Source organism: Chiloscyllium plagiosum, unplaced genomic scaffold, assembly GCF_037043375.1.
Source record: "Chiloscyllium plagiosum isolate Xiang-an unplaced genomic scaffold, Cpla_swu_hap1 HiC_scaffold_38, whole genome shotgun sequence".
NCBI lineage: Eukaryota > Metazoa > Chordata > Chondrichthyes > Orectolobiformes > Hemiscylliidae > Chiloscyllium > Chiloscyllium plagiosum.
In genome coordinates this window covers 64,087,541-64,159,629 of record NW_028270176.1, presented here as the reverse complement: position 1 = coordinate 64,159,629, position 72,089 = coordinate 64,087,541, and the positions used below count along the sequence as shown (strand labels likewise).

Below are 72,089 nucleotides of genomic sequence, written 5' to 3'. Positions count from 1 at the left end.
CCACAGGTGAAGTGCCAAGTGACTGGAAGATAGCTAATGTGGTTCCTTTGTTCCAAAAGGGCAGCGGGGATAGGCCAGTTAATTACAGAGCAGATAATCTGACAGCAGTGGGCGGGAAATTATTGGGAACAATCCTGAGGTGTATGATGAATCAACATTCTAAAGGACAGGAATACTTTAGGGATTGCCTGTCTGGATTTGGTAGAGGACTGCCCTGTGATGAGCGCAGTGCAGATGATGTGGTTAACATGGCGTTCATGAAGGCCTTTGACAAGATTCCACATTAAAGGCTGGTCGAAAAGAGAAGAGCCCAATGGATCCAAAGTAAGTTGGCAAATTGGATGCAAATTGGGGGTGGGTTGTTTATGTGATTGAAAGCCTATGTCCAGTGGGTGTACCACAGGGATCTGTGCAGGAATCATTGCTGGTTATTATGTACATTAATATCTCGAATGTGAAAGCAGAAGGAGTCATTAGTAGGTTTACAGGTGACATGAAAGGTCAGGGTGTTGTTCACAGTGAGGGGGATGATCTCAGGTTGCATTCTGATATCGATCAGATAATAAACTGGACAGAGTAATGGCAGACGGAGTTTACTTCTCATTACTGTGAGTTAACGCACTGTGGGATGTCTAATAAACGAACGATATACGTCATGAAAACACAAGGACCTTGGTGGGCAAGTTCCGAGATCCCTAAAGGTGTAAGCATAGGTAGACAGGGTGGGAAAGGCACCTGAACTGGGAGCGGGAGGGGGACCCAAATCCTGGTGGGAACAGTTTCTGGAGCTGCTCGAGAGATTTAACCTAGTCTGGCAGGTCTGTAGGATCCCAAACCGTCGTAAGGCCAGAAAGAAGTTTGAGGCTGGTACAGATGTTCAAGAGAGCAATATAAATAGACAAAGAAGGCAAGAGCATAGCAGACAATGAGGGAAAATTGATGAATTAAACTGTATTTATTTCAATGCAAAGGGCCGGACAGATAAGGCAGATGAACCCAGAGCATGGATGGGAACATGGGACTGGGATACCATAGGTATTACAGATACACAGCTGAGGGAGGGATAGGACTGACAGCTCAATGTTCCAGGGGACAGCTGTTACAGGAAGGATGGAACAGTAGGCAAAACAGGAGGAGAGCTGGTGGTTTTTATTGGGGGAAATATCGCAGCAGTACCTAGAGAGAGTATTCATGTTGGATCGCCCAGTTAAGTGATATTAGTGGAACTGAGAAATTAAAAAATGGTCATCAGTTTGCTACGATTGTACTACAGCGATAGGCAATGGGGGATGGAGGAGCAAATATGCCAGGAGAAATCAGATATCTGTTAGAATAAAAGGGTTGTAACGTTAGGGGATTTTAAACTTTCCAAACCTGGACTGGGATTGCTACTGTGTTAAGCAATTGGATGGAAGGAATTTGTTAAGTGCTTTTCAGAACCTCCCAGTCATTATTTAAATCGCCCAACTGGAGAATGGGGCTAAATCTGACCTCCCCTTGGGAATCAAGCTTGAGAATGGGACTGAGGTGCTAGTGGGGAGTACTTTGGAAAGTCACCACAATTAGGTTAGTTTGAAAATAGCGATGGAAAAGGACAGGCCTGGTCCACAAGTTCAAGTTATACAATAGAGCAAGATAGTATTAGACATTATTTTTTTAAAGTAGATATGTGGAGGCTATTTGCAGGTAAAGGAACGTCTGGCAAGTAGGAGTATTTTAAAACCGAGATAAAAAGAGCGTTCAGCGCCAGCATGGTCCTCTTAGTGTCCAGTTCAATGCTGACAGAATTAGGAAACACTGGCTGAGTTTCGAGGCTCTGATCAAGAAAAAAGGGGGCACGTGTCAGATATAAGTGGCTGACTCAAGTGAATCCCTTTAGGAATATCAGGGCTGTGGAAATACACTGAGGATGGAAATCAGGAACGCAAAAATGGGACATGAGATAGCTTTGGCAGAAAAAAGTTAAGGAGAATCCAACGAGAGTCTACAAGTGTACTAAGAGCAAAAAAAGATCTAGGGACAAAACCGGTATCCTTAATGATCAACGAAGGCAACAATGTCTGAAACTACCACGATCCGAAAGAAATATTTCACTGGGGCGCTCAGGGAACTAAACAGTGTTTGGCCTAACTACTATTGGAATACTGTGTGCAATTCTGGTCTCAATTCCATAGGAAGGATGTTGTGGAACATGAAAGGGTTCAGAAGAAATGAACGAGGATGTTGCCAGAGTTGGAGGGTTTGCGCTAAAGGGAAACGCTGAATCGGCTGTTTCCACTTGAACATGGGAGGCTGAGGAGTTAACTGATAAAGGTGTTTAAAATCATGATTGTCATCGATAGAGTCAATAGACAAGGTCTTTTTCCCAGGCTGGGGGAGTGAAAACCGACAGGGCACAACTTTAAAGTGTGAGGGAACTTTTCAAAGGGTCCTGAAGGTCAACTGTTTCCTGCACAGTGTATGGAATAAGCTGCCAGAGGAAATAGTGGAGCTGATAGAAATACATTTAAAAGACATGTGGATGGGTATACGAATAGGAAGCGTTTCGAGTGATATTGGCAAAATTCTGGCAAATGTGAATAGATACGTCATGCAGGAGTTGGTCTGAAGGATCAGTTTCCATGCTGTACGTCTCTATGACTCAATGTCTTGAAATGAGTCCACATGGTACAAGAGGAGGTGCTGGAGATTTTAAAACACAAAGATGCATGAATCATCAGGATCTGATTAAATGTATCTTAGGACATTGTGGGAAGCTGGTGAAGAAATTTAAGGGCCCCTAACAGAGGTATTTGTACCATAGAGAGCTATGTGTGATAGGCTGGTGGACTGGAGGGTGGCATTGTGGACAGTGATAGAGGTTTTCTAAGATTACAAAGGCATCCTGATGAAATACGTGAATGGCTGGAAAACTGTAGATGCAGTTTAATCTGAATAAATACGAGATAATGCGTTTGGTACAATATACACGGGCAGGACTTACACAATTAATGGTAGTGTTGTAGAACAGAGGGACCTCGGTGTTGAGGTACATAATTTTTTGAAGTTTGCAGATGGAGAGACAGCATGGTTAAAAAAAGTAGGCGGCCTGTCTCCCCAATATAGAGGAGGCCACATCGGGTGCAGCAGATGCAATAGATGATGTGTGTGGAGGTGCAGGTGAATTTGTAGCCGATATGGAAGTTTCCTTTGGGGCCTTGGAGGGAAGTGAGGGGGGAGGTGTGGGCGCAACACTTGCACCTCCTGCAGTTGCAAGGGAAGGTGCCAGGAGTGGAGGTTGGGTTGGTGGGGGGTGTGGATCTGACGAGGGAGTCACGGAGGGAGTGGTCTTTACGGAACGCTGATAGGGGAGGGGAGGGAAATATATCCTTGGTGGTGGCGTACATTTGGAGGTGGCGGAAATGACGGCGGATGATACGCTGTACATGGAGGTTGGTGGGGTGGTAGGTGAGGACCAGTGGGGTTCTGTCCTGGTGGCGGTTGGGGGACGGGGCTCAAGGGCGGAGGAGCGGAAAGTGGAAGAGATGCGGTGGAAGGCATCGTAGACCACGTCGGGGGGAGGGGGGGGGGGCGAATTGCGGTCCTTGAAGAAGGAGGCCATCTGGGTATTACGTTTTTGAAACTGGTCCTCCTGGGAGCAGATGCGGCGGAGACAAAGGAATTGGGATAATGGGATGGCGTTTTTACAGGGGGTAGGGTGGGAGGAGGTGTAGTCCAGGTAGCTGTGGGAGTACTTGCGGAGCGTTTCAGAGAACACCTCTGGGACACCCAGACCAACCAACAGAACCACCCTGTAGCTCAACACTTCAACTCCCCCTCCCACTCCACCAAGGATATGCAGGTCTTTGGACTCCTCCATCGCCAGACCACAACAACACGACGGTTGGAGGAAGAGCGCCTCATCTTCAGCCTAGGAACCCTCAAACCACAAGGGATGAACTCGGATTTCACCAGTTTCCTCATTACCCCTCCCCCCACTTTGTCTCAGTAAAATCCCTCAAACTCAGCACCGCCTTCCTAACCTGCAATCTTCTTCCTATCCTCTCCGCCCCCACCCCACTCTGACCTATCACCCTCACCTTCGACCTCTTTCCACCTATCGCATTTCCAACGCCCCTCCCCCAAGTCCCTCCTCCCTACCTTTTATCTTAGCCTGCTGGACACACTTTCCTCATTCCTGAAGAAGGGCTTATGCCCGAAACGTCGAATCTCCTGTTCCCTGGATGCTGTCTGACCTGCTGCGCCGTTCCAGCAACACATTTTCAGCTCTGATCTCCAGCATCTGCAGACCTCACTTTCTCCCCTAAAAAAATTTGCTTGCCACACCTGCTTTCATTGCTCAGTCCTTTGGATATCGGAGTTGGGAAGTCACACTGATATTATACAGGCCATTGGGGAGTCCTCTTCTGGAATAATGTTTCCAGTTCTGGTCGCCCAGTTATAGGAAGGTTATTATTAAGCTGGAGAGGATTCAGAGGAGATTTACTGGGATGTGGATGGGTATGGAATGTTTCAGTTATAAAGAAAGGCTGGACAGATTGGTATTTTTTCATTGAAACCTCAATGTTGACAGATGACCTCATAGAAGTTTATAAAATAATGAGGAGGATAGATAGAGTTAATGGGAGTTGTCTTTTTCCCATGGATAGGGTAGTTTCAAGACAAGGCACTATATTTTTATGTTTAAGAGGAGAGACCTTTTAAACAAAAGACATGAGTTGCACATTGTTAAACAGAGGGTGGGTTGTGTGTGAAAACAACTTCCAAAGGAAGGGGTGAATGTTGGGACAATTACAACATTTAAAACACTTTTGGATTAGTACAGGAATAGTAAAGGTTTGAAGGGATATGATCCAGAAACAGGCAGGTGGGACGAGATCAGTTTTAGAGTATGATTACTGTTAACTGAACAGTGCGGTATGACTCTCTGACTATGATTATAATGTTGTGTTATTAACGAAGAAAGGCTGCAAGAGAAAGCCAGGGAACTACAGACTGATGAGCCAGACATCATGGTGGGTCGGCTGTTGGAGGTTATTCTGAGAGGTAGGACTTACATGCAGTTGGAAAGACAAAGACTGATTACGGGCAGCCAGCATAGCTTTGTGCGTGGGAAAACATGTCTCACAAACTTGACTAGAGTTTGTTGAAGATGTGATTAAGAAGTTAGAAAAAGGCAGAGCAATAGACTTTGTTTCTGGCATCAGCAAATCCTTGGTCAGTATGAAGTATGATACATTGGTTAGTAAGGGTAGATCACAAGGGATTAGGGAGAGCTAACCAACTGGATACAAAATGGGATGACAATGGGGGACAAAGGGTGGTGGTAGAGGGCTGTTGTTCAGACTGGAGGCCTCTGACCAGTAGTGCGCTGTAAGGGTTGGTGCTGGGACCACTGTTGTGCACCATTTACATAAACGATTTGAGTGAAAATATAGGAGTCCCTGCACGTATGTTTGTGGATACCAAGATTACTGGAAGAGTGGGCAGGGAATATAGCTATCGAAGGGGATGTTAATCAACTGGGCCAGTGGGCCAAGGAATGAAAAATGGAGTTTAATTCAGGTGTTGGATTTAGTTAAGACAAACCAGGGCGGACTAACACAGTTAATGGTAGGGCAAAGGACAGTGTTGTCGAACACAGGGAGAGAAAAGGTGCACTTACATAGTTCCTTGGAAATGGCATCACAGGTGGACAGGATGTTGAAAGCATCATTTGGCACACTTGCCATTATTGGCTGGGCATTGAGTGCATGAGTTGGAGATATTTGTAACATTGTCGTCAATATTTCTCCTGGGCAGAGGAGGTCACGGGGTGACCTTACAAAGGTTTACGAAACCATGTAGGGCCTAAGTAAGGTGAATGGCCAAGGGTAGGTGAGTCCAAAGCTGGAAGATTAAACTTTAGGTGAGAGAGCAAAGATTTAAAGAGGGAGCTGAGGGGCAACATTTTCCACAGAGGATGGTACACAGAAATGGTAAAAACAAGAACAATTACAACATGGAAAGGACCCTTGGGTAGATACATTGAGAGGAGAAGATTTGAAATGATATGGGCCAAACACATTCCATTTAGGAAACCTCAGCCGAAGAGTCATGCAGCACAGAAACAGACCCTATGTCTCCTCTTGTTGGAGGAGAAGACTATCGAGACAAGGCATGTTGTAGAGACTGAAGCAAGTTACAGCGCTACGGAAGATCGTCTGGACTGGAGGTTACAAGTATGTGAAGTAATTGGTGAGGGGGAGGAGATGACAGAGATAGGAAATGTTATAGGAGTTAGAATGATTGAAGACACTCGTCCACAAGACAAACCATAGATACGGTGTTGAAGAGAGAATAGGCAACAGAAAATCCCAGGCAGCATTACCACCCTCTCCTGGCAGGCCTGTTTTCCCCTCTGTTGTCCAGGTTCTCACCAAGACAACACATGCCTGGATTGAAAACTGGAACTCCCGATGCTGTCTCAGTACAGCAAAACTTAAAGAAGGGGTGGTGTACTGTGTTCCCCTCCAGCACTATATCTATATCATGTCTTGTTAGCTGATGTTTGGAGCCCTCTCATTGCCCTCTGCACTGGAGTGATCTTGCCTGACGGCAGGATTTATTGAAGGCTCCCGACTTCCCTGACCTTTATCTCTCTAGCTGATCAACCATTTTCTCAACCAGCAGTTGGCAAGTTTATTGAGCCAGGAACTTCCTGAGTACCTGTGGAAGACACGGAAATAGGCAGAATGGGAAATTAGACTGATGCTGTGAGGGTTACACATGTAGAATGGCACTGAGCCCCACAGAGATCTGGAAAATCCCAGTCTCCGTACCTGGCCTGTGCTGCCTCATCTCTTTGGAGTGGAGAATTCTGTTGGGTCAGGATCTGGAGTAGCTGCAAGAGTGAGACGCTGACAGAGGAAGCAATTAGACCCACACAGTGAGGGATACCACATGGAGAGATACTGAGTGATATCACCAGAGTGTAGGATCAAACAATTGTGCAGGACGAAAGGACTTTGCTTGATGTTGCACTGGAATGCACAATCTGTGAGCAGGCGAAGTGATGGCCTAGTGGACTTACTGTGAACCTATTTATCCAGAAAATCAGCAAATGTTCTCTGGACACAGGTTCAAATCCAACCATTACAAATGGTTGAATGTGAGTTAAATGCTTCAAAATAGATGCAATTAAAAAGCTACAATTGCTGAAGTTACGAAAACTCCATCGGGTGCATTCATGTCTTTAGTGAATTAATCTAAGATGGGACTGGGATATCAAAGGTATTACAGAAACACAGCTGAGGGAGAGACAGGACAGGCAGCTCAATGTTCCAGGGAAAGATGCTGTAGGAAGGACAGAAGGGAAGCTGAAAGAGGAGGAATGCGTGTTCCCTTTCCTCTGATGGTTTTATAGACTCCGATAGCCTCGCCCTCCTGCAACTTGACGTTCTCAAGGTGACGGACCTGAAGCCCGCGATCCCTCTTCGCTCAAACAAATGGCGGCCGTAAACATGGGCCTCTTCCCTGATCAGAGACCGCCTTCTCCTTACCCAGGCCTGGAGGGTCTTTTATATTTTTTTTAACCTATATCCAGGCCATGTGAAGTCTCTCCTCCCATTTCTCCAAGCGAGGCTCCCACACACAGGTTCTGAGCGCTGCTCTCTGAAGCCTATTGCAGCCGCTGCTGAAGAAAGCTGCTCCATGTCTCGCACTGTCCTGACCAATGTGACACTACGCATGCCACACATGGAAACCCAACTGCGCGTACGTCTGAAATTATCGGTGAGTTTATAGAGAATATTCATTTCTGCACAGAATCGTGAGTAAAATATTAGTCATTAACAATTGCTCTGTCGAGTTACAGTCGAAGTGATGTCTCGCATGCATACAGAATGTTCATTACAATTCAACCATACCAGCCAAGTATATAAGTTGCCAATCGTTCTGGGAGTTTGAAATGAAGTTTCTTACTCGAGTTGTGTAAATCGATTGGAAATATGTACAATATCAGATGTACATTTCAATTATTTCTTATATTCTCCCATTGATTTATGAGAGAGGTTCAATTCTCCACTATGTAGTGAGAATGTTCAATCCTGCAAAACAGTTTGCTTTCTGACCAATCCTGAAGCGGTCACTCCTCGAGCATGCTTTGGCTCCGCTTCTCACTCACCCTGGTTGGCGGAGCGGCCGCTGCTCCGTCCTCCAGTTCCGCCCTTTCCTCCCAATAGCCGAGTTGATTCAGGCGTGACTCTGCAGCTAAACACCAGAAACGTCAAGGGACAAGGGAAGTTAGAGACGATGCCTTGTGATGCGGTGAAAATGTCCCTTATATTGGACCGAAAGGCCTGGGTTCAATTCACAACTGGTGCAGGTGTGTGCAATAACAACTTTGAATAGGTTAATTAGGAAAAATACAAGGGAAGTCAGGCAAAGTGTTAAAACAATAGAAAATGCATGCAATGTGGTGGGGCTCTCAATGCTCAGATGAGTTTAGTCTTCACCAAGTGTTTCAGGGTCCCAGTGGGTCCCAGTACAGACTGTTCCACTTCTACGTGTGCCATGATTGTGGGGCAAAGTGCTGTGGTTGGATACAGAGGTGCTTTTCTGGAACTCCCTTGGTTTTGGAAGTGAAAATAAGTGAGAAGGAGTAGGGTTTTCTTTGAGTTACCTGTTCAACACCTGTTGAAGCATGTCATTGTTGCCCTGACTCTAACGTTTCCTGCTCCTCGGATGCTGCCTGAACTGCTGTGCTTTTCCAGCATCACTCTAATCTAAACTCTGGTTTCCAGCATCTGCAGTCTTCAATTTTGCCTAGTCTACTTGTTTTGTAGAGAAAAGTGATATTTAGTAAGCCCATAACTCAATAAAATTTCTTATGGATACAAATTCCAGCACCTTTTTAGGAGGAATGTTCCAGATTCTGACAACTATGCATTCATCTAGAAACTGTTCAGTGTTGTCTCTGGGATTACAAAGGGCTGAATAGAAAGATGAAATGCTGTTCTTGAGCTCCCATTGAGATTCAGATTAGATTAGATCAGATCAGATTACTGACAGTGTGGACACAGGCCCTTCGGCCCAACAAGTCCACACCGACCCGCCGAAGCGCAACCCACCCATACCCCTACATTTACCCCTTACCTAACACTACGGGCAATTTAGCATGGCCAATTCACCTGACCTGCACATCTTTGGACTGTGGGAGGAAACCGGAGCACTCGGAGTAAACCCACGCAGACACAGGGAGAACGTGCAAACTCCACACAGTCAGTCGCCTGAGGCGGGAATTGAACCCGGGTCTCTGGCGCTGTGAGGCAGCAGTGCTCATTGGAAAGTACAGGAGGCAAAGTGCAGTGCAGGTGTGAGCAAACAATGAAATGGCAGAGCTGCAACGTGAGTGCTGCTTGGCTCATTGAGAGTGTTTAGGAGTTGGGTGAAAACAGAATGAGTTGAGACAGGGAGAAGGTGAAGCTGGAACTCAGTTTTAGTTCAGGCCATTCAAAAAATCACTGGGTCCCAATGGGAATATGCATTTTGTAAGTGATACTACGGAGTATTTTGTAACAGTTTTTAAAGTATAACATATCAACTTAAGTAACGATCTGGGCTTTTGATTATAATCGAAATGTTTGAAGTGAAAGAAAATTGCTAGCTCATTTGATTTCTCTTAATGGGAGTAACCAGTGAATGTAGAGAGATGATGTGACAGGAGAAATCAGTCCCGTGGTGTGCTCCTGTACAATGTGGGAAATAAGGGACGCTTCCAGTGCCGCTGACGGTTATGTGTGCAGGAAGTGTGCCATATGCAGCTACAGGGAAACTGTTTTTCAGAACTGGAGCTGTGAGTGGACTCACTGTGGAGCATCTGTGATACTGACAATGATATGGACAGCACGTTTAGTGAGTTAGGCACACTGCAGGTGAGGGTTACATAGGCAGAAAGGGAATGGGTAACAATCAGATCAAGCAAATAGACAAGAAACGAGTGCAGGAGTCACCAGTGGTTATCCCCTTCTCAAACAGAAACAGATATACCGCTTGGGATTCTGTTGGGGTGGGGTTACTGGTGGCATAGCCTCAAAGGAAATCAGTAACAGCCAGGTTCATGAAACCACAGTATCTCTTCTGCGCAGAACGGGAGGAAAGAGAGTGACAGGGCTATAGTGACAGGGGATTCAATAGTCAGGGGTACAGGCAGGCACTTCTGTGGCCACAGACATGAATCCAGGATGGTATGTTACCGCCCTGGTGCCTGGATTCGTGATATCATGGAGCGGCTATAGGACATTCTGGAGCTGGCGAGTAAACAGCCTGTGGTCGTGGAACACACAGACACCAACGACATCGCTAAACAAAGGGATGAGGGCCTAAAAGCTGTATAAAGGAAAATCAGACTTACATTAAAATATAGATACTGAAATGTAATAATGTCAGACTTGATCCCAGTGCCATGTGCTGGTGAGAGCAGGAATAAGAGGGTAGATCAGCTGGATGTGTAACTGGAGAAATGGTGTACCAGAGAAGGGTTTAGATTCTTCAAGCATTGGGACCGTTTCTGGGTTAGGTGGGACCAGCACAAGCTTGACCGTTTATCCCTGGGCAGAGTTGGGAGAAATCTAGGCTATAGGTTTGCTCGCTGAGCTGTAGGTTTGATATCCAGACGTTTCATTACCTGGCTAGGTAACATCATCAGTGGCGACCTCCAAGTGAAGCGAAGCTGTTGTCTCCTGCTTTCTATTTATATATCTCTCCTGGATGGAGTTCCTGGGGTTTGTGGTGACGTCATTTCCTGTTCGTTTTCTGAGGGGTTGATAGATGGCATCTAGATCTATGTGCTTGTTTATGGCGTTGTGGTTGGAGTGCCAGGCCTCTACGAATTCTCTGGCATGTCTTTGCTTAGCCTGTCCCAGGATAGATGTGTTGTCCTTGTCGAAATTATGTTTTTTTTTTCATCCGTGTGTAAGGCTATGAGGGAGAGGGGGTCGTGTCGTTTTGTGGGTAGCTGGTGTTCATGTATCCTGGTGGCTACCTTTCTTTCTGTTTGTCCTACGTAGTGTTTGTGGCAGTCCTTGCATGGAATTTTATAGATGACGTTGGTTTTGTCCATGGGTTTTACTGAGTCTTTTAAGTTTGTTAGTTTTTGTTTGAGAGTGTTGGTGGTTTGTGTGCTACTAGCATTCCGAGGGGTCTCAGTTGTCTGGCTGTCATTTCTGAAACTTCTTTGATATATGGTAATTTGGTTAGGGTTTCTGGCTGTGTTTTGTCTGCTTGTCGTGGTTTGTTCTTGAGGAATCTGCGCACTGTGTTTTTTGAATATCCGTTCTTCTTGAATACGTCGTATAGATGGCTCTCCTCTGTTTTTCGAAGTTCGTTTGTGCTACAGTGTGTGGTGGCTCGTTGGAATAGTGTTCTGATACAGCTTCCTTTGTGTGTGTTGGGATGGTTGCTGGTGTAGTCAAGTATTTGGTCAGTGTTTGTCAGTTTTCTGCATACGCAGGTTTGTAATTCCCCCTTGTCCTTTCTTTCTACTGTGATGTCCAGAAATGGGAAAGGAGCACAAAGGTACACGGAGTACTCCAGGTGTGATCTCACCAAGGCCCTTCCAGAAATGCATCCCTGCTCCTGTACTCGAATCCTCTCACTATGTAGCTCACATCTCATTCACATTCCCTATTGCTTCCCAATCCGGCCTGCTTCTGAATGGAGGGAATCACAGAGAAATACAGGATAAAATGGAGTCAGGGTCTCTTGTATAAAGCTACTGAACACAATGCCCTCATCATATCCATACTGATCATGAAGCACACATGCCTGGTATGAACATTTAAATGCTTCTTCAAGGCTGCAATGTTTCCTGCATCTGTCACCATTTCAGATGCTGCCAGACCTGCTGAGGATCTCCAGCACTTTTTGTTTTTATTACAGATTTTCACCATTTTGCTGAAGCAGTTAGAGTCAGAGACTTATACAGCACGGAAACAGACCGTTCAGTCCAACTCGTCCATATCGATCAGATATCCTAAACTGATCCAGTCCCATTTGGGAGAGTTGCCGAATATCAATCTGATCACACTCTATTCATGTACCCCTCATGACGCCTTTTAAATGTTGTAATTAGACCTGCGTCCATCATTCCTATGGCAACTTATTCCATACACCCACCAACATCTGAGTAAAACGTTTGTCCCTTAGTTCCCTTTGAAATCTTTCCACTCTCTCCTTAAACCCAATGCCCTGACATTTTGAACTCCCCGACACTGGATGAAACAAAGACCTTGGGTATTCACCCTATCATGCTCCTCTACAAGATAACCCCTCAGTCTCTGACGCTCCAGGGGAAAAGCCCCAGCCCATTGAGCTTCTCCCCTTAACTCCACAATCCTAATAATAATCGTGTAGTTATTTTCTGAAACCATTCAGGTTTAGCAAAACAGAGTCGGAGAAATGTACAGAATAGAAACAAACCCTTTTGTCCTACTTGTCATGCCAACCAGCCCAATCTATACATGCATCAACTTCTGCCTGCGTGAAGCAAGTTGTCCCAACGGTTCCCTTGAAGTCTTTCCCCTCTCACGTTAAACCTATGCCCTCTGATTTTGGACTCCCCTATACTGGGAATAAAGAACCCGTAACTAGTTACCCCGTCGTTGCTCCTCACAACTTTATAAAGTTGTATAAGTTCAGTGCTCCAGGGAAAATATCCTCAGCCCCTCCCTATAGTTCAAAAGTTCCAATACTAGCATCACGCTTGTAAATCTTTTCTGAACTTTTTCAAGTTTCCCAACATCCTTCCTATAGCAGGAAGACCAGAATTGACAGCAGTCTGGGCATTCCAATGTTACAACCAACTCTTATACTCAATGCACTGCCCAGAAACAGTTAGCATACCAAACACCACCATCACTAACATGTCTACCTACAAGCCCACTTTCAAGGAACTATCAACCCACACTCCATGGTCTATTTGTTCGTTAAAACTTCACAGGAACTTGCCATTATGAGGTTGAGACCTATCCTGGTAACATCTTTCCGAAATCAGGGAGAGTAGAATTGAGTGCAGTATTCTAAAACTGGCCTCACCAATGTCCGATACAGCCAGAACGTGACCTCCGAACTCTGATACTCAGTCACAGAATCCTTACAGTGTGGAAGCAGGCCATTCAGCCCATGAGACTATACCAACCATCGGAACAGCATCCCACTTGAACCATGTAACCAAGCATTTCCTACAGCCAATCCACCTAACCTGCACGTCTTTGATTGTTTGAGGGAACCAGAGCACTCAGAGGAAGCGCACGGAGATTCAAAGAGGGAGAATGCGCAAACATCACACAGAGAGGTATCGAACCCAGGTTCATTTATTGATCTGTGCACAGACCAATAAAAGTCAGCATTACAAATGCAGCCTTCAGCACCTGATCTCCCTGAAACTCTACTTTCCAGGAACTGTGTAATAGTTCTGACCCCTCAGAGGGATTTAAGGTGAGGAGGAGAGAACAGGAACAAGATTGAGTTGTAGATCTATAAAATAACTCTCCAAACACCTCTCTGTTCCGCCCGTCCTCTGTTCCCCGCTCTCTGTCCCCCGCTCTCTGTTAACCCCGATCTCTGTTCCCCCACTCTCTGTCCCCCCTTCCCCACTCTGTTCCATCCTTCTCTGTTCCCCCTTCTCTGTTACTCACTCTCTCTGTTCCCCCCGTTTCCCCCTCTCTGTTTCCCCACTCTGTAACCCTCTGTTCCCACATGTACTCGCCCGCTGTACTCGCCCCCCTCTGTTCCCCCTCTCTGTTCCCCCGCTATCTGTTCTCCTCTCTCTCTTTCGCCCCCTGTTTCCCAGCCCCCTGTTTCCTTCGCCCCCGTTTCCCTCATCCCGTTTCCCCGCCCCTGTTTCGCGCCCTGTTTCCCCCGCCCCTGTTTCCCCGCCTCCTAATCCCCGTTCCCTGTTTCCCCACACTCCCTGTTTCCCAACACCCTCTCAGACTACCCTCCCTTCCCTGTCCTCTAGTTCTGTACTCGCCTACCACAGGGAAAAGACCTTGCCAATTCCCCAACCATTCCCGGCCTGATTCTGTAAATCTCTATAAGATCACCCCTTAGCATCCGAAGCTCGAAGGAAAAATGCCCTATCGAAGCCTGCAATTCTTTTCTGACCCCTTTCAAGATTGAGAACATCCTTTCGATAGGAAGGAGACCAGAATGGCATCGAATATTCCAAAAGTTGCCTAATCAATATCCTGTAAAGCCACAATATGACCTGCCAATCCCAATACAAAGGTCTCTGACCAATAAAAGAAAGTAAACCTTCTTCACTAGCCTATCTACCTGCGACTCGACTTTAGATGAATAATGAAACTGCACTCCAAGGTCTCTTTGCTTCGCAACAATCCCCAGGAACGTAATATTAACAGTAAGGTTTGCTCTTCAAAATTTCAGCAACTCACATTTTTCTAAACTGAACTCCTCAGCGCAGTCACGAATCTGATCCAGATAGCTTTCTACTCTGAGGTGATCTTTTTCACTGTCCACCACACCTCCAATTTTGGTGTCAACTGCAAACTTACTAACAATACCTCTTATGTTCACATCCAAATCATTGATATAAATGACGAAAAATAGTGGTTCCAGCACCGATCCTTGAGACACTCCAAAGGTCACACGCCTCCAACCTGAAAAGCATCCCTCCTCCACCACCCTCTGTCTTCTACCTTTGAGCCAGTTCTGTATTCAAATGGACAGTTCTCCCTGTAATCCATGAGATGTAACCTTGCTAACCAGTCTCCCGTAAGGAACCTGGTCGAATGCCTTACTGAAGTCCATGTAGATCATGTTGACCGCTCTGCCCTCATCAATCCTCTTTGTTACTTTTTCGGTAAACTCAGGCCACTTCATGAGACATGATTTCCCACGCACAAAGCTGTTATTAATATCCAGGACTTAACCCTGTACATTGGGGTCTGCATAGGTGTTAATATGTTATAGGTATTAATATTCTGGATAAAGTTCACGTACACCTGTTTTGTGTTAGTGACTGTGTATTGAGTCTTGTTAATATCACCAACGCAGGTGAGTTCTTTTTGAAAGATAGTCACAATATCCCTAACCCCCTCCCATCTGCTCTGTGTCCTCCATCCCCACCGCATACAGTGTGAGAAACATGAGTTTCCATGTGAGTGAGATTGAGAAAACATTCCCTTCTTTCCTGTAGCCCACCAAGAAATGGTGGCAGCATCCTTACTTCTGGACCAGGAATATCGGGTCCAGAGTTGAGTAACAGCATCTTTGAATAGGCTGGTTAGATAACATACCCAAACCACGAGGCCCTACTGTCTTCCAGCTGTCCCTGCCTGAGCCACCACACAGAATCTTCCTGTTGCTTCTCTACTGTCAGAATCTCCCATTGCTCAGATTGTCCATGTTACGAAAAAAGAGAAAATGCTGGAAAATCTGAGCAAGTCTTTCAGCATCTGTAAGGAGAGAGAAGACCTGACGTTTCACATATAGCTGACTCAGCTGAAAATAGCTGACTCGAAACGTCAGCTATTTTCTCTCTTTACATATGCTGCAAAACCTGTTGAGATTTTCCAACATTTACTCTTTTTGCTGTGGTTCTGTTCGCCGAGCTGGAAGTTTTTGTTGCAAACGTTTCGTCCCCTGTCTAGGTGACATCCTCAGTGCTTGGGAGCCTCCTGTGAAGCGCTTCTGTGGTGTTTCCTCCGGCATTTATAGTGGCCTGTCCCTGCCGCTTCCAGTTGTCAGTTTCAGCTGTCCACTGGAGTGGCCGGTATATTGGGAACAGGTCTATGTGTTTGTTGATGGAGTTTGTGGATGAGTGCCATGCTTCTCGGAATTCCCTGGCTGTTCTTTGTTTCGGTTGTCCTATAATGGTAGTGTTGTCCCAGTCAAATTCATGTTGCTTGTCGTCTGCATCTGTGTAGAGAGAGCAGAGTTAATATTTTTACTTGAATGACTCTTGTTCAGAACTGCAGATCTCTATGAAGAAGGGTCACTAGACTCAACATGAACTTTGCTTTCTCTCCACAGATGCTGCAAAACTCCAGAAACTTCTGTTTTTCTTTCAGATTGTCGATTTTATAGTCCGTTCTTTTATATTCGTCGTGGAAATGAAATCAACTCGACTCAAATGCGAGCAAGAGCAAAGAAAAAGTTTATTCGGACCCTGCAGGGTGGACCCAATACTTTTGGCAAAATGCCTCATGTCAGGGTGCCTGGATAGCTTTCACATTTTCCCTTTAGACTAAGCTACGCTTACTCATATCACATCTCAAGAACAAGAGCTTAGAACATTCGAGCTTCTTTCCACATATGGAGTTGTTTCTTTTCTCATTTCTTGAATATTGATATAGTAGTTTACTGTCCTTGTGAGTCTACTGTGAGTCTGGTTTAAACAATTCATTTTTCCATGACTTTGCTTTTCTGCCTGCCTGCAAGACTTTGCAAAGTATTCACTTTGCAAAGATTTCGCAATAAATGTTAATTTTCCAGTGTAATGTTAAAGAAATTATTGACTTGTCATTCTAATTTTTGTAAAATTTTTGCGAGTGTTGTAAAAAGAAATCTTAGGTGGCATCTTGCAGTTAATGCTGCAGACCTAATGCTCGAACTGAATCCTGGAGACTTTGAACTTTGCCAAGGATGATATGTTATCAGTTGTTTCTCATCAGTTGACGGTGTGGCGTAGATTCAAGAGCTGCTGGTCCAGTGAGGGGGAAGACAGATCGGTACATTTCTGAGCCCTACTGTTCGTGCTGATGATCGCTGAGGCTGTGAAGGTGGGCACTGTCAGGGAAATGAGGGAGGCAGGCCTGAGAGATCATGAAGAGACAAGACGTCAAAGAGAACAGGTCGATGTCAGCATGGCTTAGCAATGGGAAGGTGTCAGACTCCTTCCCTGTCATTTTCCCAATCTTAACACCTCCCAGTTAAAAGCCGGTGAATAATTGAGCATTCATTAACGCAAAGTCTTTCAATAATTATTTCGAGCCCTTCAATGTTCACGTCTTCGGTTGTTTACTTACAAGCACTAGACTGTGCAATGAGGGGAAACAAATTGAAGACTCATCGACTACCTAACTCTGCTTCCCAATACTATTACATCAGACACTTCCCCTCACCCCATCTCTCAAAATAGAATAGACCATGGTGTCCTGCAAACCACTGTGAATCTTTTTAAAAAGTCATCATATATGGCAGTCATATCTTTTGAAAGTGACCTTTCTTAACAGAATGTAATGTGAAAAGGAACGTCTGGAGAGCAGACATTTCTTTAAGATTTCTGGAGGAACTTCCTCTTGACAGCATCTCCCAGTGCTATAGCAAACACCACCATTCCAGACCACAGCCTCTCCCAAAATTTGCATTATTCCTGGTGATTAGAGTGATTCCTTTTTTTAAAAAAAAAAGCCGTATCAGTTCAAAAGAGCCTTTTGATCTTCAGGGTTTATTTTCAAATGCTTGCAAGTCATTTATATGTGTAAATCCTTTGTTTAATTTGTGCTTTATGTTGACATGTAGCTGGGGACATTTTGACAGACCAGATTATCAGGAGGATGGGAATCAAAGTTTGCCAGACAGGAGGGTAAACATGAGGAAGCAAGTTTCATTTGATCGGATTTTGATGTGGTTTGGTTATGCTTCATTTGGAATACAACAAATTGAAAAGGGAATTTTGAAGAACCATTGATTCCTTCAGAATCTATTGTGCAATGCTATGAATGACAGTCCAGACAACAGCAACTATATTAAAGTGGCTGCTGGACTGCCTCCTGAGGAATTTAATATTTGCAACAGAGTTGTCTTAAGCATTTGTACCAACATCGAAGTATCGAAAAGCCTGAGACGGGAAATTCCTTGCTGATCAATATTGAGGTTATATTTCTGGACAATGCAGCCATAGTGAAAATAATAAAGAAATGAGTTCCTCTCCTTCACCCTACCTCATCGTTTCTCTTTGTTTCTCTTTCCTGCTCATACTTACTCCCCCACCCCCTCTACATACTACTTCCAAAATCATTGCCATGGCCTCCAAAGTTTGGTGACATTTGAAGAAATATGGCTGCAGACTGTGACCGACTCCTGGTCCCCTCACCTTGGTCTATCTCCCATAGAGTGTCGCCATTGAATGCTTTGCATTTTTTATAATCTAAGTTGGCCAGCTGCCATGCGTATCCACGGAGTCAAGCAGTTTCCCAAGTAATTGTTATTTGTTTGAATCAAGCAAGCTTATAAACGTCTTTCATGGCGAATTCAATCCAGGCAGCAGCACGTCCACACCGTTTCACTGATGTCATCAATTATTAGAAGTCTAAATACTGAGGTCATTACACTGCTCTAGGTCGGAGATGTGTAATTACTCCTGTGTTTATTATGGCCAGATCTTACAGTAAACTTCGAACGGATGGAGGAGCAGGAAAGGAAAAGGAATGAAATTCTCTTTTCAACAAAACAGCCAATACTGGCTAATATGACATGAAGCTTCAGTGAATTTGAATAATGACGAATTACTATATTCGCATTCTGAACCAAACATTTGTTCGTGAAAGGGATAAATTAGCAATAGTGTATAAAGTCTTGAGTTTCGTTTTCCGAGGTAATGAATTTAAACGTAAATTCTTGCATTTGGGATGTTTTCCCTCTGTTCCAGTGCAGACAAGTCTTTATTTGACCTCTTTATTCCACACCCACCAGCTCTTGCCCTCACAGCCAAAACTCTGGATGGTGATATGAAGTGCCAAATATTAACATTGTGATCATGGACATACTTAAAATGATTTAACTGATACTTTATGACCAGTTGCAGCTGTGAAAACGTTGACACATCACACCATGAATTCAGTGGAAACCGACGTTTGCCAGAACTAAAAGGAACTGGATTGGGAAGTACGTTTGGTCTGAGGTCAGATGAAATCTGCTATATTTGGTATCAATAATGTGAAAGGAAAGTTCTGGCAGTTATTGCAAGATTATGTCAGGATTGCCTCACTAAGGCATCCCATGGCAGCGTGGTGAACACCAGCATAGATGAGAACAATCACAGAAAACAACTGCTTGACTAGTTCAGAAATGATGGCACATTTTAAGAGATCTAACTTGAATCGGCATAAAACATCCAAAGTTTTTCAATGGACGGTTGAATTTTGCTTGTCTTTCAGTATGAAGGTCTTGCATAGCCAAGAAATGGCTATGAACAAGGGTGACATGCTGAAGAAATGGTGTTCTCATCTTTTCCCTCTGTGCTATCTCTTCCACACCCCAACCCCAGCATTGCCTCATTGTGTTGTACTGTAGACATCTTGTGGAAATGAATAGAACCCTATACCAACACGACTATCTTGCACAGTCATTGACGAACTTAAGAAAACTCGTTGACCAGGCGTAGAATACTGACTGACAAGTCTGCGATTTTTTTTTGTTGTTGAACTGCTTTGGAGTTAATTCTGGATAAGTTTACTTATGTTAAATGACTTAATTTGTGCACTTTGATGAATTACAGTTCTGGAAACATTGTCTTAGCAAACGGTGAGGAAAATGGGAATGCAGGTTCTCCTGGATCAAGTGAAGTAAATTGCAAAGTAAGTTTAGTTGACTGCATGACTAAGTTAGTCATTATTTGATAAAATGACAAACCATTAGGAATTAACTGGAGAGCTGGCAGTTTGTGCAATGTTAAACAACCATCAATGGTAACAGCTCGGAGACAATGATTTGATCATGTTCGGCCCAGCTCTCAAAGAGGAAAATACCGACGTTCGCTACCAAGAGGAAGTGAGAACTGCAGGTGCTGAAGATCAGATCTGAAAAATATGTTGCTGGAAAAGCGCAGCAGGTCAGGCAACATTAAAGAAACAGGAGATTCGACGTTTCGGGCATAAGCACTTCTTCAGGAATGAGGAGTGTGTGCCAAGCAGGCTAAGATAAAAGGTAGTGCGAGAGGCTGGAGAGGGTGCCGGGGCGGAGAGGTCGGGAAGAAGATTGCAGATCAAAAAGGCGGTGCTGAGTCTGAGGGTTGGGACTGAGAAAAGGTGGGGGCAAGGGAAATGAGAAAATTGGAGATCTCTGTATTCATCCCTTGTGGTTGGAGGGCTCCTAGATGGAAGATGAGGCGCTCTTCCTCCAGGCGTCGTGTTGCCATGGTCTGACAATGGAGCAGGCCAAGGAACTGCATGTTCTTGGCGGAGTGGGAGGGGGAGTTAAAGTGTTGAGCCACGGGGCGGTTGGGTTGGTTGGTGCGGGTGTCCCAGAGGTGTTCTCTGAAACATTCTGCAAGTAGGCGCCCTGTCTCCCCAATGTATTGGAGGCCACATCGGGTGCAGCGGATGTAGTAAGTGATATGTGTGGAGGTGCAGTGAATTTCTGACGGATATGGAATGATCCCTTGGGGCCTTGGAGGGAAGTGAGGGGGGAGGTGTGGGCGCAAGTTTTGCATTTCTTTCGGTTGCAGGGGAAGGTGCCGGGAGTGGAGGTTGGGTTGGTGGGGGGTGTGGATCTGACGATGGAGTCGCGGAGGGACAGGTCTTTCCAGAACACTGATAGGGGTGGGGAGGGAAATATATCCTTGTGGTGGGGTCTGTTTGGAGGTGGCGGAAATGAGGCAGAATGACAAGATGTATCTAGAGGTTGTTGGGGTGGTAGGTGAGGACCAGTGGGGTTCTGTCATGGTGGCGATTGGAGGGACGGGGTTGAAGGGCGGAGGAGTGGGAAGTGGAGGAGATGCTTTGGAGAGCATCGTCAACCACGTCTGAAGGGAAATTCTGGTCTTTGAAGAAGGAGGCCATCTGGGTTTTTTGGTATTGGAACGGGTCCTTCTTGGAGCAGATGCGGCGAACGCGAAGGAATTGGGAATATGGGATGGCGTTTTTACAGGGGGCAGGATGGGAGGAGGTGTAACCGAGGTAGCTGTGGGAGTCAGTCCGTTTATAGTAAATGTCCGTGTTGAGTTGGTGGTCCGAGATAGAAATGGAGACGTCTAGAAAGGGGAGGGAGGAATCTGAGATGGTCCAGGTAAATTTGAGGTCGGGGTAGAAGGGGTTAGTAATGTGGATGAACTGTCCAACCTCCTCGTGGAGGTACGAGCTAGCACCAATACAGTCATTGATGTAGCGGAGGAAAAGGTGGGGGATGGTGCCAGTGTAGCTGCGGAAGATGGACTGTTCCACATGTCCAACGAAGAGGCAGTCATAGCTGGGGCCCATGCGGGTGCCCATGGCTACTCCTTTGGTTTGGAGGAAGTGGGAGGATTGGAAAGAGAAGTTGTTAAGAGTGAGGACCAGTTCAGTCAGTCGAAGGAGGGTGTCAGCGGGAGGGTACTGGTTTGTTCGGCGGGAAAGGAAGAGGCGGAGGGCTCTGAGGCCTTTGTGATGGGGGATGGAGGTGTATAGGGACTGGATGTCCATGGTGAAGATAAGGCGTTGGGGGGCGGGGAAGTGAAAATCATGGTGGAGGTGGAGGGCATGGGTGGTGTCCCAAACGTAGGTGGGAAGTTCTTGGACTAAGGGGGACAGGACCGTGTCAAGGTATTCAGAAATGAGTTCAGTGGGGCAGGAGCAGGCTGAGACAATGGGTCGTCCGGGGCAGAGAGGTTTGTGGATTTTGGGCAGGAGGTAGAAACGGGCGGTGCGGGGTTGTGGGACTATGAGGTTGGAGGCGGTGGATGGGAGATCCCCTGAGTTAATGAGGTTATGGATGATCTGGGAGATGATATTTTGGTGGGGGGAGATGGGGTCATGGTCAAGGGGGCAATAGGAGGAGATGTCCACGAGCTGGTGTTTAGCCTCAGGAATATAAAATCGGTGCACCAAACTACCACCGCGCCTCCCTTGTCTGCCGGTTTGATGGTGAGGTTGGGGTTGGAGCGGAGGGAGTGGAGAGCTGCATGTTGCGAGGGTGAGAGTTTGGAGTGTGTGAGAGGGGTGGAGAGGTTGAGGCAGTCAATGTCACGGTGGCAGTTGGCTATGAAATGATCGAGAGCAGGTAAGAGGCCAGCACGGAGTGTCCAGGTGGATGGGGTGTGTTGGAGGCGGGAAAAGGGGTCGTGAGAGAGTGGGTGGGAGTCCTGGTTGAAAAAGTAGGCGCAGAGGCGAAGGCGGCAGAAGAAATGCTCGATGCCTCGCCACGTGTTGAATTCGTTAATACGAGAGCATAGGGGGATGAAGGTGAGGCCTCTGCTGAGGACTAATCTTTCATCCTCAGAGAGGGGGAGGTCTGGAGGGATGGTGAAAATACGGCAGGGCTGGGAGCTAGGAGCTCGGACCTGTTATGGGACTGGAGCTGGGAGTGGGGGCGGGGTTAGGCGTGGGAACGGAGATCGGCGTGGGGCGGGGTTAGGCGTGGGGGCGGGGACTGGGACGGGGTTAGGCGTGGGGGCGGGGATCGGGGTGGGAGCAGAGACACATGCGGCGTGGTCGTTGAGCGTGGGACGTTCGCTACCAAGTCCTTTTACTATTTGATACTGCAAAACGTCTCCTTATGAAAATTGTAGATTCCTTTTGAACAACTCAGTGGAAGCTGCCTCCATCACTACACTGTTAGGCAGACCATTCCAGTTTCCAAACTATGCTGTTTCTTTCAAAAAAGAATTGCTTGCAACCGTTTTTATTTGCTGATAATCTTAAATTAGTGTCCTTTTCTTCTTAGGACTTTTTAAAGAAGAATCCATACAGTATGGAAACAGGCCACTTGACCCTAAAAGTCTGCAACAACCCTCCAAAGAGTAAACAATCCAGATGCATTCCCAAACCCTTTTACTCTACTCTATCGAAATCCCTCATGACTTTGAAAACTTGTAAAATGTCTTCTTCGTCTTCTCTTCTCCATAAAGAGCAGCCCGAGCTTCTTCAAACGAGCCACACAGTTGTGCAGTTGTTCATTTCCGGTAACATGTTTGTGTATCTTTTGTGCACCTTCTCAAATCCCTTCCTGAAGCATGCAGCATAAATACTAGCTGTGTTGGAAAAGCAGGGCTTTTTATAAACATTTGTCACAATTTCATTATTTTGAATGTGACGGCCCTATTTAAAAAGTTCAGAATTCTAATGATATAGCAATCCGCACTGCCAACTTCATAATCTGTGTGCATACACAAAACATTCATAAACTGCATTAAATATTAGACTGGGATCACTTAAGGAAGCATTGATCATTGTAGCAAAAGATGTTAGCTTGTGTATAAAATGAACAAAGAACAATCCAGAATAATTCTGAGTTGGAGGAGGTCTGATTTCAATGGGGCAAGAGGGCATTTGAACAAGGACATTTAAGCACAAATTTGGGCAATGTTCAACTTCAGCTGTACAGTGCAGCTTATCGTTTCCACAAGCAGGAAATGTTGGCAAAGACAAAAACAAAAATTGCCTGGATGATTTTGCAAAGGATACGGATTATTGATAACCCCAGTGAGAACCGTGCTAAATATACACAGTTCAGAGGGGACATGAATAGTAAAGGAGACTGGCAACTAACATTAAAAGGGAATCCAAAAGTCATCCTTAGTCACAAAAAGTGAAAGCGAAGCAAAAGAATGATTGGGGCCAATTATCATCCATCCCCTGTTTATACTTCATAGGGGCAGGGATCTGGCTGAGGCATTATGAAGAGGAAATTGATGTCCAGTTCATGGTGAAAAAATGTACTTGATACTTGGATGAGATGAAGTTTGACAGAATTTTAGAAAGGCTAAAAAAAACAAAATTGCAGATGTTGGAAATCTGAAACAAAAATGGAACTGCTGGAAAATCTCCGCAGGTCTGGCAGCATCTGTGGCAGGAAAGTAGAATTCTGCTGCAATTTCTGCTTCAATTAGAAAGGCTGATTTTCATAGAGTGTTGGTAACTGATAACAACTGAATTGGAGACAACTTCGGATATAGAGAAAAGTAATATTGAAGCTGCAGCGGTAATGTCCACAACAACCTAATCCTGTTCAAATACAGGTATGGAATCAGAGACTGGAGAATCACAACAGTTAAAATATTTTTCGTTAAAATATTTTTCTTCAAAATTGTCTGGATGAGTCCAGCAAACAGATTCATCTCAGTGGTGGGAAAGCTTCTAATGTACTGTAATCTCAGCCTCAAGCAACAATACTGAGAGATCATATGGACTAACTTTATATGCTAAATAAATAATCTAGTGTGTAACCCGTTCACCTAAATCATGTGATGAAGGCTTATAATTCTGAAACTTCAGGATTTTCTTGAGTATTTAAACCAGTTTAGAAACATAGAAAATAGGAGCAGGAGGAGGCCATGCAATCCTTCGAGTCTGCTGTGCCATTCATCACCATCATGGTTGATTGTCCAACTCAATACCTTTCTCCCCATAATATTCGATCCCATTTTCCACAAGTGCTATATCAAGTCGCCTCTTTAATTGTAGTTGAAAGTGCTTTCTTGAAGTTCCTAAATTTGTTCTTGCGTTCAATTGAAGCTGTGAAACAAACATGGAGTCCAAACTCTGTCTAAGTTCTGAGGAAGTTGACAATTTAAGTTCAAAAGAAAAGAAAATGACAGTCAAAAAGTAAGTTTGATCCAATGTATGACCATGTTATGCTTCATTTGCAAAACAGCAAGGTGACAAAGGAATTTCTGTAGAGCTGGTGGCCATATGTTTGACCATCAGAAATCGTTTCATGAAGATGTAAATGTTTCAGTGCTGTATGCTACTCGATAAGACATATCACAGAAACAATGACATGGACACAACTCCCGATCATAGTACATTCATGAAAAATGGCTTCTCAATTATTGACACATTTTCTCCCTACTCCCTTGAACAAGAAATGCTGAGTACTTAGTGGAGGACAAGCAGCAGTAGAGCGTTAAAGTGTTGAGTTTATCTCAGACTGAAATTTCTAGACTATGTGGCAAATGCAAAGTGTTGAAGAAGTGGTTTCACTCCTTGCGCCTACTCCTTTTCTCTGTTGGCACCTGCTGCCACCACAGTTGGCAATTTGCTTTGGCCCTCAGTGTCATTTCTTGTAAATGTATTGAGGAATTTTAAAGAAGTACTCACCATCGTGTGCCGTTTTTAATTTGAAGTATGACCTTGTTTCATTAAATTAGCTGATCAGTGCTTGAAATGCAATATTGTGAGACTTCTGTTATTTTAATGTCTGGCATTAAGTTGAAGACCCAGCGACCATTTTAACTTGATTTTAATTTTGTGGTTATTGATCAATTGCACTTTCACAGATCGGGCATTCAAGAAAAATGTGAAAAACAACTAGGTAAAAACAAGGACTGCACGTGCTGGAAACCAGATTCTAGATTAGATGGTGCTGGTAAAGCGCAGCAGTTCAGGCAGCATCAGAGGAGCAGGAAAATCGAAGATTCAGGCAAAAGCCCTTCATCAGGAATAGAGGCAGAGGGCCTGCAGGGTGGAGAGATAAAGAGAGGAGGGTGGGGGTAGGGAGAAAGTAGCATGGAGTACAATAGATAATTGGAGGTTGGGATGGAGATGATAGGTCAGGGAGGAGGATAGGAGAAGGTAGCAAAGTGTACAATCGGCGAATAGGGCTGGGGATGAAGGTGATAGGTCAGAGAGGAGGGTGGAGTGGATAGGTGGAAAGGAAGATGGGAATGTTATGGGGACAGTGTTGAACTGGAAGTTTGGGACAGGGGTGAGGTGGGGAAGGGGAAATGGGGAAACTGGTGCAGTTCACATTGACGCCCTGGGGTTGAAGTGTTCCGAGGCGGAAGATGAGGCGTTCTTCCTTCAGGCGTTTGGTGGTGAGGGAGCGACGGTAAAGGAGGCCCAGGGCCTCCATGTCCACGGCTGAGTGGGAGAGGGAGTTGAAAAGTTGGGCCACAGGGCGGTGTGGTTGATTGGTGCTGATCTCCCAGAGATGTTCCCTAAAGCTCTCTGCTCAGAGGCGTCCAGTCTCCCTGATGTAAAGGAGACCGCATCGGGTGCAAATGATATTGGTGGATGTGCAGGTAAAACTTTGATGGATGTGGAAGGCTCCTTTGGGGTCTTGGATGGAGGTGAGGGAGGAGGTTTTGCAATTCCTGCGGTGTCAAGGGAAGGTGCCAGGACGGGAGGGTGGGTTGTTGGGGGTCGTGGACCTGACCAGAGAGTCACGGAGGAAATGGTCTTTGCGGAAGGCAGAAAGGGGTGGGGAGGGAAATATGTCCCTGGTAGTGGGGTCCAATGGGATGTGGCGGAAATGTCTGTTTCGTGTTTCTGGTCATCATTCCTAACTCTTCTGAGACATAAAATAAACCTTCTCCTGTTTCTGTACTTCTGTCATTTTTGGTGAACTCATCTCAAGTAACATTTTGGAATTTGACAGTCAGGTCAAGATTGTTCTATGTTGAGCTTTATCAATTTTGACCAGTTTGCCAGCCCTTCTTGTGCTGGAATATTGGAATTGGACTGGGTTCTATCAGCCCTTTAGGGACAGGCTGCAAGCTGGATAGGTGGATAATACGGTGGAAGATGACCAGGGAAGGAAGAAGTTTCAGTGCCTCTCATATTTCCACCTCCGTAGTATTTTATTGATCCCAAAAAAGGGAATGGATGGCTACTCAGGTGGTCCATATTGAGTCTATTCCCGCCAATTCTGGCAGTTTATTAGCAGCAGACGGGTCCTCCATTATGTGGGAGACCTCCTCCTGCGTCCTAGAGACACGCTTGCTCGATGTCCCTCCCAAAGAAGTACCTCATGGCTCACAACAGGGTATCCCACCTGCATACTGGAACAGTCTCCTGTCCATGGTGGCGATCAATACAGGAACTGTAAATCAAAGTAAGTGAGTGAAAGAAGTCGTAAGTGCTAGAATGTACACAACATTCCCAGAACCAGGTTGGCACATCCTATTGAGGCCATTAATGAGTCATTAAAATCCCCCAATTGGTGCATGGACAAAGGGTTACTCCTAATCCGAGTAAGAGTATTGTGATTGCTGCTGTTTCAGTGAGAGCAAGCAAATAGTAAAGAGTGGGCATGTGATAAAATCATTTACATTCAGTGCTGAATGCTTGAGACTTTTTTTGTGAGAAACTTTATAATTCCTCTACATGATCTTAATGCACTGATTGTTTCATACAACGGTGATTTTCTACATAGGTTGACAGAGGAAATACAGACCATTTTGCGCAATCAGCTCATGCCAGTGTTTATGTTCCACACAAGCTGTTTCACATCATTCCTCATGTAAGTCGCCCTTTGTAATTCTCTATTCTCATCCATTCCAAGTGCTCACCTGGTTTCCTTGAAATACATCTAAACTATTAATTTCAACTATTCTGGCTGATCACATATCCCCCGTTCTCATCATTCTTTCAGTGAAGAAGTTTCCGCTGAATTCCCTTTTGGATTTCTAGAGGTACTGTCTTCCATTGACAGCCTCTAGTTATGTTCCACCCCATTGAGAAATGTTTTATCTGTACCTTCTCTTTTCAAAACCTTTCATAATTTCAGAACTGTCAACCTTATTTTCAAGAGAGAAGTGAACAGCACGACAATTCTTCCCTGATATACACAGTCAGAAATTTGTTTATCATTCTTGTAAATCTTCTCTTCACTCTCTCTCGTACATTCTATAATATGTCAATTGGAGCTACAGGCGATACTCATAATTATAGTCAATCAAATATTTATAGGGACCCTACTTTCAAATCTATCCCTTTAGAGATAAGGCTCAGAGCTTTGTTTGCATTTTTATAGCCTTCGGAATCTGTGGTGAAATGGTTAATGACTGATGTAATTGTCTGAGATCCCTTTGTTTGTCTCCCACACTTAAATACGCATCTTTGAATACGTGACCTGCACATTATTCCTACCAAGGTGTAACACCTTACGTTTATCTGTGTGGATCTTCAGTTGCTAATTTTTTGACCGTACCGTAAATTAATTAATAATCTCTTGCAACGTCTTCTGGTTCTCAGAGTTGACTATATTTCAACATTCCTCTTCCAATTTGGTGTCATTGAATAGCTTTTTTGTAATAATTAGAGAAAATATTTAATTTGCAGTTTTATTTTGTTTGGTTTGAATTTTTGCTAAAACACTTAGAGAGGTGCAGTAATCCACATGATAACTATAACAACTAAATGTAGAATGACAGATAAATGAGAATTATTACAAACACAGGACTAATTAATAGGCTCTATTAACTGCAAGGTCAAAGCAGGGAACTACTTTTTACACGAATGATATGGTGAGATTATCCGGACTGCAATTACGTTTTTCCATTTCTTTTGGTTGCAGTTTATTTCCCCAGGTCTGTGCTACTGGTATCAAATTTAAAAGGCACACATCCTCCATTTTAAAGTAACTAATAGTAAAAAAATATATAAAATGCAACATGATTTAAGAAGCCATCCCTCGAGGCTGTACATATTCACAGCCATGTAGAGTAATATAGGCAGCGGCTGAATGAGCTGTGGCTGACTTCCCTGGACCGTTGGAGGCTGAGGGGTGAATTTATAAATGATTGTAAAATCATGAGAGGCATGGATACAGTGAATAGACAAGGCCTTTTCCTTGTGGTGTGTAGAGTCTCACTCTAAACCTATACTCGTGAGTCTTGGTTTAGAGTGAGAGGGGGAAAAATTGTAAGTATCTAAGGAGTAACTTTTTTCATGCAGAGGATGGTGTGTGTATGGAATGAACTGCCAGAGAAAGTGGTTAAGGCTAGTGCAATTTCAACATTTAAAAGGCATCTTAGTATGTATATGAATACGAAGGGTTGAGAGGGATATGGGCCAAGTACTGGCAAATGGGATTAGATTAGGATATCTGGTCAGCATGGGAAAATGAGACCGAAAGGACTGTTCCCATGTTGTACATCTCTACTCCTTTGCTCTTAATGTACGAGTAGAATCTCTTTGGATTGTCTTTAACATTATCAACCAAGGCTATCTCATTTTCCTTTCGTGCACTCCTCATTCCCCTCTTTAGAATGTCCGTGCACCTCGTGTACTCTTCGAGATTCAATTGATCTCATTTGTCTATATCTAATATATGATTTGTTCTTATTCTTAACAAGAGCCTCAACATCTTTATTCCTCCAGTGTTCCCTCCTCTTACCAGCCTTACCTTCACTCTAACAGGAATATCACGCCTCTGAACTCTCGTTATCTCACTTCTGAAAGCCCCTCTCTTGCTGGCTGTCCCTTTCGCCGCATACAGTCTACTCCAATCAATCTTTGAAAGTTTTTGTCTTATACTGTCAATATTTTCCCTCGTCTAATTCAGAACTTTAACTTATATATAATGCCAATCCTTTCCATAGGTATTTTGCAACTAATCGAATTATGACCCCTGACCCAAACTGCTCTCCTACTAACCATTCAGTCACTTTCCCTGCCTTATTTCACAAGAGTAGAACAGGTTTGCTCCTTCTGTGGTAGTTTCATCTGCATATTAATGAAGAAAAATTTCTTCAACACTTAACAAATTCCTCACCATCCAAACTCTTAAGACCATGACTGTCCCACTTTATGTTTGGAAGGTTAAAATTTTCTATTATTACACTCCTATTACTCTTACGCACAAATTAGATCTCTCAAAATATTTACTATCTAATTTCACTCTGACTACTGGGGAGACTATTACAATTGCCTCAAAATAATCATGCTCTTCTTATTTCTGAGTTCCACCCACATAGCTTTACTGGACCACCCCTCAGAAATACCTTCTGTCAGAACAGCACTAATATTTCACCACTAGAAAAATTGACTCCAATCTCCTTTTGGGTCTTCCTACTTCTGCCGTACCTTTGATAGTGTCGGTTGTCCTTGAGGGGCTTTGAACATAAATTATTCAATTTACTGGTGATGGTTAGTAGCTGAAAATAAAGATGCTATGGGTGACTTGGTGATGGGAAATAAAAAGTTATATATTGAAAGGAAAATTCTGGATATAAATAACAATTTAAAAAAAACGAAATCCATTCTGTCTGCTCAGGTCTTGCTTACACCGTTGTAGCTTCAGGATATTTTCCATATATTTTGATTATTTCAAATTCATCTCACCCGCTGTTTTGTACTTGTCAGCCATTTGTTAATGGGTATTTGCCGTTTCAGAATGTAGGTCGCCTTATCGTGTACACTCTCGGAATTCAGTATTTGGAGTGCTTGTTGTTTCAACCTGTGCTTTGGTCTATAAGGCAAATTACAGAAACATATTAATAGCAATTTAAGGTAAAATGTTAGGGTATTGGAAGACAAGCTAAGAGCTTCAATGTTTTGCAGAGAGTTTGTGGGAAAGGACACGGAAAGCAGCAGGGTTTCCAGTGCTTCTGATCTTTGCCATCCCTGATCGAAATCAATCTGTGATTTATAATTTTGAGGATTCATATTCATTAATATTGGTGTGTCAGATAGATCTCAGTGTCAGGAGTGTGTGACTTGCCTCTTTATTTTGTGATGAACTCAGGGGAACATACAATAACAAGGGTGTAAATCCAAAGGGGTGCAGGAGCAGAGGGTCCTCCATGTATATGTGCTTAAATGAGAGAATGTACCATGACATGTGGACAGAAGAGCAAATAAACCTTACTTCAAGTACGCTGTACCGAACAAACGCAAAGCAATTATGTTAAACTGAAATAAAACAGTCGCTTGTCTGACCTGGAATATTGCGTCCAGTTTCAGAAGCCACATTTTTGGAAAAATGCAAAGTTATGAGATGGGATGCGTAACTGATTCACAACACTGTTCCCGGGATGATGTACCGCGCCGACACTGAGAAATTGGGACTGTTCCCCTCTGCTGATAGTTTCCAGACGCTGTGAACAGTTGCTATGATTGGTTCTCAATTCCATCTTGCGTCACATAGATCCAAATGGCTGAATATTTCCAGTACTTCTGAGCGCTGCCTTGCCTGATCAACATCGACCTCTGATTTATTATTTTTGAGGGTTGCTGTTCAGTAATATCCCTGCGTCTGATAGATCTCAGTCTGATTTCGTGGGATTTGACAGGCGTGTGTTAAATAGATCCCAAGACTTATGCTCCATGAGATTTATTTGCGAGAAAAACTCCAGTTCTGAGAATCCGCCCTTATTACTCACTGGACTTGAAGAAAGAATTAAGCAAACCCAAGGTTAGTGCATATTCATTCGAGATTTATTAACCATTTAAGTAAGCAATTTATCCAAACGTTTATGTTAAAGTTAACAGACGTGAATACAATGGCTGGATGCCACATTGAGACGAGATCGTGTGCACTCGGAGCTGTGAGTTTCTACCCATCGTAACCATCAACAGAAAAGGAATACAATAGCTCATCATAAAGGGTAGGCAACCATACTGAATAAGGAACAAATTAAAAGAAAAACAAATGGGTTTTAAACAACTGGGCAGCTACACTTTTTTTCAACGACAATCAACTCGACGATATCAAAGTAAAAACGAAAATCCATGATTAATTATCCCAGTTACACGCTGAGAAGCAAAAATGATTTCACTGTGAGAGTCGGCAACAGGACAGATTGTAGATTGGGAATTCAGAGACCTTGATAAGCAGATCAGCAAAATCAAAGGGGTCCACAACTCATTCACTTAACCTGGAAAAGAGAAATAAAGCAATGACGCAGATATTTATGATCAGGGACATTCAGATTTAATTTTTATTCAATGGTACACTAAGAGATTTTACAAAACGTATTGGGCTGTTTGGCGTGTGAAAGATGTGATTATTCTCACCTTCACCAGTGTGACAGCAGCGCTGTAGAAAATACTCAGGAAGAACAAGGTGGTGAACGTGGAAGCAGTTGTCCAGATGTTGCCACTATCATCCTCATAGTCTTCAATCCAAGTGTGGTTCATTGAATCTATGAATATAAATCCGAGAGAACGCATTTAAAATGTTTATTGATCCAGTCCGATCTATCTGCATCCACGTCATATAACTAGAGACCATTGCATCTTCATAAAGCAGGCAGATGTTTCTCAATTGCAACTATTTGTATTTCTTAGTGCATTATTGACTCTCGGCAAGAACTTGCAAATAATAAATGCACATGTTCCTTCTTCACTGTCTGTAACAACATTTTAAATTACTTTTTCTTTTAATCTATTATTGAAGGATATTATTATTTGAGGAATGCTTACTAGGCACGATTATTTTAATTATATCATTATATTTTAAATATAAGCTGTGACAGCAGTTTAGTTGAAAATCGTGGCCATCATTAGATAAAAGTTCAAATGTGATTCTCATCTTTATTATTGGTGAGAAATTGCTTGGCAGATTATGAATATAAGTTGCATTCTCAATAAGAACTTTGCTTCATATTTTTGTTTGTAGGGTCTGTATGTTAAGGAATACGTTTTTGTGCATGTGTCCCTTAATTTACTTGATCGACTGCTTGATGTGCATGGTTTTCCTTTAATGTTTGTGCATGTGGTCATGATTTACTCTGACTTCACTCTTGCCCATGTTTGAGTCTGTGCATGAATAAACATATTAATGCTCCTTTATTGCTGGTGTGCTCATGTATTTGTGCACGTAAGTTTTGTTCAATTCACAATGTATAAGCATCATTATGCTAATATGGCACGTCATTGATGCCGACGTTTATCTCGTAATGTCTTTGTGACTGTTCGTTTTTCGTTAGTGCTGTCTAAAATGTGTGTTCATGTGTCAATTTCAGATTCTAGCTACACTAGGTTATTTTCATGTTTGTGCTTAACAAGTGTTAGCATGCAACATCATGTTTTGATGATGTTTATACTTATGTGACGATGTCTGCTTGTGTGGCAATCTATCCTAAACCATGCCCTGATAAGCTTGTTTGTGTTACTGTGTGTGGATGCTTGTTGATGCTTGTGCCAATATCCTTGTTTAATAAATGCCCCACGTTTTGTTGATCAGTGCACTTGCGTGTCTGCATGTGAGACTCTGAATTTGTGTGTATGTGTGACCGCGTATATGTGCTGATCAACGTGATTTAAAAATAAAAAATAAGCTGCCTCTGTCATCATATGTTTGTGATTATAAAAATGGGAAAATAATGAAATTAACGTTTTCTCTGTGCACTTATGTGCCTGTGTGTATCGACATGCAGGAGGGCATTTTTGGCATGTTGTATCTATGTTCATGCATATATGCCTGTAAGCATTGGTGCTAGTAAAAAGTGAGGACTGCAAATGCTGGAGATCAGAGCTGAAAAATGTGTTGCTGGAAAAGTGCAGCAGGTCAGGCAGCATCCAAGGAGCAGGATAATCGACGTTTCGGGCACAGGCCCTTCTTCAGGAATGCATTGTGCTGTATGAATGCATATGTATTTGTGACCATTTGTGTGTTACCGTGTGTCTATGTTTTTCATGGTTATGTATGAGTACCCCTGTTTATTTCTGTAAGAGCTTTTCTTTCGGTGTATGTGAGTTTTTGTAAATGCTTAGATGCATGTTCAAGTGCCATTTGCATGTGTGGCTCTGTGCGTGTATGCGTATGTGACGTCTTATCTATATGCACATCTGAGTGAATGTGCATAACTATGTGTCTTTATGTGAGAGCCTGTATATGTGTCTTTACGTGTACTTGTGGGTATCTGTCTGTATCTGTGTGTGTTTCTGCTCTTATACCAAACTGCAATTTTTATTATTCTAAGTTTATTGTTCTAATTTTAATTGATTGCCCACAATTACGTCGACCTTGGCGTTGTAGGAAACATTTCCCGTCATCGTGAAGAGATAAGCGTTTTATGTGCGATTCTTCTGTTGCAGTGATAGAATTTCTGTCTCTGAGACAAAAGGCCTGAGTTCAATTCCCGACTGCCCCAGAGATGTTTAGTAACATTTCTGAATATGTTTATTCGAAATTTGTGGGCGGCACGGTGGCACGGTGGTTAGCACTGCTGCCTCACAGCGCCTGAGACCCGGGTTCAATTCCCGCCTCAGGCGACTGACTGTGTGGAGTTTGCACGTTCTCCCCGTGTCTGCGTGGGTTTCCTCCGGGTGCTCCGGTTTCCTCCCACAGTCCAAAAGATGTGCAGGGACAGGTGAATTGGCCATGCTAAATTGCCCGTAGTGTTAGGTAAGGGGTAAATGTAGGGGTATGGGTGGGTTTCGCTTCGGCGGGTCGGTGTGGACTTGTTGGGCCGAAGGGCCTGTTTCTACACTGTAATGTAATATAATCTAATCTAATCTAATCAAAATAGTTACTTGTGTTCTGTATTTGAAACAATGGCATAGCAGTTGTTAGAATGCCATAATTGATCCTATGTGTTCCAGAAAACTGAGACAAGACTATGAAATTCACACCGGGACACACATCAGTTCAGGATTATGAGAGTCACTGTTAATCATTTGTTAACAGGGCCAGTCATGTCCAACATGCTTCAAAATTATTATTTTGCACGGAAATGTTACATTTTCAAACAGTATTCAAGAAGCTGAATGCTCCTGTTAGTAACTGGGTTACATTATAGAGGGCCGCCACCGAGAAAACTCTGCACTGGGAGTAAGAGTACTGACCTTTCATCGCCCTCCTCTCCTCATCCCTGTGCTCCTCAACAACTTATCTGTCAGCTTTCTTTGGTGTGAAACTAAAGAAGCATTCTGTCAACTCATGAGTTGGTGCAAGATCCCTTGCATTTCTCCAGAAACAAATGTTAAATTCAAATTGATCTCCACACTTTACTATTGGTATGTCTAATCAAAACTAATTTTAAAAATCTCTTAGTTTACGTTTCTAATTGGTGAATTGTGACAGTTTAAAATGGCGTGAATCTTGGAAGAATGGCCAATCGGGAAATCAGGAACACCAAGATCAAAACTTGTGTTCTCCCCTTGATGTAGAATGGACATTGTCAGATTCCATCACAGTGGGATTTAGGATGGATGAGGTACTTGGCGGAATCCTGCAATGAATGAGCTTTACTCTGTCTCTCACCCAGGGTGTATCGGAGCAGGGAACATTAACTGCACAAGACACGCTTCCCAGATCTGTTAATGGTCCAATTTAACATTGTGGAGTTTGCGCATTCTCTGCGCATCTGCGTGGGTTTCCTTCAGGTGCTCCAGTTTCCTCCCACAGTCCAAAGATGTGCAGGTTAGGTGAATTGGCCATGCTAAATTGCCCGTAGTGTTGGTTTCATTAGTCAGGGGTAAATGAAGGGGAATGGATCTGGGTGGGTTGCTCTTTGGAGTGGACTTGTTGGGCCGAAGGGCCTATTCCCACATTGAAGGAAATTTAATTTCATCTAAACTGCACAGATTGAATAGAAGTAAGAATGAGAATCAATTAATTCAGCAGCTGTGTATTTAGCTCATAACTGGAGGAACAAAAAAATACTTTATAACTTTTGTTGAATTATTAAATCAGCTTTGAGATTTTTATTGACATGAATTAACAGTGTCCATCAGTGCAAGTGAAATGTTTACAAAACTTGGTTTACCGCTGGATTTATCGACAGTTCTGTTGATGATCTTCAATGGAATCGCTTCATGTCCCACCACACAGGAGTAAGAAGCACCGCTGGCCCACTCCTCCGCTGTAATAGATAACAGGCTGTACATGAAGAAGGAGGTGTTGTTGCTCTCCACCATCACCTCGGTGTTCTTGTAGTTACTGGGATTCACTAGCTTGTCATTGTTTGTCCACTTGACGAAGATCTCTTGGGGGAAGAAACCTCTCACTAAACAGATGAGGGAGAGAAACCGCTTAGCGGAGATTTCTTCTGTTGGTGGCAGGAGCACAGACACTGATGGCTCCAGTGCATTAATCACTGCAAAATATTTGAGACAAATATAAATCAAGTATAAAAATCCAGAATCAATATCACGATTTCACTAAATATTAAAATATGCCATTTTAAATTTGGGATTTTTTCACATTCATTTTCTGATAGGAGCAGAGTGGTAGACACTATGTTCAATAAAAGATGTAAAAAGTTTAATTTGAAAGTCGCATCCATGTTTCCAGCCCACAACGAGGACATTCTGTCCATGTGTCATTGCTGATGGTGACGTCACAACCCAGGTTCCTTCCCACCTTATCTGATTTAATCGGAATAGAATAGCCATTGGTCTGTCTCTTTCTTAATCAGATACTTAGCTTTTCTGCCATCAAATGCATCATTTATGCTCCCAGCAGTGTTTGCTCATTACCAATCAAAGCTTGCCATTGATGTACCTGGATTTCAATTACACATGGGATTCTTTGTGCTTTAATCTCACCGCTCACCTTTCTTCTTGTGGATGGAGTCTCTCAGCGGAGTCGGTAGATTCTGATGGTACACCACACATTCAAAAGTAACGCCACTCAGCCAGGCTTCAGTCGAAATATCTAATTTGCTGATCACACTGTCAGGATTCTGTCCAGGCTGCTCAGCAATCTCTGATTTCAGAGGTTTCTTTTCTTTTATCCAGGTGACGTTGACTCCAGAAGGAAGATTGGACACAACACAGTTTAACGTCACCGTCGCCTCCAGCAAGACCTGTTCTACTGGTGGCGGGAGGATTTTAACCGTGTAATCGTGGAGCACAGTATCTCCTATGAAACAGCAATCAAAATCAATGTAAAATGCCTCTTTAGGATCAGTACACCCACTCTTCAGGTTATTTCCTCACAGGGTGAAGAAACCACCTTCGAAATGGCAACTTCTAACTCTTGCTGAAACGATACTAACTATTGTTCATATATTTTGATCTGTGAAATAATTCGTGATTACCTATAACGTAGCCTGTGTAATTATTCCTAAAGAACACTGTTTTTGTAAAAAGTGAAACCTGTGAAAAAAGTAAAATCATCGAAGATACCATAATGTAATTCACGGAGTCATATTTCTTTCAGAGTTGGTCTCTTACTTAAGACCATCTATTGATACTTGGGGCAAGAGTAATCTGTATATAATGAGTTCATTTCTATGTCCATGAACGTTACGTTGCTGGTCACACTAAGTGCCAAATCAGATACCGAATTTCAGAAAATTGTAATTAGTCATAATTATTCTCTTAGTCTTCATGCATTTGCAGAGGATTTAAAGTGTTACAGGAGCGGTGAATGGCCATGGAAATTATATTCATTATATTTAACGTGATCGAAAATACTTGGCATTATTGGTGTGAGAGCATTCTCTAATTTATGTCATTATTCCTTGTGGGCTGAATTTGGAGTTGACCTGAAAAAAAGGCACTGAGTACAGCATTAGACATCGTGAAGAACACCCATCCCCTCAAGTCTTTCCTTCCATTCAAAGAGTTCGTGACTGGTCTGTAGATTCACTTTATTTATCAGGCTGCATTTTTTACTTTCATTGAAAAAAAAGCAGAAACATCTTAAATTAATCTACAAACTCGATGGAAATTTGCACTAGTTTTATTCAGATGTCTACCAATCACTATGTAAACATCTCCATCCCAAATCAGGCTGAATTAGCCTGGCATTCATTCCTAGTTCATTCATCCCTATTGTCGCATTCCCACCAGAATTTATTCACCTGCCTCATTCGCTAATGACAGGGAACGTCTGAAAGAAGCTCAGTGAGATTACGTTTATCCTAGTTAATCAAATGTGAAACCCACTTGGTCTGTGGTCACATCCCATAAATGAAGTGGAAGAGCTCAATACCAGATATTAAAAAAGTCTGTGTATTACAATGCCCAAGGCCAACAGGTCATTACTGAGCAGGGAATGAAGTATTGCACGTATTTTCATTTATTTTCAATTAAGGGTTACTGCATATTTTTACCATGTCATTTTGAGATCACAAAACTATAAGATAGAGGATCAGAATGAGGCTATTCGCTCAATCAAATCTTCTCCGCCGTTCGATTATGGCTGATATGTTTCTCAACCCCATTCTCCCGCCTTCTCCCTGAATTAAGCAAGAGCCGATCCATCTCTGTCTTGAATACAGACAATAGCCTGGGCTCCACAGCCCTCTGCAGCAATGCGCTCCATAGATTCATCACCCTCTGGAAGAAGAAATTCCTCCCCATCTTAGTTCCAGATGGTGCTCCCTTTGACTCTGAGACTGTACCCGTGGGTCCTATTATCGCCTACTGGTCAAAACATCTACTCCACGTTTACTCTAACTCGGTCTGTCAGTATTTTCTAGATTTCTATCAGATACCTCTCAGACACCCCTGACCCCAAATTATCCTTGCGGCCACTACCAGGCAAGGACTCGGCACTCTGAATGCCTCTCCCAGCATGGTCAGCCAACAAACTATTTAACAAAGTTCACTGTCTATTCGTCTTCAACAAATAGGAAACATGCTTTTCCGATTAGCTAAAATAATTGAGCAATGCTAATGCGACACTCAAACAGAAATAAGAGACACATGGCATTTAGGGAAATGAGAAGCTGTACCGTGCTGTTTACTAAGCCTAATAAAAGTGTGTGTTTGATTCACATGCGAGTTCAAAATGATTTGTAGCTCTCTCAGTCTGTGTCTCTTACCCTGGAGTGCGGTGATGTTTTTACTTTGAGTGTTCTCTCCATGAGTGACCTGGCAGGTATAGACTGCGCAGTTGAACCATTCACTATAACGGACCATCAGGCGACTCGTCACCGAGAAGTTCCCGCTCGCCTCACACACGGGAGACGTGAAGAAGCCAGAATCCAAAGGTCGGCCATTTTTCAACCAACTCACGGAGATTGACTTTGGATGAAAATCAATGATTGAACAGACGAGAGTTGCAAACTTGCTGCTTGCGATTTCTTCACTGGAGCTCACAGTTAGGAGAAGTGTTGGAGGGAGAACATCTCGACCTTTAGGAAACACACACACATATATTATATATATATATATATATATATATTATTTGACGAATTTAATAACAAATGCAATCAGTTCTTATATATCATACTAACCCCGATATTACTAGAATCATAATTGTGCAAGGTGCTAGAGAAGCTGAGATCCACACAGAAAGATCAGCAGGACAATGTGAAGGGCTAAAATTAGAGGACACTGCAAGGGAATCTAGGAGGCATAGAAATGATAGGCTGGTTAAATTAGAAGGGAGGTAACAACTTTTGATGGTATTCGTTTTAATGAAAGAGTTTGATGAACAAGGCGGATGAATTAACGGCGTAAACGAGGAAACGATGCCGTTGCTCTCACGGAGACATGTTGAGAGAGGGGCAGAAGTGGCTATTCAATATTCCAAAATTTAGTGCCCTAAGGCGAGACAGGGTAAGATGGAAAAGGATGGGGGGAGTGGGTGTGTGGTCGAAAATGTCCATTCTGTAGTAATTCTGACAAGAGTATTTTAGGTTGGAAAGAGAAATGAAATGATGGATACCTCCTTGAACAAAGGCAAATGAACAGTACTTCAAAACCAAAATACAGCAAACATAACTACGATAAACCTTACTGTTTGTCCAAAAGACTGAGAAGTGCAGAGACATGGGCAAATTTCAGAGCAACTTAAATTAACTTAAACGTAAATTAAATGAGAAAAGAGGATTTTATCTTCCTCAGCGTAGGCTTGGATATTCATTTTGTCAAAAATTTCAAGGAAGCAGAATTCTGAAAATGCCCCCAGGAGAATATTTTAACAAAGTTTGTGTTTAACACAGAACATTTTAATCCAGACTTTGCAAGAGAGGGGTGAACCTGGACTTAACTTTAGGGGATGAAATCGATTGAGTGGGTAAAAATCAATGTTGGAGCACTTTGCAGACGGTGATCATAAATCTGTTGAAATCCAGATTGTTCTGGAAAGGGATAGAAATGGGCCCAAAGTTCTGAAAGGGGAAGGTCAATGTTAATAAGATAAGGTAATGGTTTGACTAAAGTGGACTGGAATCTGAAACTTGCTGGTAAATCTAAATCAGAGCAGTGTGACACATTTAAAAAAAAAGAAATAGGAAAAGCACAGGCAGAACATTTCCCATGAAGCCACAGTGTGGGACCAAGAATGCAGCGAACCTGGAACATAAAAGGGCATGGCGGGTGAGATGAAGGGAAATAAGGGTGGCTTCATTTCTACCCCGAAATCTCAAAACAATAGAAACTAGAATGAAGTACAGAACGTGCAAGTGGGTATTTGCAAGAAAAAGGAATTAGAAGAGGAAAAGGGACCATGAGAAAATAATAGCAGTCAAAATAAAGGAAATTATTTTAATAAGTTATGGGCTCATTCATAAACGAATAATTCAGGGAACAGTAATGTCCATTAAATGTTATTATTGGTGTGAGCCAGAGGATTAAGTTGCGGTCGAAACAAATGTGCTGTGTCAGTTTTCACTAGTAAGAGGAACAATGTGGGGCTAGAAATCATGGAGGAGTGTTGTGATGTACCTTCAGAAGTTAGGTCAGATGATGTGATGTTCTTTGTTGTCTTGCTGGATGAAAAGTGGTTATATTTCCAGGGCAGATGCAATATATAACAAGCTGTTGAGTGATGCAAATGATGCAATAGTTGTGTCGCTGGCAATAATTTAGAATTACTGTCTGACAACAGGAGTTGTGACATGTGAGTGCAGATCAGCCAACGTTGCATTGTTATGCAGGACGAAGGAAGGGAAACATAAGGAAAACACAGATCTGTCAAGCTAGTCTCAGTAGTAGGGAAACTATTGGAACTATTGAGGAGCGGAATTAGTCTTCATTTGCAAGATCAATCAAAAACTTTCAGCATGGTTTTATAGAGAGGAAGTCATGTCTTAACAATTTGGTGGTAGTCTTTAGATAGATAACTCAATGACCAGATGACAGCAATAATCAGAGCCATTAGGATCATATTTAAATTGCCAAATTGGATCGAGAATTTGCTGAGTGGAGGGGAGCAGGGGATAATGGTCATGAGGTGTCTGCGTGACTGGAAATCTATGTCTCATGTTGTTCTGCAGGGATCAGTGCTGATTTTCTTGCTGTTTCTCTTATATACCAGTGATTGAGACTGGAATGTAGGAAGGTTAACCAGCAAGTTCACAGATGAAAGCAAAATTGTCATGTTGGTAATTCATGAGCATGATAGCTTTAGATTGCAGGAGGATATACAAGAAATGATTATACGTGAAGAGAAGTTGCAAATAGAAATCATTCAGGATAAGAGTAAGGTGATGCACTTCGGCAGAAGAAACTGTGAGGTATTTCGTTTTGAATGGTGGAAACCTGGAAATGGCTGAGGGTCATTGGTGTGCACACCCACTGGTCCCATATATTACTGTGTCATCTGGATAAAGACAGCGAAGAAGGTGGGGAGGATATTTGTTTTTATGAGCCGAGACATTGACAATGAAGAGTAGGGAGATAATACTGGAACTTAATAAAACACTGCTTAGGCCACACTGAAGCATTGTGTGCATGTTATCGAAAGAATGTGATTACGCTGAAAGCAGCATTAATGAGCTTTGCAAGGATTTTCCCTGGGTTGGAGTATTTTAGTTATGAAAATATTAGATAGACGGGGGTTTTCCTTGGAGAAGAGGAGAATTAGGGAGAAGATGGTAGCGATGTCTATACCTCAAATAATTCCAGGCAGGTGGAACTGGACAAAAACAATTCCCTTGAGGGAGAGATCAATGCCTCAGGGGCACAGGGTGAAGGCAAGGCCAGGAGGTTTAGGGTGGATCTCAAGTCAAAACGAAATCAAACAGAGGGTGGTGTGAGTCTGGAGCTCGGTGCCGACAAGTTATGTAGAGATTGAGCCCCTCATAATAAGTATGAAATATTTAGATGCATACTTGCAAAGGCAAGTCACACAAGGCAATGGATCAAGTGCTGGCACATAAGACTGGAATAGTGAGGCGGCAGTTATTTTTAGGTGTGGACTGGATGGACCGAAGGGCCTTTTCCTGTGCTGTATAAAATGATTCTGTGAAAAGGTTATAAATAATGCCTTATTCGGCTTAATCACAGATGTTCTGTTGATCTCAGTTCCCACAACACTTACCCGGACATAGCATTTCTTTGCTCTTGTGTGACCCGCTGTGTTGAACGTCACAGTAGATTTTGCTGGGGCAATCTACTGCTGATTCTGGCAGGGTTAACTGGCTGCTCTGGGTATAGGTTCCATTCTTGTTTCTCACTGATCGGTAAGTCTTAAATCCAGTCGTGATTAACTCCCCACCTTTCTTCCAGGTTATCTTGATTACGTCAGGGTAATAGTCCATTGCCAAACAACCAAAGATCAGAGAACCGGTGTTGTGGTCCTGACAGGAGGAGACCAGGCCATAAAGCGTGGGGGGAGACGGTGTCTCTAGGATAGAATGACCAATTGAGCACATTAGTTTCTGTTAATTTGTCCTTATCAGTTACTCAAATATATCCTCAGCTGTAAACGTTTTCCAGCATGCTCCTGCTGAAGTCTACAGTATAACTGGAAGTTGTTTTTGTTTCTTACCAGATGTTGATCATGATCTATTGGTTCCCTCTTCATAAACATGGCCTCTACCTTGACCATTACCATATAATTTAGGAAGAAGAACATGCTGATCCCACCCCAGTAACTGTTTCAAAATCTCACCAACTGACACTTTCACTGGATTGCAAGTGAAGAGCAGAGAGTTTTCACAAAATACAAACCAAGGAAATACGGATTCATCAAAATTCTACAGTGTGGGCAAACAGGCCATTTGGCCCAACATATCCACACCAACCCTCTGAAAAGTAACCTATCCAGACCCATTGCCCTACCCTATTACTCTCCATTTAACTCTGACTAATGGACCTAACATGCCAATCCCTGAATACAACATGGCTAATTTACCCAGCTTGCACATCTTTGGACCTTGGGAAGAAACCCACACCGACACAGAGAGAATGTGAAAACTCCACACAGACAGTCACACGAGGATGGAATCGAACTCGAGTCCCTAATGCTATGAGGTAGCAATGCTAACCACGGAAACAGTGTGCCGCCCGACTAGGTACCGTGCTGCATGAAATCAGAAACAAAATCAGATATTGCTGGAAAAACCCAACAGCTGGCAGTATTTCTGGAAAGAAATCAGAGTGAATAGTTCAGGTCCAGTGACTCTTCTTCATTTATCAATACAAGGCAGAATGTTCTCTCTGGGAAGATGGTCACTGCAGCAGCAGCACAGGCAGGAGCTGAGCACTGGGACTAGGAGGATGGCTGTCACGGTTGGACTCATGTCAATTGTCTGGAAGTTGAAACTTCTAATTTAAAATTATCTGAATTCTGGAGACCTCTGAAAAATGGAGGAGCATTAGGTTTCAGAGGCGTTGAAGGGTTACAGCTAACTGACTTGACTATTTACGTAAATATGATGTGAAAAATTAGCAAGTACTCTATAACTTTAATAACTATCAAACTGACTCGCAGTTCACCACCAAAACCATCATCTCTCAGACTAAGCACTGCTCTCCCTCGCTGTCTAGACCTAAATTTCCACTCATGTTGACAAACCCTTCCCGGTTACTCACCCATTCATGCCCGGATTACACCACCCCTATCACAAGAAACACATCCAACGCAATCCATATTGGTAATGTAGATGAGCAGAGACATCTCGGTGTCCATGTACATAGATACCTAAACGTTGCTAGTCAAGTTGATAGGATTGTTAAGAAGGCATACATTGAGTTGGCTTTCATTAGTAGAGGGACTGCGTTTCAAAACCTTGAAGTCATGCTGCAGCTGTACAAAACTCTGGTGTGCCTGCACTTGGAGTATTGTGCATAGTTCTGGTCAGGGAGAAAGTGAGGTCTGCAGATGCTGGAGATCAAAGTTGAAACTTTATTGCTGGAACAGCACAGCAGGTCAGGCAGCATCCAGGGAACAGGAGATTCGACGTTTCGGGCATAGGCCCTTCTTCAGGAATGAGCAGAGAGTGTTCAGCAGGAGAAGATAAAAGGTAGGGAGGAGGGACTTGGAGGAGGGGAGTTGGAAATGTGATAGGTGGAAAGAGGTCAAGGTGAGGGTGATAGGTCGGAGTAGGGTGGAGGCGGAGAGGTCAAGAAGAAGACTGCAGGTCAGGAAGGCGGTGCCGGGCTGGAAGGATCCGGCTGAGACAAGGTGGGGGGAGGGGGGATGAAGAAACTGGTGAAGTCCAAGTTCATCCCCTGCGGTTGGAGGGTTCCCAGTCGGAAGATAAGACGCTCCTCCTCCGACCGTCGGGTTGTTGTGGTTTGGCGGTGGATGAGTCCAATGACCTGCATATCCTCGGTGGAGTGGGAGGGGGAGTTGAAATGCTGTGCCACAGGTTGGTTGGGTTGGTTCGTCCGGGTGGCCCAGAGGTGCTCCCTGAACCGCTCCGCAAGTAGGCGGCCTGTCTCCCCAATATAGAGGAGGCCACACCGGCTGCAGCGGATGCAGTAGATGATGTGGGTGGAGGTGCAGGTGAATCTGTGGCGGATATGGAAGTTTCCCTTGGGGCCTTGGAGAGAAGTGAGGGGGGAGGTGTGGGCGCAAGTGTTGCACCTCCTGCGGTTGCAAGGGAAGGTGCCGGGAGTGGTGGTTGGGTCGGTGGGGGGTGTGGATCTGACAAGGGAGTCGCGGAGGGAGTGGTCTCTACGGAAAGCTGATAGGGGAGGGGAGGGAAATATATCCTTGGTGCTGGGGTCTGTTTGGAGGTGGCGGAAGTGACGGCGGATGATGCGCTGTACATGGAGATTGGTGGGGTGGTAGGTGAGGACCAGTGGGGTTCTGTCCTGGTGGCGGTTGGAGGGGCGGGGCTCAAGGGCGGAGGAGCGGGAAGTGGAGGAGATGCGGTGGAGGGCACCGTCGACCACGTCGGGGGGGAAATTGCGGTCCTTGAAGAAGGAGGCCATCTGTGTTGTACGTATTTTGAACTGGTCCTCCTGGGAGCAGATACGGCGGAGACGAAGGAATTGGGAGAATGGGATGGCGTTTTTACAGGGGGCAGGATGGGAGGAGGTGTAGTCCAGGTAGCTGTGGGAGTCGGTAGGTTTGTAGTAGATGTCCGTGTTGATTCGGTCGCCTGAGATAGAAACAGAAAGGTCTAGGAAGGGGAGGGAGGAGTCCGAGACTGTCCAGGTGAATTTGAGGTCGGGGTGGAAGGTGTTGGTGTAGTGGATGAACTGTTCAACCTCCTCGTGGGAGCACGAGGTAGCGCCGATACAGTCATCAATGTAGCGAAGAAAAAGATGGGGGGTGGGGCCAGTGTAGTTGCGGAAGATGGATTGTTCCACATACCCTACGAAGAGGCAGGCATAGCTGGGGCCCATGCGGGTGCCCATGGCTACTCCTTTTGTTTGGAGAAAGTGGGAGGATTGGAAAGAAAAGTTGTTCAGGGTGAGGACCAGTTCGGTCAGTCGAAGGAGGGTGTCGGTGGAAGGGTACTGGGTGGTACGGCGGGAAAGGAAGAAGCGGAGTGCTTTGAGTCCTTCGTGATGGGGGATGGAGGTGTACAGGGACTGGATGTCCATGGTGAAGATGAGGCGTTGGGGACCGGGGAAGCGGAAATCCTGGAGGAGGTGGAGGGCGTGGGTGGTGTCACGAACGTAGGTGGGGAGTTCTTGGACTAATGGGGACAGGACCGTGTCGAGGTATGCCGAGATGAGTTCGGTTGGGCAGGAGCAGGCTGAGACGATGGGTCGTCCGGGGCAGTCAGGTTTGTGGATTTTAGGCAGGAGGTAGAAACGGGCGGTTCGGGGTTGTGGGACTATGAGATTGGAGGCGGTGGATGGGAGGTCCCCTGAGGTGATGAGGTTATGGACGGTCTGGGAGATGATGGTTTGGTGGTGGGGGGTGGGGTCATGGTCAAGGGGACGGTAGGAGGAGGTATCTGCGAGCTGGCGTTTGGCCTCAGCGGTGTAAAGGTCAGTGCGCCAAACTACTACTGCGCCTCCCTTGTCAGCTGGTTTGATGGTGAGGTTGGGGTTGGAACGGAGGGAGTGGAGGGCTGCGCGTTCCGAGGGTGAGAGGTTGGAGTGGGTGGGGGGAGTGTGGGAGTTCAGGTAGCGGTTAATATCGCGGCGGCAGTTTGCTATGAAGAGGTCGAGGGCAGGTAGGAGGCCAGCACGGGGTGTCCAGGTGGACGGGGTGTGTTGGAGGTGGGAGAAGGGGTCGTCAGAGGGTGGGCGAGAGTCTTGATTGAAGAAGAAGGCACGGAGGCGAATGAAGAAGGGCCTATGCCCGAAACGTCGAATCTCCTGTTCCCTGGATGCTGCCTGACCTGCTGTGCTGTTCCAGCAATAAAGTTTCAACATAGTTCTGGTCACCATATTATAGGAAGAATGTGGAAACTTTGGAAAGAGTTCGGAGCAGATTTACCAGGATGTTGCCTGGTATGTGGGAAGGTTTCATGAAGAAAGGATAAGGTTCTTGAGGCTGTTTTTGTTTGAGAGAAGAAGGTTGAGAGGTAACTTAATTCAGACATATAAGAGAATCAGTGGGTTAGATAGGGCAGGCAGAGAGAGTATTTTTCATTGGATGGTGATGGCTGGCAGGAGGGGACATAGCCCTAGATTGAAGGCTGATAGAGAGAGGACAGATGTCAGAAGTAGGTTCTTTACTCAGACTGTAGTAGGGGCGCGGACGGCACTGTCTGCAACAATAGTATACTTGTCAAATTTAAGGACATTTAAAATGTAATTGGATGAACATATGGATGAAAATGAAATAGTATGTGATAGATAGGCTTCAGACTGGTTCCACAGATTGGCACAACATAAAGGCTTGAAGGGACTGTACTGCAGTCTAATGTTCCATTTTCTCTATTTCAGATTGATACATAATGTCAATCCCAGAGGTTTACAAAATTATGAGGGGCATCGATAGGGTAAATAGACAAAGTAGTTTCCTTTGGTTCGGGGAAATCCAGAACTAGAGTGCATAGGTTTAGCGTGAGAGGGAAAAGATGTAAAAGAGACCTAAAGGGGCGACTTTTTCACAGAGAGGGTGATCCGTGTATGGAATGAGCTGCCAGAGGAATTTGTGGAGGCAGTTACAATTTCAATATTTAAGAGAAATTTGGATGCGTATATGAATAGGAAGAGTTTAGAGGGATATGGGTCGGGTGCTGGAATGTGGGACTAAATTGGGTTGGGATATCTGGTCGGCATGGTTGGGTTGGACCAAAGGGTCTGTTTCCATGCTGAGCATCTGTATGACTCTATAATTCCACTGCTGCCACCCTGCATCTGGTCCATGCTGAACCTGGCCCTGACTGGACCTGGCACCATCATTTTCACAACCTCTGTCAGAACCCCACTACACAAGGCATGACTTCAGCCCTTGGTCACTGATCTCTCATCTTACCCAAGTCAACCTGTTCACATTGTATCCTAGCTCCATTCGCATCTGTCCTTTACCACCTGCCATTTTGCCAGACTCTGAACTTTGCAGTTTGACATCATGTCCACCTGCCACTTCATTACAGTGACCTTCTGCTCTGGAAACAGCCTGGCGCCCTGCACACCTCTCCACTCAGCAGCGTGGCACCCTGTCGACCTCTCCACTCACAAGCTTGGCAAAGACAGACCTCCTGTATTTCAACTCAAACGGTCCCTCATTTACCAAGCACAATTCGACCAAATTCTCCTTGTGACCATTACCATTTATGTTGATGCCACCCTGCCAGATGGGGTGAATGCAAGTCTACCCATCAGCCAGCCAATACCTCAAAGCCTACCAGCTCAAACTCTCCCACATTCCCAAGCTAACCCCTCACTTGCTTACCAGCTTGCAACGTTGAGCCAACTGCACCATAAAGCCAGAGAGTTATAAAGCCATATAGCACATAACAATTCCTTTGGTACAGGTTATCTATGCTGACCAGAGTTCACAAATTAAACTAATTCCATTTGTCTGCTTTTAGCAAACATCCATCCGGACCTATTCAATTCCTGTACCTGCCCAATTGTCTTCTAAGTGTTGTACCTATCTCTGCATTTACCACTTCCTCTGGCACTTCATTCCTATGTCTGCTGCAGTTACAGAAGGAAGATTCAACTCCTGCACTCAATGCTCTGACCAATGAAGGCCCATGTGCCAAAGCTTCAACACACTGGCTACTTGAGACAATGTTTTCATGAATTTATGTACCTGAACTCCCAGGTCCCTGTATTCAACATTACTACCCAGTAAGAGTATAAAGGAAGTACTTAAGAGGGAAATCAGGAGTGAAGAATGGGGACATGAGACAGCTTTGCCAAATAGAATTAAGGAGAATCAGAAGAGTTTTTAAAAATACATTACGGACAAAAAGGTAACGAGGGAGAGAATAGGGCCCTTCAAAGATCAGAAAGGCGGCTTTTGCGTAGAGCCGCAGAAAATGGCGAGAGTATTTTGCGTCAGTATTTACTGTGAAAAAGTATATGGAAGATAAAGATTTAGGGAAATGCATAGTGACATCTTGTAAAATATCCATGTTATAAAAGAAATTGCTGGATGACTTGAAGCGGATAAAGATGGATAAATCCACAGGACCTCATCAGGTGTAGCTTACAACTCTGTGGGAATCTAGAGAAGTGATTGGTGGGCCCCTTGATGAGATATTTGTATCATCGGTAGTCACAGGTGAAGAGCCGGAAGACTGGAGGTTGGCTAACGTGTTGCCACAGTTTACGAAGGCTGGTAAGGACAAACCATAGAACTATAGACCAGTGAGTCTGACGTAGGTGGTGGGTAAGTTGCTGGAGGGAATCATGAGGGACAGGATGTCCTTTGATTTGGAAAGGCAAGGAATGATTAGGGATAGTCAACATGGCGTTGTGAATGGGAAAGCATGTCTCACAAACTTGACTGAGATTTTTTGTGGAAGTAACGAAAAGGATTGATGAGGGCTGAGTGGTAGATGTGATCTATATGGACTTCAGTAAGGCGTTCGACAAAGTTCCCCATGGGAGACTGATTAGCAAGGTTAGATCTCACGGAATACAGGGAGAACTAACCATTTGGATACAGAACTTATCATAGGTAGAAGACAGAGGGTCTTGGTGGAGAGTTGTTTTTCCGACTGGAGACCTGTGCCCAGTCGAGTGCCACAAGGATCGGTGCTGGGGCCTCTACTTTTTGTCATTTACATAATTTGTTTGGATGCGATAATAAGAGGTACAGTTAGTAAGTTTGTAGATGACACCAAAATTGGAAGTGTAGTGGACATGGAAGAGGGTTACCTCAGATTACAACAGGACGTTGACCAGATGGGCCAAATGGGCTGAGAAGTGGCAGATAGAGTTTAATTCAGATAAATGCGAGGTGCTGCATTTTGGGAAAGCAATTCTTAGCAGGACTTCTACACTTAATGGTAAGGTCCTAGGGAGTGTTGCTGAACATAGAGACCTTGGAGTGAACATTCATATCTCCTTGAAAGTCGAGTCGCAGGTAGATTGGATAGTGAAGAAGGCGTTTGGTATGCTTTCCTCTATTGGTCAGAGTATTGAATGCAGGAGGTGGGATGACATGTTGTGGCTGTACAGGACATTGTTTTGTCCACTGTTGGAACATTGCGTGCAATTCTGGTCTCCTTACTATCGGAAAGATGATGTGGAACTTGAAAGGGTTCAGAAAAGATTTACAAGCATGTCGCTAGAATTGGAGGATTTGAGCTCGAGGGTGAACCTGGACAGGCTGGGGCTGTTTTCCCTGGAGCGTCGGAGGCTTAGTGGGTAACCTTATACAGGTTTAAAAAATTATGAGGGACACGGTAAGAGTAAATAGGCAATGTCTTTTCCCTGGGTTCGGGGAGTCCAGAACTAGAGGGAATAGGTTTAGGGTGAGAGGGGAAAGATACAAAAGAAACCTAAGGGGCAACTCTTTCACACAGAAGGTAGTACGTGTTTGGAATGAGCTGCCAGAGGAAGTGGTGGAAACTGGTACAATTGCAACATTTAAGAGGCATTTGGAGGGGTATATGAATAGGAAGGGTTTGGAGGGATATGAGCCGTGTGCTGGCAGGTGGGACTAGATTGGGGTGGGATGTCTGGTTGGCATGGATGGTTGGAATGAAGGGTCTATTTCCATGCTGTACATCTCTAAGACTCTATGACGCTGTAAGAATCTGTGTATCTGAGCTCCCAGGTCTCTCTGTTCGACGACACGACCCAGTGCCCTACCATTAACTCTGTAAGTTGGGACCTGATTTATCTTCTCAAAAAGTAACACGTCGTATTCATTTATTCTAAACTCCAACAGCAACTCCTCATCCCATTGGCCCAGCTGATCAAGATCTCTTTTAAATCACGTTCACTGCCAATTATAGCACCAATTTTGGTGTCATGTGCAAACTTACAAACCTTGCCCCATTCGATGTTCTCATGGCTTTAAACCAATATTTTACCCTGCTTGCCTTTTTACCACATATCTGTAGTATTTCTTTAAGAATTGAAGGAATCTATCTCCTTCTTGAAATCACTTCATGTTTTGACCTGTGGCGGAGAATTCCAAAGGTTCACCATTCTTTTGTTGAACAGTAAACAATCGGGTTCAATTTTATCGGGTGTTGGAAAGGATGGTGAGCAGCAGGATTTATGATGATCCCATGAATGGAATAGCATTGTAAAGGGACCTAAGTGGCTACTTCAGCTTCTAATTTGTATTTTAACATGTCCCTTTGGCAATATATTCCAAAACTGTGATCTTTGAGGATAAGGGTGTACATGCATGATAATACTTCATCTGAAAGATTTCCTCCAAATTAGACTCCACCTTGAATCGCAACTATTTCCCTGCCATTTTACTCTTCCTCAATCAAAGCCATGGGACTCACTTTCTAACAGTGCTGTGAATGTGCTAATACCACACAAACTTCAGCTATTCAAGTAAGCTGAGGACAACTGGTTTTTCAATGTGATATAAAAGTTTGACACTTCCACACCTGTCTTGAGATGCAAATAATAGCCGGAAGAATTAAAAAAGTATTTGAGGCACTTGTGTGCCCACACAAGATGACATGTTGAATGGTTTCATTCTGTGTGGTTTGACTGCGTTTTCACTGAACTAACAGAGATATTTCTTAATCATATAATGTGAATGAAGCTTCCCTCATTTTTAGCACGACAATCACACATTATGCTTCCTTGGAATAAAGAAATACCATGTTAAATTAGTGGAATACGAGACTGGGATGTTACAGCCTCATTGTGTCACTTTTAATAATCACAGAAATGTCTTTCAAAAACGGTGTCTCCCTTTGTTATGGGCAGTTGAACTATTAAATGTGGGAATAGTATTTGCTTGCTAAACAACAGTGGTAAAGAGTTTTAGCCAAAGGGAGGCCTGTGCAGTTAGTGCGCAGATGCACCATGATTTAAGTAAGTGGTGGAGCAGCTCGAGGGCTGAGTGCTCTCCTCTTCCCCATCCCTATCATTGTGTCAGTCGTTAGGCTAGCACTGGCGGTGAACAGTTTGGATTAAAATATTTTAGCAAATTAATTGTCTCACACATTCTTTAAAAAAGAATTCTGTTGATTACAGGTATTTGGAATGGGAGCATTGACATTCACTACTTGAGTGATCATAATAACTCCCACCCAATTACAGCAGGCACTGCACTCTGGAGTGTGTTGTTACTTCATGATAGTTTCTTGTAAAACAACAATTTGAGATCAGAGCATTAACACTCAATGATTCTCTGAAACAACATATCTCTAAACATTCTCATTTTGTTCAAATGCATTTTCTCTCTGAACAACTTGTTTCGTGGAACAGAACATATTTTTAAATGAATCAAAAAACTTGGAATTCTAGAAAACTAAAATAAAGACAGAAATTTCTGAAGAAACTCAGCAGATCTGGCAGCTCCTGTGGAGAGAAAACAAGGATAACGTTTGACGTCGAGAGACCACCCGCCCCCCACCCACGCCTTCAGCAAATTGTTTTCATGCTTTTGGCACAAGAACTCACACCTGTTGAGTTAGACAGCGGTTACGTTTGCTTGACTGCTGTTAGAAAAGCATTCTTAGCAGAGGTAGTGGATGAGCCGAGATAACAATTGAAGACCAGTTGAAAAGCTATAACCATCTGCTGCAAGTGTTGGAATCAGCGGAACCCCCACTGACTGAACAAAACAAATTCAGCCACAGCACTGGTTTAATATAAAGTAAAACAACCTAGGCATAATCTCATCAAATATGCTTCAAAACAATTCATTATGGATAAGTTATACGTGATATTATTAGAACACCAATTTAAACCTGGGAATTATTTGAGGACTTACTCGATTAACCCTAGCTAGAGGTGCCCAAAAGCTTGTGAACAAATATTGATCTCGAAAAAGCTGCTAAACGCCAAAATTTTGTTTAATATCTAAGAGACAAAAGTCAGGACAGAGATGAAATAGATTTCACCTGCCTCTGTGAGTGGAATTCCAACAAACATCCTAACAACTGAATCTGCTTTTCTGACCCGAATAAGAGTTGGTATTACATACCTCTCTAACAGGCTATAAGTGAACACAAGGCCTGGCATGGAGTCAGGCACACTACTACAATATCACAGCAGACCTGAACACAATGAGCTTTACACTATCTCAGAGAACACAGCCCACCTGTTTGACAGTGCATAAACCATGTTAATTATTGACACCTTCCAACAACAAGGGGTTGTTCCAGAACGTATGTACAATAAAAGTAACATTGCAACAATTATCCAAGAATACTTTGACAGCAGCTCCGAATTGTTCAAACTCTCTGGGAACTACAGAGGAATAAAACATGGAATTGCATTACCATCAATTCACTGTCACTGAATTTCAACCTCGAACTCCCTTCCCTAGAACCACGATTAATGTTGCTGCCCCAGGTGTTCTACTTAGTTTGAGATAGATGAAAATGTTTTGAAGTGCGTTATGACCGTTGCCAGTAATATTAAACGTTAATAGCTTTTCAAATAGTAAGATTCGAAATAATTTCTGATTCTACATTGTGCTACATGTCCTGGACCAACTGAGGCACAAAGGACATAAGCAGCATGTTTCCCTCTGCCTCGCTCAATCAAATATCCCTTGTTGCCAACAACCAATTTCAAAACACTTGGAATCTGCCTGCCTTTTGTTACTGTGGTATTCGTTCTGATTGGAACAACTTAGTCACGGCACTCAGTTCTGAGACACCCAATCAAATATTGCATTTCTGGCAGAAAAGAGTAGATTTGAAGAGCAAGATAAAATTGAACTGTCGAAGATTTAGGTACCCAAACCAGACAATTTACAAATGGTCAGGACCGGTTGACAAGTTAGTCGGAGATAACATTGAAACGAAATGTACAACAATCTATATGCTAGCGGATATATCTGCTCAATTACTCACATCCAATATATTCACTGTAATTGAACATTCACCAGAGGAACTAACCAGAGGATTAATGCGAACGAAAACGTGTTCACAATGAACATAGATAATCACTGAGTTAATAAACTTAATAAGTCGTTGTAATTAGGTATGTCACCAATTAAAGCACAGCTCCAGAGGAAAGAGATTATACTCTAAATTATTTTTACATATTCTGAAAGCATTTCTTGAACTGTGGAGATTTTACATGCACTGCATGATGTTAGTCCTGCACTACAGTGTGGAAATGCATGGCTGTTGAAGAAATTAGGGCAAATTCATTTTCTTGTTAGCAGCATTTAATTTACGAAAATGTTTTTTAAAAAGTATTAATTGAAAACATGCTTCTGACTGCAGTGGCCCGCGTTAATTGATGACTAAGCAAATGTGGGCGGAGCGGTGGATTAGTGGTGAGCACTGCTGCCTCACAGATCCAGGTACCCGGGCTCGGTTCCAGCCTCGCTTGACTGTCTCTGTGAAGTTTACGCATTCTCTACTTTGCGTGGGAATCCTCCCACAATCCAAGGATGTGCACGTCAGGTGAACTGGTCGTGCTATATTGTCCATGGTGTTAGGTGCACTACTCAGGGGTAAATATAGGGTAGGGGAATGGGTCTGGGTGGGTTACTCTTCAGTGGATCGGTGTGGACTTGTTCGGCCAAATAGCCCAAGGCATACTACAGGAAATCAAATCTAAATAACCATCACACTTATCTAATGTGAGCAGTCTCCTTCAGATTGCTACATTGCAATAATCGGTCAAGTATATTAATTAAAATAAATATTACTCTATTTTCAGTGTTTGAATAAACAACGTGCTCTGTTATCCTCTAGTTCATGTCTTCTGAAAATTTGTGAACTCTGCATATGTCTGAACACATCGATGTAAAATACATTGTCGGTTCTTGCAGCAAGTACTTCCATGATTTTAGAGTACATTTCCTACAGGATGGAAACAGGCCATTTGGCCTAACACTTCCACACTGATCCCCCGAGCAGAACGGAGCCCACGCAGACCCATTTACCCAACCTATATTCACCCCTACCAAATGCATCGTAATCTACACATCCCTGAACACTATGTGCAATTTAGAACTGCCAATTCACCTAACCTGCATATCTTTAGGAGAAAGCCCAGGCAGACACTGGGCGAATGTGCAAACTCCATGCAGATAGTTACCCGAGGGTAGAATCGAACCTGGGATCCTGGCGCTGTGAAGCATCGATGCTAACTACTGAGCCACCATGCTGCCCTGCGAGTGCATAAGTGGATTATTTCAATTAATTCGAAATTTAGCCTTGGTCACATAATTCACTATAGCAGTTGTTTCCAAAAGAATGACTCTTCAGTTGATGTGGTGCTGTAAAATGTAACTATTTATTTTAACCGTAGGGATTGGGGACACCTAAAGCACTGTGCAGATTAAATCATTCAGTTATTTTTTTTTCACAGCAAATTCAGTTTAATCAAGGATAGAACAATTTACTTGTGAAACTGATCAAAGCAATGAAACTGATCTGTTGTTCATCGAATGGAGCAGAATTTCCAAATGGTCTTTGCCAATGATATTTTCCAAACAGAAAACTTGCGTGTAGTGTACAGCGGAATGGAAAAGCGTTTCTTGATTAATTATAACCACAGTCATGACATTTTTGGTCAAGGCAAGAACTTCTGGAACATTATACTTTTGAAATTCAATTTATATTTCTCTATGACTTGTTAAACTGTTTAAAGACAGACCTTGTGATTGAACTAGATAGTTGAGTTCTGAATTTGGATTGCGAAGAGTGGATTAGGTTAATCTTTAATTATTACTTCTCAGTAAAAATCGCACCTGAAGGTATCTTTTCCCTTCATTTCCAAAAACTTTGCGATTTACCTTTCACTGAATATTAGGCTTTATGAAGTTTCAATTGGCATGCTGATTGCATTGAATGAGTAAGAGGAAACTGGAGAGGTTCACTGTCACAAATCATGTTAACAGTGCAATAACAATGTAAAAACCTCAACAGAGCAAAGATCAACAAATCACAACACGATGTATTTGCAGCAGAGGTAGCTCTGCAAACACTTTCAACAGACCTGCCCTTTTGTGAAGGGCAGGTCGTGCCTCACAAACCTTATTGAATTCTTTGAGAAGGTGACTAAGGAGGTGGACGAGGGGAAAGCAGTAGATGTGGTGTATATGGATTTTAGTAAGGCGTTTGATAAGGTTCCCCATGGTAGACTAATGCAAAAAATACGGAGGTATGGCATTGAGGGTGAGTTGGAGGTTTGGATTAGGAGTTGGCTGGCTGGAAGAAGACAGAGGGTAGTAGTTGATAGCAAAGGTTCATCTTGGAGTGCTGTCACTAGCGGTGTTCCGCAAGGATCTGTTTTGGGACCATTGCTGTTTGTCATTTTTATAAATGACCTGGAGGAGGGGTTAGAAGGTTGGGTGAGCAAGTTTGCGGATGATACGAAAGTCGGAGGAGTGGTAGACAGTGAGGAAGGATGTGGCAGGTTACAGCGGGATATTGATAAGCTGCAGAACTGGGCAGAAAGGTGGCAAATGGAGTTCAATGTAGCTAAGTGTGAGGTGATTCATTTTGGTAAGAGTAATAAAAAGATGGGGTACTGGGCTAACGGTCGGATACTTGGTAGTGTGGATGAGCAGAAAGATCTTGGTGTCCATGTACACAAATCTTTGAAAGTTGCCACCCAGGTAAATAGTGCGGTGAAGAAGGCATATGGCGTACTGGCTTTTATTGGTAGAGGAATTGAGTTCCGGAGTACTGAGGTAATGTTGCAGTTGTATAAGACTCTGGTGCGGCCGCATCTGGAGTATTGTGTGCAGTTTTGGTCCCCATACTCTCGGAAGAATGTGGAGGCACTGGAACGGGTGCAGAGGAGGTTTACCAGGATGTTGCCTGGTATGGTAGGAAGATCGTATGAGGAAAGGCTGAGGCACTTGGGGCTGTTTTCATTGTAGAAAAGAAGGTTTAGGGGTGACTTGATAGGGGTGTACAAGATGATTAGGGGTTTAGATAGGGTCGACAGTGAGAATCTTTTTCCACGTATGGAGTCAGCTATTACAAGGGGGCATAGCTTTAAATTAAGGGGGGGTAGGTATAGGACAGATGTTAGGGGTAGATTCTTTACTCAGCGAGTCGTGAGTTCATGGAATGCCCTGCCAGTAGCAGTGGTGGACTCTCCTTCATTATGGGCATTTAAACGTGCATTGGATAGGCATATGGAGGATAGTGGGCGAGTGTAGGTTAGGTGGGCTTGGATCGGCGCAACATCGAGGGCCAAAGGGCCTGTACTGCGCTGTATTCTTCTATGTTCTATGTTCTATGTTCTAGAACCAAGAACATGATGTAACCTCTCAAGTAAATCCAAATTGAAGTCTAACAGAACTGCTCAGAATCAAGCAAACTAAGAATTAAATTGAACAAGAAGTAACAAGTCAAAACATCAGCCTTGTTTGTGAGGGGACGTAACATTTAAAGCTGTAACATTTCCGGCAAAAGTTCGATTTATTTCCAAACTGTACACCCTTCCTGATCATGACAATCTTGTGCAGGGCACAATAGAGCATTTGAAGGCATATAATGATTAATCCATTTAAGGACAAAACAAAATTACTCAAATGGACAAATATTAGCACATTATAATTTTATATTGTCGTAAGTTAGTTTCAATTACGTGAACTGAGCAATTCTGCAGTTGCAGAATTTAGTCCCAAATTTTATTTTGAATGAGCCGACTCAAAACAAAGTTCGGTTAGTTTACAATTAGAAACTAGATTTTTAAAAATCGTCACTGCATTAAAAATCGAGTTTTTCATTCCTCACACTTCTTTATTTCTGCCTTAAGTTGGTTTTCAGACAGTTACAACAGATGCAAATTTTTCAATCAAGCAGAATTAAAAATGTCATACGAGTTTAACAAATGCCGAAACGATTCAGGAAAATCAAAGAACTTCACAAATATTGGTAATTAAAAGTAATCCAGAGAGACCATCTCCTCACCAGAAAGAAAACACCAGTTACTGAAAGCATGAAAACACAGATCAATTCCACAAACTGTATAAGAATCCAATCAACTCAATTCAACAGAATCAAAGAAAATAAAACCAGAATCCAATCAACTCAAAACAACAGATTTAAATGAAACATAATCAGAATCTAACCAATTCAATTCATCAGAACCAAATAAAACAATTTCAAAATTCAATCAATGCAATTCAACAAAATCAAGTAAGAACAAAGTCAGAATCCAATCAACTCATTTCAACCCAATCAACTAAAACAAATTTTAAATCCGAACAACTCAACAGAATCAAGTAAAACGATCTTAGAATCTAAATCAACAGAATGAAATATAGCACTGCAAAAAAAAAAAATATGACAGTTTTTAACCTGCTTGTCATCAACAAAATTAACAAAATAAAGGAGAAAATATAATTATGGTAAGAACATAATGTATACAGGAAATATATTCAAGAAGTCGATAATGATATTTTAGCATATTTAATCATGTTTGGAAATATTTTGAACATCTTTAACTTCTTAGCATTTGTTGTCGATAATGCAACTCCTAGTCCCAGTGTCACTGACATTAAACATTATTTATACCTGACTGATTAAGATGCATTAGGTGTTTTAAGTAACCCAGCCGCACCGAAAGCCTATCGAATCAAAACAAAGAGATATTCAGAGCAACTGACTCCGTCATAACCATTATAACTATTTGCTGAGCCTTAACTGAAGTCTATAATCAGCCTGAACAAAAATCATTCCGAACCAAACCAAACTCAAGACAGAATCTGAGTTTCATTTAATTCAGAAATTAGTCACATGAATGGAAAGTTTTTAAAAAGTCACAAAAAAGGTTAAAGTTCTCACCTGAAGTCACTGTCACCATGGTCCCTTGGCCCCAGTCATCAAGATAGACACAGTGTTACATTATCTGCACTGGGCCACACAATAACTAGCTCTGCATAAAACAAACCAAAAATCTACCATTAAAATTTCGGAACCACAGGCAAAATAAAGTCACGATAAATCTTCATCACATGTGCGAGTGAATTCTGATCATTCTTGATAAATTGAAGTGTATTGTTTTATACTTCACAGAGTTACACTTGAGCTGATTCTCAAAATCACCAATTGGTGTATCAATAATTATCACCACTTTTACAAATTAAACTTGCACAAAAACCCACAGAACTAATACTGCACTGCAAGTTAAGACGGTTTGTAGAAATAATCACTGACTTGTTTCAAACAATACTGGCTGAAAGGTTTTTGTATTGATCCTAATTGCAGTGTGAATCCAGCTCCCCACTGCTCTTGCACAGTAATAGATGGCGGTGTCTTCGATCTTCAGGTCTTTCATGTTCAACGCAAAAATGTTGCTTGAAATCTCTTTGGACGCAGTAAATCGGCCCATAATCGCTGGTGCATAGCTATTGTCGGATGAACGATAGTAGTACAGCAGCCATTCCAGGCCCTTGCCAGGTACTTGTCGGACCCAGTGCATGTAGTTGCTGCCAAGATTGAACCCGCTGGTTTTACAGGTCAGTCGCAGACTGCCAGCGGGACGTCCAGTCTCTGCTTCTGGCTGAGTCAAAACAACCTCCGACTGGACACCTTTAAAAAGAAAACAAATAAACATTGAGCATTAATGCTGATGAAATGATGGCTGAGTATTTGACATTCCGGGGGTAGACGAACGTTGAGACAGTAACAAAGAAAGACTTGAACAAAAAACACTCACATGAGAAGAAGGTCAGTAACAAACTGAGAAAAATTGTCGATACAATCATTCTGATAACTTTGGGGAAAAGATTCTGTCAAGATCTTTCTAAACAAAGCCGATCCAGGAGTGTTGAATTACGGTCCAGTGCCCAGGATTTATATGGCCATCGGAAGGGGCAGGCTGACAGCTTCCGCCTGTTGGTGTCCTGCTGGAGTCTGAGACCAGATCCTGGTATCAGCTTGCACAGCCCGAACAGATGGGCTCATGTATTTACATGAGGTTACGCTTAAACATGGAGATATACACATCTTGGGATATTTGTTTTGCTGAATAGCTTCTTTGGAAGTATTTTTTTAATGGTGGAATTAAATTTTAGTAGCTTCATGTCTGTTTCAAATGATAGTTGCAAGTATTTTGTTTTAAAAAATACAAAACGAATTAAATTGGAATTTAGCTCCCATTTTTTTCTAAATTCATTCACAAGCAGATAAAACTAAAATCAAAGTTCAAAGATATTACCAGCTAATAAAACAATTGAGCATTTTTTTCCTGGACACTGCAATTCTCTGTCGCACTACAAAATAGCATGTAATTCATACGAAACATTTCGAAGAACAATTTAGGCAACTGAATACAGAGCGTGCCCAACGTGATTATATTTAGAATATTCAATTAGAATTTAATTCTACATTCAACCACAAGCAGATAAAGCGAAATAGAACTTCAATAATATTATTAGCCAACAAAATTAGAGGCGTTATTTTTACTGTCCCTCAAAGTCTCTCTGACATTACAAAAGAACATATCATTTCCAATCTGCGTTTCTCAATTCAATCTAGGCAACCTAATATGAATCATGTCTGAAGTGATTATGTTCAGAATGTGAGTGTATGTCACGAAATAGTTTGGACCCTGAGATTAGAAGCAGAATGTCTCTCCTTGCATCTTTCTTTTTTCGAATTGCTCCGACTCTAAGATGCATAGCAAAGGAAAACTGTTTGCCTGAGAAACAAAAAGTGAGTTGGCAGTGATATACAACACCCAGGTAACCTTTTGAAAGAGCATCTAATAAACTAGAACAAGCCAGTCCATAAGTTAAAGCAAAATCCTCAAAATCTAAACCATTGCAGGTAACTGTCTGGGTACATCAGAGTGTTTAGTTATATTCGAGTATTATAATAATAATTACCACGAATGTAGGTCATAAACAGTACATTTCTCTGATGACTGATAGCTCTGACAGGGACAGTTAACTCGTAACAATCAGCAAACATTCGCCGTTACATTACACAAGTATTAACCATGAATAAAGGGCCCATTCAGTTTTAATGAGATGCATGAATCAGAGAATCGTGCATTAAGTGATGTGAGTTTGAATCAATTCGTGTTTGTTAATTTATTTTGAAAAAATAACAAATGTTACTGCAATGTGGGATTTTGGATCAATTCATTTCATATTCAGAAGCTTTAAAGATACTGAATAAACAGTCTGAACTAACCAGAACGTCATTGCATTCAATTTCCTGTTTTCTCATAGTCAAACAGTGAATACTGTATTCAGTGACTTTGCTTTTTAAAGAAGAAATGCCAAGTGGAATGTGTCCATTGTGAGAAAATGGAAAATATAGTTTGTTTGGTAGGATTTTATCTTGGCTGATTCATTTTCCCTTTAATCTGCCAGATACAATAGGTGACAGCAATTAAGCTAACTGCAGAAAACGTCCTTGAGTTCCCAGTTTCATTTACTGGAAATATCTGGAGTTTCTGCAGTGGACCAAAGATATTTTGTCTCACTGTTGACCAGGTGATGGAAAGCCAATTGCAAACTATAACCACTGCTTCCGCAGAATCAAATCGACACAGCAACAATGCTGGTGAACATTTTCTTTCTCAGTTATGTACCTTGGGGAACTCACACCTCCTCTCATTGAAACAAGTATTCGCAGAGACTCAGACACAATCTAAACATCAACAGTTCATCAGAGGATCGCTACAACACTGTTTAATATTGAGAAAAATTGATAAACAGTCGCAGAGTCATGGAGTGATACAGCATGGAAACAGATACTTTGGTATAGCCAGTCCATGCCAGTCATTATCCCAAACTAAACTGATCCCACCTGTGTGTACTTGGCCCATATCCTTCCAAATATTTGATATGCATTTACTTATCCAAATATCTTTTGAAAGTTTTAACAGTACCCACCACCAACTCATCCCACACACAAATCATTCTCTGTGAAAAAAGTTGTCTCCGTTATCTTTTTTTTTACATTTTTTCTCCTCTCATTATAAAAACATGTCACCTACTATTGAAATCCCCCAACATCAGGAAACTACGCCAATGTCTAGGTCAAAAATTGAAAACAATCCCAGCTCCAAACATTTACAAAATATCACTATCCCTTTGATCCATGGTTTCTAAAATCTACTTGCGTATCTGTTGTGAAGGACGTTTTCAAAAATTTCTGAAGTGCAAATTGTTCACATCAATCGGCTTAAAGTATTAACCCACAAAAAAAAATTAAGCAAATTTGTTAAAATGATTTGCTCTGAGGAAGTCTACGATGGATTCATTTATCAAACTAAATCATTTCCAATGTTTTGAGGCCTCGTCTATCTTCTGTGAAATGGTCTAAATTTTAAGTTGTATCTGACTGCAGAAGAAACTGACTGATTTGTGTAAAAGTACAGTTTGTGTCTTTCACATTGTTAATATTTATTGCTGACTTTATTTGATTAAAGGGATATTGTGCCAGGCATCGTTTGGCACCATCATTTACACCATAATTTCCACATCGCTGGTGTCACGTGGAGTGTATTTATATGTGATATTTTTGAAACGAAAGCTTCGAAAATTTCCGGCATGAATCACGTCAATTAGAGCTATTTGCCATTCCACTCATGGCTTTATAAAGTTACATGAGGTCACCCCCCTCCCCCCCACCCCCTCCCCCCCCCCCCCTCCCCCGCACCCCGAACTCTCAACCTCCAGTGAAAAATGTTCCAGTCTATCTGGATTTCCAACATTGATTCTGTACTCTGTCAAACTTGACTTTAATGTCAAAGGCTGTCACTCTCCCTTCATTTCTGGAATTCAGTTCTTTGTCCATGTTTACATCAAGTCTGTAATTCAGTCATGAGCTGAGTTGGCGTTTCTAATCCACATTGTGCATCACAGAGCAGGTTATTGCTGGGCCAGTGTTGCTTGATAGCACTGTTGATAATACTTTCCTCCACCTAACTCATGATTGAGCATGAACTGATGGGGCAGTAATTCATCAGGATGGTTCGTCCTATTTTCTGAGCACAGGACATGCCTGGCCTATTTTCCACGTTGTCGGGTCGATGCCAGTGTAGTAGCTGTACTGTGAGTGCTTGGATAGCAGAAGTCAACAGTATTATTGCCAGAATTTTGTCAGGCTCCATAACATTTGCAGTAACGAGCGTCCCAACAATGTCTTGATATCACATGGAAAGAAGCAAATTCCCTGAAGACAGGTATTTGTAATATTGGTGATCATTGGAAGATGCCAAGATGGGTCATACAATTGGCGCTTCATGCGAAAGATTTTTGTGAATGCTACAGCCTTAATGTTTGCGCTGATATGTTGTGCTCTGCATCACGGAGCATGGGAATATCTGTGGAGCCTATTCCTCGAATGAATTGTTTAATTACCAACCATAATTCACGACATGATGTGGCAGCACTGCGGGCTGAGAACCGAGTTTCCTGAATTAATAGTCTAACCACAATATCTGGAGACTATCGCCCACCCCTAACGCATCACATGATGTGGATATGCACAACAAGAGATCGCTTACCCTTTGTGTTTTGCAGGTTCCAACCGTGCATCGTATATTTGCTTAAATTGTAAGTCTAGAAAATGCTTTACTTCACAGACTTCAGGATATAATGTTCTGTTTTCAATTCATTCTTCTGTTCGACAGGCAGGTCATACTGTATTCCAAGGCTTTCCTCCTCATCAATTGCAAATCCAAACGCTTTTCACCTCATCTTTGACCTTACTGATCAAAATTGCTACATTCCTGACTAGATCATTCATATACACTGCAAACAGCCAAGAATCCAGCACCAAATCTTATAATAAGTCACTGGACAAAAGATGTCTTCATAAAGATTACCTTCGACCATTACCCTCTACCTTCTGCCACCAAATAAACCTTCGATGCATTTGCCAAAGTGCAACAGATCCCACGAACTCTTACCTTATTGAAGATGCAAGATCTTGTCAAACACCTAATTGAAGTCAAGAAGCATTTCATCCAGTTTTTTACACTCGGTGACACACCTCATTACATCTTCGGAAAACACTATCAACCATGTCCGATATGATATCACTTCCACCAAAGCCATGCTGAATTTTATTGTTTAAATCTTACAATTCCAACTGTTAATGAATGCGGTCTCTTAGATTTATTTATTAACTTACCTCAAGCTTTCTACTTCTAAACGTAGATTTATGAGCGAAACTATGTATTGTCATTTACCTCCTTTGGCCCGATGGTAACTCTTCGTATCTCTCTGACAGGTAATTTATTATGGCTTAAATAATCTTTTGACACTTTTTAATTCTGGAAAATGGGAATCGAATTGAATATAATTTTGAGGCCAATAATAATCTGTCTGTTTGTTCTTGATACTGTCAGTGTGTGTTCACCCTCAGAGGCAGGATGACTGTTTGTGCTAATAATACGGAATGTAGTGCCTGGTGCATCATTCTCAGCTGGCACACAACTTCCTGTTTGTATGTGCCAGCAGCAAGCCACACATCTCACTTCTCAGCAGAAAATAAACTAAGGGGACACAATCTGGCGGAAACATCTGCCAATGTGGCCTATATCAGGGCACAAAGTGTGAAACGATCGCATTGAAGTGACATTTGCAAATCGACCTTTCGATCTCTGTTTCATGGTCCGATTCCAGGACGCCATTGGACCAGTCTCTCGACCATGTAACAAGCTCATTCGAATCACCAACGTCTGGAACACATCGACTGCACTGATTCATCTCTTTGAGTAACTTCTTGTTACTCTCTCTTCAGATTTAATGTTCCCAGTTTTAGATTCTGTCTTCTGTATCTATCACCTCCCCAGCTGAATACATTCTGGTTGATCTATTAATAGGTTTTAATCAATTAAACAAACAATAAAGTTTTGTACAGACAGGAATGTCGGTGTGTCAGATTGACAGAATCCATAACTGGAGAGATCACCTTGTCTGTGTCTAACGCTGACCGACATTGAATTGAAATAAAGCACAGCACTGTATAGCTTCAAACTTTGCAAATCTTCTTTGAAAGAGCTATTTCTAATGGCTAAGTATTTTCTCGATTCTTTCAGAAACTACGACTGAAAATGCCTATTTTTTACAGTATTTCAAATATTATTAAAGTTTGTGTCACTGGCATTTCCCACAGTGAGCTTTGTGGTGTTTAAATGTTCTGGTCAAAATTTGCTTCAAGCAGAAGACTGAAACATTGTTTTTTTCTGAGTTCCCAGCCATTGCCCTTGCAGTTCCATAAAAACTGCAAGCTATTGATAAGCCCCAGAATGAACCGAATGCCCAGGCCCTGTACACATCCAAACACCATGACGAAGGCCTTGAAGCCCTCCGTTTTTTCCTGTCACACCAACCAAGCAGTACCCTGCCACTCACACTGTCATTCACTTGGCTGAACAGCTCAACCGTCAACTACTTTTACTTCCAATCCTCTCATTACCTCCAAACCAAAGGGGTAGCCATGGGCACCCATATGGGCCTAAGCTATGCCTGCCTCTTCGGCGGATATGTGGAACAGTCAATCTTCCACAGCTACACGGGTGCCGTTGCCCACCTTTAACTCCGCTACATTGATGACTGTATCAGCGCCATTTCATCTCGGAGTTTGAACAGTTCATCAACTTCACTATAACCTTCCATCCTTACCTCAACTTCACAGGGACCATCTCGGACACCCCTTCCCTTTCCTAGACCTCTCCATCTCCATCTCCAGTGACCGACTAAATGTTTACTACAAGCTGACTGACTCCCACAGCTACCTGGACTACATCTCCTCCCACCCTACCTTCTGTAAAAAGGCCATCCCTTCTTCTCAATTCCTCTGCCTCCACCGCATCTGCTCCCAGGAGGACCAGTTCCACCATAGAATGTACTAGACAACCTCATTTTCCAAAGACTGCAATTTCCCCTCCCACCTGGTCGACAATGCCCTTGAAACCCACTCCTCCAATCGCAACAGGGAGCCCTCTTGGTCCTTACCTTCCACCGCACTGACCTTGCATATATCATATCATCCTCTGCCACTTCCACCACCTGCAAGCAGACCCCATCACTCGGTGTATATTTCCCTCCCTACCACTATCTCCATTCTGGAGACACCATTCACTCCACGACTCCTTCGGCAGGTCTACGCCCGCCACCAGCCCACTCCCCACCCCTGTCAACTTCCCCTGCCACCGCAGGAAGTGCAAAACCTGCGCCCACACCTCCCTCTCACCTCCGTCAAGGCCCCAAATGATCCTTCCACATCCCACAGAAATTTACCTATACTTCCATAAATGTCATCTACTGAGTCTGTACCACCAGATGTGGTGTCCTCTACATCAGGGAGACAGGATGCCAACTTGCGGATCATTTCAGAGAACATCTCTGAGACACCTGCGCCAACCAACCCAGGGTCCCTTGTCTGGACACTTTAACTCCCTCTCCCACTCCATCAATAACAGGCCGGTCATATTCTGTTCATTTCCAATGAATACATACAAGATAACTGATCCTGAATTTAAACGATATGAACAGGATTTATTTCGATCAAAGAGGGAACAGAGTATATTGACATAACAGGTGGAGAGATTCACTTCCTGAAAAAGCAGCTCGAGTGATATAAACTGACACCAAACCAAGTTTGGTCAAAACAGAGGCAAAATGCAGCATATAATAGCTAGTCTTGAATGAAATAAATAAAGAAACTATCTTAGCCCCGGCACAAGATAGGGTGTATTAAGTATAAACAAAGACACAATTATTTTAAATTGTAGTAGAAAAGTAACGTATAGTATATTGAAATGCAGCCAGAGGCGTGTATTTGTGTTTTTGCATTCTTCCTAGCAAAATTAATCATTTCATAAATACCTTTGTTAAATGCCATGTATAACTCGTCGGTCCATTACACGAACTTTGCTAGGTCCTTGTTAAGTTCTGAACCATCGTCTCCCTGGTTCACAGTGGTTGCTAGTTTCATGTTACAGCAAATTGTGAAGTTGTGTACTGTACGCCAATGTCTTACTCAAACATTTAAAGCAATCACAGTTCAAAACATTTACAAAATATCACTATGGATCTTCCTTGAGTCCAAAGAAAAAATGTCCCCTTAGATCAATGATTTATAAAATTTGCTCACGTATCTGCTGTGAAGAATATTTTCAAATACCTTGAAGTGTAAATGGTTCACATCAATCAGAATAAAGTAACATTTCGTATGTTACCACACACAAAAAGAATCAAGCAACTTTGTTGACATGAGTTGCTTTGAGGAAGTCTACGATGGATTCTTTTATCAAACAAAATCATTTCCAATGTTGTGAGGGCTCATCGACCTTCAGTGCAATGATCTGAATTTTGTGTCTGACTGCAGGTGAAACTGGGTAAAATTACAGTTTGTGCTTTTCACCTTGTTAATTTATAATTCTGCCTTTGGTTGAATAAAGGGACGTTGTCCCAAGCATCATCTGTCAGCATTAATTAGACCATTAATATCCACATCGCTAGCCGGAGTATCAGGTGGTGTTTATTGATTTGTGATATCATTCAAACGAAGGCTTGGAATGTTTCCGGTATAAACCATGTGAATTAGATCATCTTAATTAGACAAAGTAGGAAAGATGAATTTAGAGTTGTAGAAAGTTTTCACGACACTTCGCCCATCGCACCTGTGCCACCTGAAAACAGACCCTTCCAGCCGACACCCACTTTATAGCATGTTGTCTGTAACCCCTGCAGGTGATAGCACTTGAATCAAATATTCGGGATCATTGCGTAGGGTCTAATCCATTCTCAACATAGATATGATCTCAAATGCTGTAAGTCCTGTTTTATGGAGAAAAAGTAGGGGCAAAACTGTATCAATATTCAAACAGTTGGTGCAGCCCTAAGGAGCAGATGGGCCCCATTTCTAAACATTGTTTCTCAAGACATTTTGACGATTCGTTACTTAACATCAATGTAAACTGACATGAAAAAATGCAGATAAGTTCCCCAGAAATGCTGACAGCAACATTCAGCCAAGATCAGCAACATGAATTAAGCAAGTTTTTTTTAATAAAAACACTTCTTTTAACTGATTATTGACAATACGGATTTCACAAAGTGCAAAGTACAGGTCGGGGAGGAGGGGCGGGGCGTGTGTGGATGGTGGACGATGTTCGCTGTTCCCTGATGTCTACTTGCGTTTGTGAGCAACAGGTGAATCTGCGAACCAGATTCAGGATGGTGCTGCAGATATTTCAGCAGATACTGTGTACATGGCATTCTCCCATAAATTAGCAATAACATGAACATTTATTTTTGATGGTGTTTGAAGCCAAATAAAGTTGAACAATATGGTGGGACAACTTCCTTTCTTTTCTTTGAACTAGTATCAAGGGACGCTCTCTATGGACCTGGCGTGGCAGGAGGATCTTTAACAGCAGAATGTGAGGGAACAGAGTCAACGTTGGAAATCCAGATAGACTGGAACATTTTTCACTGGAGGTGGGAGATCGGGCGGTGACCTCATATAAGTTTATAAAGCCATGAGTGGAAAGTTAAATGGCTCTACTTGACATGATTCACACCGGAAATCTTTGAAGCTTTCATTTCAAAAATATCACATATCAATAAACTCCACCTGACATTCCAGCTAGCAATGTGGAAATTACTGGTGTAATTAATGGTGCCAGACGATGCCAGGGACAACATCCCTTTATTCAACTAAAGTCAGAAATAAATATTGACAATGTAAAAGCACAAACTGTACTTTTACACAGATCAGTCAGTTTCATCTGCAGTCAGATACAAGTTAAAATTCAGACCATTGCACAGATGATAGACGAACCCTCACAACATTGGAAAGGATTTTGTTGTATAAAAGAATCCATCATAACCTTCCTCAGAGCAACTCGTGTCAACAAACTTCCTTGATTTTTTTTGTGTGGGGTAACACACGAAATGTTACTTTAATCCGATTGATGTGAACAATTTGCACTTTAGATGTTATTTGAAAACGTCCTTCACAACAGATATGCAAGCAAATTTTAGAAATTATTGATCAAAGGGAACAATCTTTTTTGGACTCAAGGAAGATCCACAGTGATATTTTGTAAATGGTTGGAGCTGGGATTGTTTTCAATTTTTGACTGAGATATTGGCGTTATTTCCCTATGGTGGGGGATTTAACAGTACGGGGCATGTTTTTACAATGAGAGGAGAAAAAGTTTTAAAAAGATAACGGAGACAACTTTTTTCACAGAGAATGGTTTGTGTGTGGGATGATTTGGTGGTGGGTATTGTTACAACTGTTAGAAGACGTTTGGATAAGTAAACCAGTATCAAATGTTTGGAAGGAGATGAGCCAAGTACACATAGGTGGGATCAGTTAGTCTGGGATTATCACTGACATGGACTGGTTGGACCGAAGTGTCTGTTTCCATGCTGTATCACTCCATGAATCTGAGACTATTTAACAATTTTCTCAATATTAAACAGTGCTGTAGTGATCCTCGAATGAACTGTTGATGTTTAGATTGTGTCTGAGACTCTGCGAATATCTCTTTCAATGAGAGGAGGGACGAGTTCTCCAAGATACAAAACTGAAAAAGAAAATTTTCTCCAGCATGGTTCCTGTGTAGATTTGTTACTGCGAAGGCAGTGGTTATAGTTCGCAGTTGGCTTTCCACCAACTGGTCAATAGTGAGACAAAAATATCTTTGATCCACTGCAAAAATTCCAGATGCTTCCTGTAAATGAAACTGGGAACTCAAGGACCTTTTCTGCTTAAGCTTAATTGCTGTCAACTATTGTATCTGGCAGATTAAAGGGAAAATGAATCAACCAAGATAAAATTCTACCGAACAAACTATATTTACCCGTTTACTCACAATGGACACATTTCACGTGGCATTTCTTCTTTAAAAAGGAAAGTCACTGAATACAGTATTCACTGTAAGACTATCAGAAAACAGGAAATTGAAAGCAATGACGTTCTAGTTAGTACAGCCTGTCTATTGAGTGTCGGTAAAGCTCCTGAATATGAAGTTAATGGAGCCAAAATGCCACATTGCAGTAACATTTGTTATTTTTTCAAAATAAATTAACAAACACGAATTGGTTCAAACTCACACCACTCGTTGCACCATTCTCTGATTCATGCATCTCATTAAAACTGAGAGGGCCATTTATACATGGTTAATACTAGTGTAGTGTAACGCCGAGTTATTGCTGATTTTTACGAGTTAACTGCCCCTGTCAGAGTCACCATGGAACAGAGTAATGTACTGTTTATAACCTACATTCGTGGTAATTATTATTGTAATACTATCTAAATTAACCAAACAGTCCTGATGTACAAGACAGTTACCGACAATGGTTTACATGTTGATGATTTACTTTTAACTAATGGACTGGCCTGTTCCAGTTCATTAGATGCTCTTTCAAAAGGTTACCTGGGTGTTTTGTATCACTGCCAAATCACTTTTTGGTTCTCAGGCACACAGCTTTCCTTTCGATGCATTTTAGGGTCGTAGCAATTAGAAAATAAAAGATGCAGGGAGAGACATTCTGCAATTTAAGGAGGTGCTTCTAATCTCAGGGTCCAAACTGTTTAGTGACATACACTCACATTCTGAACATAATCACTTCAGACATGCTCCATATTAGGTTGCCTAAATTGAATTTAGAATGCTGATTGGAAATGAAATGTTAATTTGTAATGTCAGAGAGACTTTGAGGGACAGTAAAAATAAAGTCACTAACTTTGTTGGCTAACAGTATTATTGAAGTTCTTTTTAGCTTTATCTACTTGTGGTTGAATGCAGAATTAAAGGGAGTTAACTTCTAATTGAATATTCTAAATATAATCACTTTGGACACGCTCTGTATTCAGTTGCCTAAATTGAATTTCGAAATGTTTAGCATTAATTACATGTTATTTTGTAGTGCGACAGAGAATTGCAGTGTCTAGGAAAAAAAAACTCAACTATTTAATTAGCTGGTAAAATCTTTGAACTTTGATTTTACTTTTATCTGCTTGTGGTTGAATGTCGAAATGAAGGGTGCTAAATTCCAATTTAATTCGTTTTGTTTTTTTAAACAAAATACTCGCAACCATATCTGAAACAGACCTGAAGCTCCTCAAATTTACTTCCACCATTTAAAAAAAAATTCCAAAGAAGCTATTCAGCAAAACAAATGTGTATATCCCAAGACGTGTATATCTCCATGTTTAGGCATAACCTCATGTAAATACATGAGTCCATCTGTTCGGGCTGTGGAAGCTGATACCAGGATCCGCTCTAAGCCTCCAGCAGGAAAACAACAGGTGGAAGCTGTAAGCCTGAGCCTTCCGATGGCCATATTAATCCTGGGCACTGGACCGTAATTCAACACTCCTGTATCGGCTTTGTTTCGAAAGATCTTGACAGAACCGTTTTCCACAAGTTATCACAACGATTATGTCGAAAAGTTTTCTCAGTTCGTTACTGACTGTCTTAACATGTCAATGTTTTTGGTTCAAGTCTCTCTTTGTGTCTGTCTCAATGTTAGTCTGCTGCAGGAATGTAAACGACTCAACCATCATTTCATCAGCATTAATGCTCAAGGTTCATTTATTTTCTTTTTTAAAGGTGTCCAGTAGACGGTTATTTTGACTCAGCCAGAGGCAGGGACTGGCCGTTCCGGAGGCACCCTGAGACTGACCTGTAAAACCAGCGAGTTCAATCTTGGCAGCAGCAACATGCACTGGGTCCGACAAGTTCCCAAGCAGCGCCTGGAGTGGCTGCTTTGCTACCAAACTTCACCCAACAATAACTGTGCACCAGCGCTTAAGGGTCGATTTACTGCTTCCATAAAAACTTCAAACAACATTTTTGCGTTGGACATGATTAACCTGAAGACCGAAGACACCGCCATCTATTACGGTGCTGTTGGTACACAGCAATTATGATCAATACAGAAACTTATTCCGCCTCCATTATTTCTGCATTTATTAAGTGATTACTTCTACAAATCGTCTTAACTTGCAGTGCAGTATTAGTTCTGTGGGGTTTTATGCAAGTATCACTGTTTAATTTGTATAAGTGCTGATAAGTATTGATAGACCATTTGGTGATTTTGAGAATCATCTCATATTAGATTAGATTAGATTACTTACAGTGTGGAAACAGGCCCTTCGGCTCAACAAGTCCACACCGACCCGCCGAAGCGTAACCCAAAAATACCCCTACATTTACCCCTTACCTAACACTACGGGCAATTTAGCACAGCCAATTCACCTGACTTGCACATCTTTTGGAGTGTGGGAGGAAACCGGAGCACCCGGAGGAAACCCACGCAGACACGGGGAGAACGTGCAAACTCCACACAGTCAGTCGCCTGAGGCAGGAATTGAACCCGGGTCTCTGGCGCTGTGAGGCAGCAGTGCTAACCACTGTGCCACCGTGTTACTCTGTGAAGTATAAAACAACATAAAAACTTGTCAAGAATGATTAGAATCCACTAGCGCAATTATGTGATTAAGATATATCGTGACTTTATTTTGCCTGTGATTCCGAATATTTAAAATAATGGTAGATTTTTGTTTTTTTATTATGCAAAGCTAGTTATAGTGTGACCAGTCCAGAGACTGTAACACTGTGACTATCTTGATTACTGGGGCCAAGGGACCATGGTGACAGTGACTTCAGGTAAGAACTTTGAACTTTCTTAGTGACTTTTTTTAAACTTTCTATTCATGTGACTAATTTCTGAATTAAGTGAATCTCACATTCTGTGCTGAGTTGGTTTGGTTCGGATTGATTTTTTTTCAGGCTGATTATAGACTTCAGTTAAGGTTCAGCAAATAGTAAAAATGGTGATGACAGAGTCAGTTGCTCGGTGTATTTTTTTTAATCAGGTGGGCATTCTGTGTGAAACACCTAATTTTCCTTGATCAGTCAGGTATAAATAAT

General features: G+C 42.7%; 1 pseudogene and 1 gene segment (V, D, J or C); both read right to left on the bottom strand.

Moving 5' to 3' along the window:
* Positions 1 to 19,990: 19,990 nt before the first annotated feature.
* On the bottom strand, positions 19,991 to 21,215 carry LOC148139552 (uncharacterized; annotated as a pseudogene).
* Positions 21,216 to 35,275: 14,060 nt separating this feature from the next.
* LOC148139551 (Ig heavy chain C region-like) lies at positions 35,276 to 59,090 on the bottom strand. The segment is given in 7 exon segments: positions 35,276 to 35,689; positions 36,148 to 36,456; positions 38,369 to 38,680; positions 41,815 to 42,120; positions 58,010 to 58,057; positions 58,439 to 58,756; positions 58,884 to 59,090. Coding segments are annotated over 7 exon segments (1,734 nt in total).
* Positions 59,091 to 72,089: the final 12,999 nt, after the last annotated feature.